We start from the raw sequence: 72089 nt of genomic DNA, 5'->3' as shown, positions 1-72089 counted from the left end.
CTCAACATCATAGGCAACTATTTGCCCCCCCAAACTGTGTACCAAGCACAGGGTCTACCATCTTGTGCTCCCCAGGTCCTAGATCCTGAGTTGCAGCACACCACTTCGGACAATGAGATTCCATGACCCAGTGGTAGAGGGCACCCCTGTGGCATGGACACAGGGCAGTGGAGGTAGGGTGTGTGGGAGGTATGCTGTGAGCTAGTGGGGTGAGGCCACTGGGCTGCTTCTGGCCAGGATACCATCAGCCACATCTTGGGGGTCTATCAGGAGTCCCAAGACGTGATGGGCCAGGTCTTGAGCAAACTCTGGGAAAATAAGCAGCTACATTGGGACATGCACAGAGACATGTGAGAACAGATGGAGGCCCACATTACCAACATGGCCTCTCTAACAGGGGTGATGAGGAACATACACAAGGCCCAGAGCAGGGCTTTTCAAAACCAATCTTCCCCTTCCTTTGGCTCATGAACACCAGGCACATCAACATAAGTGCCAGTGACTTGAAGGGAGGCCCTTTCTAGAGGAAGAACGCACCCCAGACTCCCCTGCCCTTCTACACCAGATCCTATCCCCTCCCCCCAAGCAAGCAGGGACATTAATCAAAGAATCCAGGAGGAGCGGATGGCAAGACACCCACCACTGCCAGCAAGTGACCTCTTCCTAAAGGACCTCCCTTATGTGCCATGCATTCATTCTGTTGACTGATCCTCAACCACCTAACAGTTCCAATGGTAGGAGTACTCTGGACTTTGGACTCCCAGTGGTGTGTCATCTACTATAATAATTTAATTCACCATGACTGACACCTTCACTTTACTGTCTCGTTCCTTTCTGTCCAAATTGTATATCCTGCATCGGCATTGTAATAAATTCACCCATCACAAATTAATTGTCTGCTTGCTTAATTTCCACATTTTGTTATGTAGAAATGCAAGACCATGAGAACCATGTGATGAGGACACAAGCTACTTGTGCAAGAAGGGACATGTTACATGTACACAGTGTCCTGTTTAGGATTATGACCATTACACACAAACACATAGGTACAAGTGTCTGGTCACACCAAACACATTATTCCATTTTACAGCACATAGGCTGCCTATATGTCTCGACTTCTTGAAACATGGATGTGTGACTCATACTGAGTCAAAGTACATATTCCAAGGAACAGTCTCCCAGACCAAGAAAGGAATGGATTTGTCAGACAGTGTCCTGTAGAATAGGCAAACATTGAAGTGGTTGGTGTCAGCAGCTTGAGCTTTATCACACACCACACTAAAGTAATCCAACATCACATAATCCAAGATACAGACAGATGGTAGTCCAACAGTCCCTGATCACAGGCTCATCTTGATCCAATGACCATGCATCTGGTGGTATGACAAGAATAGTATTTAGCCACTATGAAGGGAAAATGACTTGGTCCCAATCTACGACTACATATATCATGCCCACATGATAATACATGTGATGCAATCAGCCCACCACAGCACACAAACAAGTCCATTGTGCACTTCTGACCTTCCACCCAAACACTGTGCAAGCTGTCTTGGCACACGTCTCATCAACCCCAAATATGTGAACCACATTACTTGGAACAATCCATGCCCACTTTAAATGTCAGAACAGCATGAGATACCTGCCAATGTCACAACTCGGAAATGCCCAAATGAGGATGTCATGGTGAAAGTACTTGTACAAAGACAAAACAAGGAGAATAGGCTTGAGAACATACCTATAACACAAATCACATGGTAAGCATCTGGAAATTAACTTACATTGCAAGGAAACTGACACACAGCAACGTCCTCAAGGTGGAGATATATCAAAAGCTAGTTCATCAAGCAGCCTTTGCCTGAATATTGCAGAGTATCAGCGCCCTAGTTGTTTCTAAAATACTCACCTCCACACATTCTCACAACTACTGTTCAATGTACAGTTACATGCCATACTTACACTCATGAAAAGTAGCTGTTGATGAGATCATCCTGCAAGTCAGCTGCTTCCTCTTCACCACTGTCATCCTCACTTGGCATTTCAGGAGAGTCACATGGTGGCACTGCAGGCTCCCCCTCCTCTGGGATATACAGGATATTCCTCTGCAGGGCGATGTTCAACATGCCACAATGATCTGACACAATTTTCCAGGTAAGTAGAGGAGGGCTTCACCAGTCATGTCCACACACCTAAATCTGGCCTTCAGGAGCCCCAAAGCCCACTCCACTACCTGCCACGTTCTTCCATGGGCCTTATTGAAGCAGACTTCCCCTGGCATAGTTGGATTCCTTAGTGGTGTCAACAACCAAGGACAGTTTGGATATGCGGAGTCTACTGTTAAGAAATGGGACATACGTGCAACGAGTCACTGACTTCATGATTGTAGCACCTCACATTGCAGAGGCACATTTAGGACAGATGTGACTTACCAACCAGCCAGGCCCTCTCAGGGTACAGCTGTGACATCATCTGGGGTATAGTGCTGTTCTGCATTATGAAGGAATCATGGACTGAACCTGGACAACCGGCACATACAAGTGAAATGTACATGATGCATGCCAATGATATAATATGACAAAGCATTTCAGACTGTATAGACATGACACACAGTAGACATCACAGCTGCCAACTACACAAGGGTCACATGTGACCTCCATGGTTTTTAACATGTGTCCACAACATGGATTAGGACCAAACTTAAAGATGTGCAACACAATTGCCCCTCAAAATGTGACTGTATATCCCGACCACCAAAATGACCATCAGCAGTGATGTACTGTGCCCTGCTGTTAAATGTCATCTGTGCCCTGCATCATACTACAATGCTGGTTGAGTAGTAGGACCTACATGACAAGACAGGATAAGGATGTTTGTGAGGTAAAAAAAACATGTTTTGCAGGTGTGACGCGGTTTATAAAGCCCAATGCAGCATTTCAGGTTAACAAAATGACAGATGATTGACCTACTCCATTGAACATTAGGAACAGCCCACAACCACCGGCGGAAGTCATCATGGCGGTAGGCGTTTGCAACCGCGGAGGACATAGCCATAGGCTAACATTGTTGCCAATGGTGGTCGCTGGAAAATAGCTGCGGCTGCTGGAGGTGACAACTGTATATGTAGCAGACGTGACAGCCATGTTCTGCAGAATCACTCACTTGACTCCTGACACTGCTGCCAGCAACACCTCCACCACATGAGCTGCTTTGTGCCACCTCTGGGAGCAATTATGCCACATTCAACAGGTGATACAGCCCCTGCCGTCTCTCCAGAGGAGCTGGAGAGGCTAGTTAATGAGTTCTTACCTGTCAGGAATCCCCAAGGTGCCTCGTGGGTTATCTGTCAGCATCCCCAGGGATTAGGGTTAAATCATGTCTCTGTTCTTGGTTAAAAACCTTCATGTTTCTAAGTAAACATAATGTGCCATGTTACCCAATTGGTTTTTATCAATGCTTGTTTTACCAATGCTTGTTTGCTAATGTGAGCAGGTGTAGACATGTGCTTCTAATTGGGCGTGGTGACTCATCTCAACTGCTTTCCTGGTTGGCTATAAGTAGCAGAGTAGAGCATTCCTCCCTGCTTGGCTTTGTTTTGCTTCCTGATCTCAGCATCTGACTTGGCAGTCCAGGCCCTGCTGTCATCCTCATATTCAGGACTTTTGAGGCAATCCTTTTCTTCGTTTCCTGTACCAGCCGACACCAGGCAGTCCTCCAGCACACCGGAAAAGACTGTATTCTCCAGGGAGTTTGTTCATTGAGCGTTGCGCTTTCCTAGAACAGCTGATGCATTTCAGAACTCGTATTTTGGCAGAGTGCTTATCTTGAAGAGACACATGCATTTCTGAACATTCTACATTATTATTGTAGTTACTTGCCTAAATGTGCTTCAGGAAATCTGCTTGAGCTCAAGTACTACAAAAAAGTGACAGTGCAATTTTAAAAGAGCATTTACATGTCTTTTCTTTCTCTAATAGTATACCTCTTGGATTTAAATTGTGTCATTCATGCCTGTGTTTAAGGTTGGAGGAATTTTCTTTTTGAAGGGTTTTTCACACACCAAACCAAACTGTGCCCCCCTAACTGTTTGAACCCAGAGTGGACATTTGTGTTTCCTGAATCGTTTTTGTTCCTTTTAGTTTAACCCTATGCATGCAGTAAAGGTATATGTGATATAATGAATGCCCTTGTTTGTCTTTCATGTGCATGATAAGTGCAATCACAGTTCTAATTGTAGTGTGCAATAGTGAATCTCTGTGAAGCCAGCCCTAGTGTTGCAGTACTTATTGCTATGGTACTCAGTTTGGGTTTTTAGTAACGCAGTGTTAGTAATTGTGCCAAAGGTTATTATTATCCAAGAGAAGTGCTGGAGCATCCCAGTGTTCTTCTACCGCTCCTGTGCCCATATCAGAGAGAGAGATTCAGTTTCAAGGAAGTTGAGTGCACTAACTCTACTACCACTCTGTCAACAACGACCTCCCCCCCGAAGACACATGGTACATGGCTGGACCATCAAGATGTTGCAGTGTTTTGTCTCTTTCTCTTCCACTGCCCCTTTCCTTTTGGGACACCTGCCGGGGATTCTGTGTCAACCAGGAAGTTCCGAGAGGTTCCAGGAGGTCGGGGCATACCATCGCCCCTGCAGACATCCTGCTTTTCAGGTGAGAGGCCCCATCTCAACACTAGCCCTTTATGGACAGCTCTATGGCTCACAAGAGGAGCAGGTAAGTACCTCATGTGCACAATTTTATATGTACTTCACCATCCTTTTCCAACTCACAGGCTACAATGTGCCCCTGTGTGCCAGTTAGACTTCTTGTGTGCCTGTTGTTGCAGTCTTTTTGTCATCAATGGGATGTAAAATGTGCAGGTATTGGTGGCCAGTGTCATATGTTAAGTTTAGACACATAGGCCCTCATTACGACCCTGGCAGATACGGTATTTTGGAGAAAAGTACTGCCAACAGGCTGGTGGTACCTTTCCTCAAGATAAGACATTGGCGGTTTGGCTCAAGCCAAACCGCCAATGTACCACTCCGTCCGCCAGGCCCAGGCGGCCGTCACTGTCCCACCCGCAGGATTATGACCCCGCCTACCGCCATGGTTTCCGTGGCTTCCTTACCGCCACGAAAATCATGGCAGTAGGCACTATCAGTGACAGGGAATCCCTTCCCTGTCACTGATAGGGGTCTTCTCTGCCCTCCTCTCTCTCCCCAGAGGCCTCCCCCACCCTACCCCTCCCACTCCAGACCGCCCCATGACATACATGCACATTCACGCACCATCATACACACACACATACACACACTCATACCCTCATTCACCCACGCATGCATACATCCATTCACACACACATCCACACACACTGATATACATACAAGCACACACGCATTCACACAACACAAGCACTCACACATCCACACATGCACACACATACCACACGCAACGTACACCCACATTCACGCACACAGACATACACATACACCCCCACACACAGTACCTCCCTCCCCTGTCAGAGCAACCGACTTACCTGATTTCAGGGGGTACTCCAGCAGGAGATGGGATGAGGCACTGCTGCCAGCAGCAGCGTCCGCCAGCAGAACACCGCCAGGCCGTATCATGGATCATGATATGGTCTGCGGTGGTCTACTGGTGTGACGCTGCTGCTGGCAGCACCTTACTTCCGTCTGCCGTCATGACTGTACCCGGAATTCCGCCATCCATCTGGTGGAATTCTGGCTACGGTCATAATATGGTGGTCGGCTGGTACCCACGGCAACGGTCTTTTGGCGGCCGTCGCCGTGGAGGTAGGTGGTTTTTACCGCCACTGTCATAATGAGGGCCATTGTGTTTTGTGAGGTTTTGAGGTCCTAGATCATCCTGGTGTTGGATGCACATACCTAGGTAAGGAGATGTTACTGCCATCTCATGACATCTCTTTCCTCATGATTGGTTGGCTGCACATACCTTGGTAAAGAGATGTTACTGCCATCCCATAACATCTCTTTCCTCATGATTGTAATAAATGTTGGACAACATGTATGTGCATGACAGCATAAGTTTGTATGAATCTTGTACTGGGGCTGGAGAAATAGGAAAGGGGAAAGCGAAAATGCTGATGGAGAGACGTTGACAGTGACGCCTTGGGGATGTTACTGACCAGGGCCGACAGGCAGCGCGTTGCAGGCTGCTTGCGGCCTTGACTCGTGTCCGTATCACCCGGCTCCGCCACCACCAAAAAGTCCCCCCCAATCAGTCGGCCGTAACAATCGGGCCAGACCCGAGTTCCTGGTCATCTGTAATTCCTGCCGGACACCAGTGACTCCACGAGTCGTGTCTCACGGCCCCCTGCAAATCTCACCAGGCGGCCCCCAGAGATCCCCAGATCTACCCAGATCTACCCAGAGACTCACCGCTGCACCACCTGTCTGCAGATCCCCCCCAGAGATCTGGTGTGAGGGCGGTCGGAGGAGAAGTGGAGCACCAGAGAGACCGAGAAACAGAGATGAAGTGAGCCAAGATGAGTGGGGGTTGGGGTATTGAGGGCAGCCCAGGAGGAGCTGATCGTGGGGTGCTGAGGCTGTAGTCAGCCTTGGTTAAGTGTGCGCCCCCAGAACCCAGTGGAGGAGCCCGGCTAGCACTGGGTGCAGCCTGCTGAGGGGCTGGTGAGCCTCACTCCCAACCCTCTCAACCTCAAACCCCACGCCAGCAGAGCGTCCACCTTTCCATCTCCACCTAGCCAGCCACTCGGTCTCTCCCGGCCTTCTGGACCCTGGACTCCCCTTGTGTCCTCCCAGGGCTATCGACACGCCGCTAGATAACTAGCAGTACGTTAACCATAATGATGACGCAAGACCATGCAGGATCTCGCAGAACATTCTTTCTTCAACTCCAGCTTCCTAATTTAAATCTCAAATCTCAAATCTCAGCCCTAATTCAATACGACAGCTGAGCAATGTTCACTGTGCCCCCCCGTTCACCTTGCGCAAAGATAGGGGCAAACGCAGGGGCATCAGGATGAGCCCAGAAAGGCTCCCATACCAACCAAAGTTGCCTCACTTGCTACTATGCACCTAAAAAATATCAAACCTGCTATCCTTTCTCACGAACTGATCTGAAAACAAAGTACTTAATGGGAAGACACATTTTCAACCCAATTTTCACCCCAAGGCCATGCAGGAGGCTGTCAAAAACCCCCTGAAGGAAATCTCAGGGGGTAACCCCAGGGGTTCCATGCTCAATCAGCATACAGCTATGGAGCCCCAGGGCATCTGGGCTGCAGCTGCCCGGAGACCAGAACCTATGCAAAAATGACCTGCTTAATCATCATCAAAGCATAAAGGCACAAAATCAACATTCAACAAAATAAAACCAATAATAACAAAACAGTGCAAACTACCTCAAAGATCAGTTTTAGATTTTTTCAACAGGGCTCCAAAAAACGACACTTCAGCCAAAGTTTATCCTCCTTGCAAGAGCAATTCCTGTGTCAAGGCAGGGGCCGAACAGTGCATAAAAGAACCCCAAGCGCCATCATATAATGGGTCGGTCCTGCTGAATGACAACACAATCATCAAAATATCGTCTAACAGTATTTTAGATAACACACCATCAGTAATAAAGGATTACAGATGCTATGAGTATCAAATCAATCATGGCTGCAGCATTGCCACCTTGCCCAGGACTCCAAATGAGGTAGCCCTTCAGCCAGCTCACAAAACACAGGAAAACAGCACTTGCACCCCTGCGTCCTGTACTATTCAACTACCAAAGACCTCACCAGGAGATACCTGCCAACCAGGAAAGCCCAGGTCAGGACAGACAGGACAATTTGACTCCGAGCACAAACCCTCTATTGAGCTAGAAGGCAGGCTGAGGTCAAGCAACAAAAAGAGATACGTAGGGCCTCATTATCGTTTTCCGCCAGGTGGAGGATTTTGCCACAATGAAAGCAGATTTCTATGCAATGGGACATATCCCCAACATTACTAGGGCTATTGATGGTACACATATTGCATTTGTCCCCTCCCCCAGAGAAATGAACAGGTGTTCAGAAATCAAAAGATCTTTCACTCTATGAATGTGCAGATAGTTTGCCTGGCGGATCAGTACATCTCCCATGTCAATGCTAAGTATCCTGGGTCTGTGCATGATGCCTTTATCCTGAGGAATAGCGGCATCCCATATGTGATAGCGCAACTCCAGAGGCACAGGGTGTGGCTAATAGGTGAGCCTGGTTTCCACCCAGCGGATGTTGGTGTATGGGTCTTAAGGGTAAGTGTGTGGCTAACAGTTGTCCCTCGATATTTGCAGGTGACTCTGGTTACCCCAACCTCTCATGGCTACTGACCACTGTGAGGAATGCCAGGACAAGGGCAGAGGAACGTTACTATGAGCCACATGGGCGATCAAGAAGAATCATAGAGAGGACATTCGGCCTCCTGAGGCTAGGTTTCGTTGCCTCCATCTGACAGGTGGTTCCCTGTGCTACTCACCCAAGAAGGTCTGCCAGATCATCGTGGTATGCTGTATGTTGCACAACCTTGCCTTACGTCACCAGGTGCCTTTTCTGCAGGAGGATGAGGGTGGAGATGGCCGTGTTGCAGCAGTGGACCGTGTGGACAGTGAAGATGAGGAGGCAGAGTATGAGGATGAGGACAACAGAAGTACAATAATTCGACAATACTTCCAATGACACACAGGTAAGACAGTGTAACTTCAAATTTAAATGACTGTTTTGTGTTTGGCATTGTCACAGACAGGCTAATTTTCCCACTTCTATGGTCACTCACTGTACCCTTTGGCATCTCTATTTGCAGATATTTGTGCCCCACTATCGCTCTGGGTGTGTTGACTGCAGCCAACTACAGGTCATTCCTATGTATACATTTCTGTACAGTTGTATTGCAGTGTTTATACCTTGTTAAAAGAATACATAGTTCAATCATTTGACAGACTCCATATTTAAGTGCTAATAAGAAGACGGGGATGTGCAATGGGCTGGGTTGATGGTGGAGGAAAGTCCAGGATGGAGTCCAGGCTATGTGGATCACAGGTGCATTGTCCAAGGGGCCATAGGAAGTGGAGCAATGGCAGTTAAAGGTGGACAGGGTGACAGGGTGGGACACAAGGGTGACAATCAGGAGAGGCTGGGGTCTTGGCAATAGTCTCTGGCTTCTGCTCAGGTCGTAGGGACCATTTGCGGGGTGGTTCTCCTTCTGCAGGGGGAGTGGTGCTGGTGGCCTGTTGGTCCTGTGGCGGGTGTCCTGTCCACTAGCGGCAGTGAAGGTGGAGGGCTGTTCATTGGTTTGGCTAGTGGTAGGGGCCCGGTGGTGTGTAACTGCCTCCCTCATAGTGTTGGCCATGTCTGCCAGCACCCCTGCGATGGAGACCAGGGTGGTGTTAATGGACTTCGAGTCCTCCCTGATCCTCAGGTACTGTCCCTCTTGCAGCCTCTGGTTCTCCTGCAACTTGTCTAGTATATGGCCCATCGTCTCCAGGGAATGGTGGTATGCTCCCAGGATCTTAGTGAGTGCCTCCTGGAGAGTCGGTTCCCTCAGCCTGCCTCCCCCTGTCACACAGCAGTCTTCCCAGCTTCTCTGTTGTCCTGTGCCTCTGTCCCCTGAACTGTGTGCCCACTGCCACTGACCCCATGTCCCTGATCGCCCTGTGTTTGTGTGGTGGCCTTGGGTCCCTGTAGTGGTGGACACACTGCTGATTGACGTGTCCTGGGGACAGAGGTATGGTCCAGCTGGGTGTGTACTGTGGTGGTGTTTCCTGAGGGAGGAGGCTCTGTGGTGGTATGGGACTTTGCCTGAGTTACCGACTGTCCGAAGATCCCTGATGGGCCAAGTTGGTCATCCAGATCCAGGCATCCATGGCTTCTGTCATCAGTGTGGGCTTCTTCTGGGGGGGGGGGACTGGATGTTGCTGGCACCTCCTCTCAGGTGACGTTGGCTGGGGGACCTGTGGGGACGTAAATGCAGTGTTATTGTTTCTGCGTGTGACACCTTGTGCATGGGTACGTTGCCCTCTAAGTTTGTTATTGCCCTGACAGCTTTGCCTTGTGTGAGTAGTTATTTGATAGGCTTGCTGTTTCCATCTAGTGTACATGCTTTGGTGATAGGTGTCCATGCAGGTCTGTGATGGGTGTCCATGTGTTCGTGTTGCATACAGGGCTTGGTATTGGGAGAGGTGAGTTGTGATAGTGGGTGTGTAGGAGGTGGTGGAGTGATGGGAGGGTGGGGGTTTGTGATGGCATGCAGGTAGGGGGGGTTGATAGTAATAGAGATTTGACTTACCAGAGTTCAGTCCTCCTCCTACTCCAGCGAGTCCCTCAGGATGCATGATTGCCAAGACTTCCTCCTCCCATGTTGTTAGTTGTGGGGGAGGAGGTGGAGGTCCACCGCCAGTCCTCTGTACAGCTATTTCATGTCTTGCTGCTGTGGAACGCACCTTCCCCTGTAGGTTGTTCCACCTCTTCCTGATGTCATTCCTTGTTCTAGGGTGCTGTCCCACGGTGTTGACCCTGTCCATGATTCTCTGCCATAGCTCCATCTTCCTAGCAATGGATGCCTGCTGCACCTGTGATTCAAATAGCTGTGGCTCTACCCGGATGATTTCCTCCACCATGACCCTCAGCTCCTCTTCAGAGAATCTGTGGTGTTGTTGTGGTGCCATGGGTGTAGTGTGAGTGGTGTGGGAGAGGGCGTGTGGGGTGATGTATTGGGGCAAAAACGGCACAAACTTACAAAATACAATTGTATTTTGCAAGTTTACGCCGTTTCTGCGTCAAAAAATGACACAAATGCGGCGCTAAAAAAGTATAAATATGGGCCATAGTCTTTTCTCCTTTCAGCATTCGAAAAATACAAGTTTTCATACACAGTCATTCCCAGAAACCTTTCAGGGTAAAAGCACTTTGGATTATATCTTCGCCTCAGAGGTAATCATTAAATGCCTGGTCTCCTTTGAAATCTTACAAGTAAACGCCAGCGATCATCTGCAACTCATAGTGAGCATCAAATCAGATATAAAATGCATGGAAACACAAAAGTTAGTAGGAATTTTACGAGGAGAGGAAGAATCACAACTAATCAGGTGGATAAAATGGGGTCCGGTTGCAACTCGGCTATACAGCTCATGGATGAAACTAAATGGCCCCACAATGCTGAGAACGACTTGCGATACACTTCGGACTAACTGGTCGGATATCACCGACAGTGTCTTGCAACATGCAGGATCATCACACATTTCACTTCAATAAAACCCTCTCTCAACCACCCATAAAGCGAAGCAAACTGAGACTTGGTAGATTGAGAGCACATTGCAATAAAACTAGGAATGCTGTAGAGAAAATGGCGCTAACCATAAAATTACGGGAACACATTAAACAACATAAACAGCTGATTTGGTTGTTAAAACATAAACATGCGGAAAAGGAGGCTGTCCATATCTACTCATTGATGGGAAAGCACAATCATGCTGATTTATAGAGATACATTAAAAACAAGCTGGGACAGAGAAATCCCTGAATCAATGCAATAAATGAAACAGAATGGATGAAATATGTTAAGAAACTGTACACAGATAACTCATTGTTTTCCAACATCAGCTGGTTAAACCTGGCACAATTGATACCCTCCTCGCAAAGGACTTTGCACCTGCACCAAGGGAAGTTTCTATCATCCTGCAAAATATGAGATCATCAGGGGCCCCTGGTCCAAATGGCATCCCTGCACAAGTCTTCAAGGAAAACAAAGAGCTGTGGTCCCCAGTTTTGACGGCACTCTACTGCTCTTGTCCGGAATCAGGTGAAATACCCCCAGCTTGGAGAGGCTCCATACTGCACCCAATTTTTAAAAAGGGGGACAGACATGACCCAGCCAACTACCATCTTGTCGCCCTATTAGACATCGAAGCAAAAGGCTTTGCCTCTGTCCTTTTGGATGAACTACAAAATAGGGCTGAGGACAATGGGGTAGTATCTCTCTGCCAAACTGACTTCAGGGCAAAATCCTCAACCATGGATAACGTAGTGGCTCTCTCATTTCTGATACACAAAGCAACTACTAAAAAGACTCCTCCACTATATGCATGCTTTGTAGACTATTCTGTAGCATTTGATGCAGTGGACTGGAACCGACTATGGTGGAAGCTCCAAAGCTGGGGAGTTCCAAGCAAACTACTAAGGGCCATAATTTTACTTTACTCATCAACCTGGGTAAGAGTTAAGCTATCGAACTCTGCCATTAGCAAGTAGGTCCCCACTACCAGCAGGCTAAAGCAAGGTTGTGTGGTCGCGCCTCTGCTATTCAAACTATACACAGCAGACATGTCACGAGCCCTTTAACATGCACACCTGATACCACCAAAAATTGGGAATCTCAGGCTCACCCTCTGGCAATATGCAAATGATATCGTCTTGCTGGACCACTCAAAAACTGGCCTACAAAAAGCACTCACTCCTTTGTATGACTATAACATTGCAAATAAAATGACGGAGAATCCCTCAAAAACTAAAGAAATAATCTTTAGTGGGCCACAGGAACACCGGCACCTCAACTGGAAAATGGGACAACTTAACTTTTTTCAGCACAGACACCTACAACTATCTGGGCGTCTTCCTATCGCCTAAGGGAAAGCGTAAAGTTAACCTTCATCACTTGAAGGCAAAAGCTGATTTCATAATAACTAGACTATGCCAGTCACACAAAACCATGGAAAGCCCAACCGCCAGATCAATCCTTCAAGTACTGACAGCTTTCAACCAGCATTAAACTATGGCCATGAATCCTATCCAGGTCATCTTACTGCGCTGATAGATAAGCTTCAAGTGAAAATCTATAAAAGAATATTCAAGCTCCCACAATATCTAAGGAGTAATCTGATAAGGTTAGAATATGGGTTAGAAGGACAAAACTGGGCACATATATGAGCTTTCCTGAAGTACTACCACTAATTAATCATGGCACCTACTAACACTCTGAAATCATTCCTTCATCACATCTTTGAAACAAAGTCAAACCCATGGTCACAATACTTAACCACAGCGCTAACAGGCCTACAAGTTGATCAGGCTGCACTGATAAAACTGTCACTGTCACAAATATCCATCAAGACGATCTTGAAAAGAGACACAAAAATCCTTTCCGGAGCATGTGATCTAGGAAAATTGAGCAACACAGCGGTGCAAAGAGCAGTAGCTGCATCCTGTAAGAGTGATACACAACATCTGGCACCCCAGCCCTACTGAGCTTGCACAATCAGGAAGGCCTGCATGACAAACATTGCCTTTGCCAGACTGCTTGGCCTAAAAATAAAGGAACTGAATCCAAATTGGCACCAGTATAAACTGTTGCAGACTTTGTGGCTATAAAACAGAGACATGTATTTACCTATTATGCTGCTGTCTGGCACTGCTGAATGCACAACGCACTTTACTAAGATCTCTCTTCCTCTGCTATGACATAAGCTCTTGCTCTGAGGCTAGAATTGTGGTATTCACTCTAAAAGAACCAGTAAAGCTGGCCAAATTTGTTATTTTAAAAAGTATGACGCAAGAAATATACCAAGCTCTGATATCTATTGCTGCACCTCTTATTTTTTTTTTAACTTTATTAGGCTTCAATTTTACCAATCTTACAAATTAAGAAGTGTGATTATTGTTTAATAGTGGCACAGTATTTGTATTATTAGTTGATGTCTGTAACTTGGTACATTATGTGTTCCTTTTGCAAAGATTTTAAGTAATCACGCAATAAAGTTTTTTGAATTTTTGAATTTTGAATTTGAATCTTGTACGAGTCATTTGAGAATTATGTGGGCAATGTGTATAATGCCACAGATCTTTCAAATCACACCTGGCCTTGCTAAGCTGTTTTTGGAAGGCATATCATAACTCACTGTACCCTTCAGGTTGCTACACATACCTCATACTAAATTTCTGATGGCCACATGATATATTGTCATGCATGGACGTGATTGGAATGGAGTGCCATGTAGGTTCTGTATGCTCAGCATGCAGAAACCAGGGCCTGTCAAATGTATCTCCCAGTATGGGACCTAGTCCAGTCTGTAGGAGTATTACTATAGCTATGCAACAATGGCAATGTGCCCACTCCCTATACTCCAGCAGATCCTGGCATCTGGCCAATATGGCGCCTAGTGGAAAAACCTGCCCTGAATGCCTCATTCCCTTGACTAGATTAGGAATGGGTGCAGAGGTAAATCATTCAAATAGTCCATATGTGCATTATGCATCATTGTGAATGTGTGCCTTAGACTCCTGACAGGTCCCTTACTCCCACAGCTCTGTTGTCACCTTCACACAGGTCATATTTGTTCTGTACAGGCTTATTGTATAATTGACAATACCAAAGTACAGACAGTGTGCTGATTCCAGGGAGGCCATGATGTGTGACTCAGTAGCTTGGTCACATAGCAGAAATTGTACAATGCATGCCTTTGTATGTTGGATGCCATCTCTGTAGTATAGACACATGTATCCAAAGGACTGTTATGTAGTACAGGTACATACCACAGAACCCCCCCTTGAAGTGGCATGAGTCTGCATCTGTTATTCCACATGTCCACACACCCACCACACCAGCACCTAGATTGTTACTCAAGTGTAATGGTGAGGTTTGTACTAAGGCAGTTGCCTGTAAGGGCTCTATGCAGTGAGTCGGTCTCACAGAGTATGAATGTGTGGGCCCAGTCATGCCTAAGGGGTTTACCCTTCAGAAGCCACATAGGTATGTAGTGTTTCATTGTGGTTCACATCACAGTATAGGTTGCTGGAGCAGGGGCTACCTGATGTCAGTAAGCTTGCTTAATCTTTGTAGGCCATGAGCAATGCAAATACACATGTTTATAGTCATGTCCCTGTACTTATGGGCTTGTGGTTCACACTTGTGTGGTGTTAACAAATTGAAAAGTTCTAGTTTGGTGTTTCTGACGTATGTGACTCAGCCATTTGTGACAAAAATGTGATTGTAATCTCTTGATTTGTTTTTTTTATCCATGCAGGTCAATGCCCATCAGAAAAGGGATTGATGGAGAGCCATCGCCAAGAAGATGCGGACCCTGGGGGTCCATAGACTGGTGGAGCCCCACTGTCAGAAGAGGTGGGAGGACCTGAGACGATGGGCCTGGAAGATCGCGGAGGTCCAGCTGAGGATGACCTCACAACATGGGCAGGGTGGCTGTGGGACCATGAAGCCCCCCTAATGGCCCGCATTCTGGCTGTGGCCTACACAGACCTTGATGGGCGTTTGAGGACAGCAAAGCATCCACAAAAGGGTGAGTACAGGTCATATTCCTGCCCCTCACATTTCCTAGTTAATGTGTTAGGTTCTGACAGCTCCCCCTGATGATTAGGGATAAGCCATGTAACACAGTAGATGAGTGAGTGTTTTTGTAGCATGTCAAGTGTTGCATAATGATGTGTCTTTCCTATTGGCCCAGGGACCTAGGACACAACTGTGTTCAATCCACAAACAATTTGCTCTCCAGGGACAACGTATAGATGTGTACAGTGATCAATCAAGTAATGTTTACTGCTATAGTGGGTGCAATATCTATGCAACAGACCACTACTCCTCAGTGCTATAGGTCAAAAGAAAGGTAGTGATGGATCACAGTCCTCAGCCATGTGTCGGGTAAATGAATATATTGGCCTCTGCCACCCAGAGGCTACTTGTCTTCAGCGTATGATGGGTGCTGGTGTCTCACTACTCTCTGTAATGTGAAGATGATTATCATACATGTGACTGCATACATTCTTTTTAGGTGAAGCTATAGATCACTAGTTTCCCTTGGTAAGTGGGGAATGTCCATTGAAATGATTTATGTGCCATCACTGTTGACAACATTCCCTGTGCCTACATCTCAGCATGTGTCCCTTTCCTTTCAGAAAAACATTTGTAAGCTGTTGTTTCATGGATGGCCTACCTGTGTTGAGGGGATCATTTCTACATTCCCTTACATATATGTGCATGCAAATTGTGTGTGGAATAGGACATTTACTATGAGGGTACATTTCATGTTGTGCCACATACAGCAGCGAATCACCATTAATTCTTGGCTGACACACACCCTCACCCGTCATTGCATGTTATTTTGCATTTTATTTTGCATGTACAAGGGCAGTAAGGGCCATGACAGGTAGGCCTAGAGATTTTACCCACAATATGCATTTCCATGCCATTGATGTAGAATCATGCATCAAAGTGCTCTGCACATGTGAAATGTAAGGGGGGGGGGGTAACCTGACTGTTGGCTTGCATCATGAAGTGACTTCCAGTTATGCTGGAAACACATGTGTTCGGGTACAAGCATTCATGCGCATACATCTGGGTTTGCAAGAACAAAATAGAGACAATGGTGTAGCTTCCAAATCGGGCAACATGTTGAGGGCCTTCTACAAGTACTTGCAAATCTCTGGGCCTCTCTAATATCCAAGGGACTAAAGGCATCTACTGATGCACTCACGATATGTCATTGTAAGGGTACCAGACATTAGTGGTGATTTCCCTGGGACTTACTGATTCATTGGTTGTGGATTTTAGAGACATATTTCCCTGACATTTTGCACATTTTGTCTACAGTGTACATTTCCATGCCAAAAGTGTGGCATATCTGAGCAACATTAGTACCATTTCTACAATCTTTTCCTTAAGACCTGCAGGTGGCACAAGCAAACCATTCATTAAACAATTATTGTTTTCATGTGTGAGCTCAGAGAATAACTTTGTAAATCTTCTGAATTTTTTTTAAGACATCCTTCTCTGATGTAAAAGAGAACTTTTTTCAAAACAACATCCCCACGCATCGCTATCTCCCACTCACTTTCTAAAACCTTATTATTAACACCCTATATGGCATCTATGGTGGCAACTACACACTTGTGATCCTCAAGAACTGAATCATGCACTTGCAAATTGGGTAAAGAAAGATGATTTAAAAAGTCTGCACGGATGTTCCTGCCACCTTGTATATACTTAACTTGCATGTCATATTCTTGCAACTTGGATAATAGGCAAACTAATCTAGCAGACAATTTGCCCAACCCACTTCCTGACAAGAAATACACAAATGGCTTGTGATCAGTAAATACCAAAAAAGATTTTCCCCATACTTAGGCTTTACATTTTTGCCCAGTGCATACACAAGCCAACGCTTCACGCAAAATTGTGCTGTATTTAGACTCTGCATCTGTTATTGTTCTAGAGGCAAATGATACTGTTACTGCTTTACCTTCTACAAATTTCCCAATCAGAGAACCCACAACCCCCACGCTAGTAACAACAGAATTACAAACCTTGACAGTTAAAATCAAAAGACTGGAGTGCTGGAGCGTTTAGAAGTTTTTTTATGTTCTCAAAAGCATCATTGATTTCTTTTGTCTAAACAAATGTGACACCCTTTCTAAGAAGATTCTTCGAGGGTTGTACCAAAAACGCATAGCCAGGAGCAAAAAGGCATAATATTCACATAATCCTAAGAAAGAACGTAATGACTCATTATCATAGGGTGGTGGAGCTTTTTGTATTGCCTCTAAATTGCTTAACTTTGATTTGATACCCTCAGCTGAAATGGTGTGTCCCTAATATTCAACTTCATGCATCAACTGGTTACATTTCTGTGGTCTCAATGTCATGCCTCTTTCTCTAAGATTACGAACAACCTTTTCAAGCATCTCAATATGTTCCACTTTGCTCTTAGTGAAGATCAAACTATCATCTTGGAAAGCTTGTACACATTTTAAACTTTTTAAACTACCAAACAGTGTGTCCATCCTTCTTTGGAAAGCACTGGCAGCTGACGCCAATCCAAAAGGCAGCCTTAGGTATTTAAATACCCTGATGAAGTATTACAAAAGTTACATTTTGAGACTCTCCTCTAAGAGCAATATGGTGACAAGCAGAAGTAAGGTCTATGTTCAAGATTACTTCGACCACTAATATTAGCCAACATTTCTTGAATGTGTGGTAGAGGGTGACAATCAACAATGATATTTTGATTTAAAGATCTCAAGTCCACACATAGCCTCAATTAACCAATTTTTTTTTTTTTTGCGAGAGCCAATATAGATGCTGATTCTGAGTCATTAGTTGTCTGTATCCCGCTATCAACACACAATTTGTTTAATATAACTTTGAACTTATCTCTAACACTCAATGGAATTGGACAAACTTTATGTATAATTAGACAAGCATTTTTTTCAACTTGATACAATGTTCAAATCCCAACAAATTTCTGATCTAATTTTCAAACACCTCTGGAAACTGCTTCACCATAGTCATAAAACATCTTCTGTGGTGTCAATAGCACAAACAGACATTTCCCATAAGACAATAGGTTCAGCATGACCAGGACATAAAATAATACCAGGTTTCGCAAGATCTTTCCAGCCACCTATATCTCATTCTTTTAACAGCTACATAAACCTTTGTTATAATTTGTCTTCCAGAGCATTCCAAATTTCCATCAAAACAACCTATCAGCTCAATGTCAAACTCTCTGAATGCTTCAGGGTTAATGTCTCTTTTTTTTAGTTTAAAATCCTTCGGCCACAACCTGAAATATATAGCATCAGCCAATATGGTTACTGGCGCACCAGAATCAGCCATAACTAGCACACACCTACTTTCAACACTTGCTTATACTAAGCTACCCTCAATTTTCTCTACCGCATTTTTGTCACTTAATGTAAGCAGCACATTGTTAAATTTGTTGCATACTTTTCTTTACTTTATTAGTGTTTCCCCTCTGCACATGCCCTTGCATTTGTCCACACCTCTTGCACACTGAATGGAAGTGGCCCATCTTCCTACAAGAGTAGCACCTGTTCAGTATCAGGCGTGTAGAAGAATTACTTAAATGACAAAACGAACCACAGCAGAAACAAGTAAGCTGCCCTCTCTTCTTAGCCTTAGTATTCACAACATGCACACACTCATCTGATATACACACAACAGGACAACGTTCTTAATTGCTGACTAATGCCCGAGAAGAGACAATGGATCTCTCAATGCCTTTAGCCAAGTCAATTACTTCTGACAAAGTTGGGTTTCTGCAAGTCTATGAACGTCTCCTGTGTTTTTTAGAATAACAATTAAAAACAAATTGGTCACATATGTTTATATATCCACACAATTTTAAAACCTCACAAGTTGATGCTAACACCTGCAGAGCAGCAATAAACTCTTTCACTGTCTCATTGCTACCCAGCTTGCGCTTGAAAAAAATGTTACTTTACAATAATACCCCTGTGTCCTCTGAATATTGCCCGCACAACTGTTCTTTTTTTCCTCATATACATTCCAACAAACATTTTCACCTGTAGGAGTAGGTGCTGCAGGCAAATTGACAAATACCTTCTGGCCAGCAATGCCAGCAATACCCAAATGATCAATAAGAAGGGCTAACTAGTGCTCCACACATATCCAACAACATAAATAGCCACCAAGTAATTCTCAAATATACCAGCCATTGCCTCCATTTTACAGCTTGCTTCCCAGTATTTTGAAGAAATGGCGAAGGTTGCCAACATTGCTACTAGAGGCCATTCTAGGAGGTACTAAAGTGCAAATAAAGAAAGCACAGCTAACAGAGAAAATAAAAAATATATATAATGAATGACAGGTGTGCGAATGACAATAGGGCTATAACACAGTGTCGCAATATAACGGTTACAGTACTTTCAAAGAGGAACAAAAAGCCCTAAAGTCAGCCAGTACACAGTAGAACTTTGATCCAATAAATCATCAAATGTTAGTAACCACGCCAGGAGAGATCATTCTGCAATGTACCAACGGACAGGAGATGATGAAGACAATTTGATACAATTATGTGTAGTGTAGGCTAAATGTCCTTTCCCAGGACTTGAACAATAGAGGCACTGACTAAAGATTTGTATGCAACAATTTTGCTACCTGAAGAGCCAGATGATGTTCTCATTGCAAGAACAACCAATCAGTTTTATGGGACATAAAGCGTATGCAAAATTAGAGATTTGGTGAACAAAAACTATAGGTTAGAGTCATAACTTCCGACGGACTGACCAATTAGCCTCCACCATCGTGGAATGTACTGGGAGACCCTACTAAAAAGTCATGACAGGGGGTGTAAAATCAGAACTGCGAGAAGAAAGTTGATGATGTCAGCAGACTCTGTCTGAGGTGCTGACAATTGGGCTTATACTTTGTGAACTTGATCCGTAGCTGACCGTTGATGACCTGAGGACAAAGACTGACTTGTTGCTAATCCATCCTGGATAGGTAGCTATGAAAATGTGACTGAATAATTTTGTGCCTTTTCTTTTAGGGACCAACTGCGCTGTTTCTTTTATAGAAATTCTCTCTTACGTAGATTTCTCCAAATTGATGTTTTTCTCTAAATTATTTTCGCATGAGCCCCCATGCTAATGCTAATCTTGGTTAGGTAGGCTGTTAGGGGTGACGTGGACAGTAATAAATGACTGATGAACTTTATTGCTGAATTACATTGTTAATGCTGATATTCATAGCTTATGTTGTTGCTTGGTCGCATATGTTTTTTCCAAGAGATAATGTCTTATCACTGATGAATTAATAAAGAATTGATTGAATAGATTTGAACTAACTGATGACTTAGAATTGTAATCAATAGGGAATGAAACTTGTTAACCTTTTCCATGAGTGATGGTTATTTCTGATTAATATGGTTTTCTTTTTGGTTTCTTAAGTGTTTGATATTGAATAATGTTGTTGATTACTGGTTCAGTGATCACTGCTTGACTAGGATACTCCATGCGATTCAAAAGGTTCATTGACCTATACGTGTCCCCTTGTAAGTTTACTTATTAAGGACTGGGCGCGCAAGCAGTTTTTGGTAGCAGCTTGATGGTTAGTTTCCTTGGGGAACTAGTTATGTGGTGATTACTGGTTATGGTAGTAGTTTAAGTTAGGGTTAGTTGTTCGCATTTTATGAGGTTTGAATTTTGTTTTTTTGAAATGGCAATGGTAGCAAAGATGATGTTCCCTTAAACCCAGAAATCACTTTCCCAGCTCCTGGATCCTGCTAGTAAAGTTGGGTATGTTCTCTGCGTGTTTTTGAGATAATGTGAAGTGGTAGGTTGCACAGGCTCAAGCAAATCACAGGTGAATTGTGAGGTATGTGAGGTATAGTAGGGAGTCTGCGTACTCCAGTTGAGGTTAGTAGGAGTGTGCGTACTCCGTAGTATGAGAGTAGGGAAGTCATCAAACTTCACATGTGTGTGGCGCTTTCTGCTAAAAAATTGTCCACGTGGTTGTTGATGTACGGACCCTGCATGGTCTAAGACTCCGGAGTATATTGACAAGTGTATGAGACACTTGGTTATATGTTGTAATCTGTATGGTTTAGTAGGTTGATCGGGCGTGGTCAACAAGTCGGTGTGTGTGATAACTGGGTCAAAGAGATTTCGACTGAGAGCTCTATGAACAGACCCATTGATCAGTTGAGAGTAAAATTTGCGGGCCGAATTTTGCTTGCGAATGTGGGAGACTGAGAAAGAGGAATAGCTATATGAGCCAAGGGAGCCATTAGTGAAAATCCGTAAGGTCTCTGAAGCAATTGTGTCCCTTCCTATAGTAAACCAGCAGGTTTGTTTTAGTTATTGGGTTTTGGTAAGTGCTCAAAATAATATGCGTTAGTTGTGTGAATAGAGTTAAGGAGAACAAGCTGCAAGACTTTGTCAGCGCTGTGTTTGAGTGTGACATCAGAGTGTGCCGCACTGGGATAGGTTGGTTAGCAAGAAGAGCCGCGACCGGATTGGCAGCAGTCCGTAAGAGGCAATTGGTTGAGTAAGCAGGTGAAGGGAATCTTGGGAGTAAAAGTCATTTCATTATTGAATTAAAAGCAGACAAAACAGGCAACATTAAGTTTTTCAAGGCATTTAAGAGTGCGATGAAGGGCAAGACTTACATTAAGGCATCAGTGGGGGAGTCGACCCCACCAGAGGATTCTCCGGCTTATATTGTCATGGCAGAGCGAGGTGTAGCACCGTGTCTATGGTTAAAGCAATGGTGCAAGTTAACTAAAAATCAAGGGTCTTTAGCATTTCTGGAGCATGGTACATTTAATTTGAGAATATTGGAGCCATTAACGAGACAGCACAGTTTGAAGCTTTAGCGATTTGGGAGCTAGTGGCCAGACAGCAACAAGAGATGAAGTTCAAGAGGAGGATGAAGCGAGTAGAAAAGTCTTTAGCTGAAGCTAGATGGGATTAGGAGCAAAAGAGATGGAGAATGGTGACACTACAGGAGGTTAAATTGTTCTGTGGTATTGCAGAGGAGGATGAGGCAGAGAAGGAAAATAGTGCCAAGGAGGACGAGAGTGGGGGAAAAAGAAAAAGAGAAAGCCCTATGTAGATGATGATGATGATTCTGATGTTGAGGATCTCATTAAGCAGTTGTTGAGAGATAGACCTCCACCTTCAACAACCTATGCAGGCGTCCAGGCACTAATGCTACTGTCCCTACAGCTGACCTGGCACAAGCCCAGGGAGCCGAGGGAGCTGTACAGGCAGAAGGTGGACAGATACCAGGGGTAGTACAGAGTACACCTAATGCAGGAACTACTACTGTAGTTCAAGCGCAGATACATCCACCTTCAGTGCAGAGAATTTATCCAGTTGTGCCGGTTGTTGAGACAGTCTCGAACATCATGGTGCTGAGGGAGCAGGTGCTTCCGAGGTCAATGCTGATTCAGACAGAGCCGACACCAATGTTGTTGCCTTCAGCCCAAGAACAGGGTCTACCGAAGTTTACACCACTGTCAGGAACACAGTCAGATATTACCCCAGTTATGAATCAGGCAATGGGGGTAATATTCCCGCACGTTTGCAAGTGCTAGAGCTGCTCCAGATCCAATATCGCTACCAATTACTGTTGGTCCAGCGATACCCTTATTTGCACAAAAGAAACCAGACACAGGGGAACAGTGTGAAATGTCACAGAGCCTCGTAAGGAGGGGAGTGAATGATACTGCGCAGCTAATGTCATCTGTAGTACAAACTTTCAATGGATCTAGACCTCTCATGGATCTTAGTCCACTTGTAGCACTTCCAGATGCAGTGAATGGCCCGAATGCGAGTCAGAGTTTGAGACTTCTGACACCGCAAACTTCTGGTGCAGTGGTACAACAGCTACCAGTGCCGAATGCAAATAACATTTCATTGCAGGGATTGTCAGCTCAGCAATTAAGTGAATGGTTAGACAGTCTAAACACTCCTCATAATGCATCCAAGGGTGAGGATCAGATAAGTCGCGTTAGGATGAATATAAAAGCCACTGAATTAGTCAAGGGAACAATGGGTGTGAACAGATTAGAATCTTACACAGAGGAAGAGCTGAGGTATTTATGCCCAAAGATTACAAGAGAAGTGAGTAAAATACATCAAAAGCTAGCAGAGTTAGCAGAAAAACATGACATTGACATTGAGAAGACGAAGCATTTGAAACGCAGCTACTGATTAGATTTTGAAGCAGAGGATTTCAAACACATGCGATCAGCAGGAATGAAGGCACACCTAAGAGAACTGTTGCAGAGTGCACAGATTTGGGGAGAATAGAGAAGTAGGAAGGTAGAATGACAAAGAAAAATGATAAATGAAAACGGGATTCCCAAGAAGGGGCGGAAGGAGTTGACAAAGGGGGAATCAGTCAAGATGCTTTCCATGACAGAAATCCCAGGAGGGCAGTTTGGTCATGTCCCGTGGCACAGGAGTGACATATTGTTATTCACAAATGATTATCCAAAATTCAGAGAGAAGCCAGTTGAGTGGTATCAACAGACATAGAGATTTGTGAAGCTTTCCAAATTTTTGTGGGAAGACTTGAACAGGTTATTGGAAATAGTGGTGCCAGCAGATTTATGGGTTGAATGTAAGAGGGCAGTAGACTGGCCAACAAGTGAACCGGAAAGGGATAAAGTAACAGGTGCACCTTCACCTGAGGTAATGAAAAATTATTATAAGGTGATTGAGTTCCTGAAGACAAGGATTTCTCCCAAAAATATTGATTGGCAGCGGATTGATAGAACAGTATCAGAATCAATACATACCTACTAAGAAAGATTGTTGAATGCATTCAAGAAATACAGTGGTAAGGAAGCAATTGAGCCGAAAGATATGTAACATTTTGTGTTCTGGGTTGTCGAAAGTCTGAGACCAGAAGTAGGGCAGATGATTATAAAATCATTTGATTTGCTGGCAAGCAAAGCTAATGGATGAGGTGTTGCAAAATGCGAAGTACTGTAGTGATGAAATTGAATTGAAACAGAAAAGTTGAAAGAAAAAGCGATGAGGATGCAAATAAAGGCAGCTCAAACAGGAGTGAGGGGAGCTTTAGTACCGCCTATACCGCCACAACAGAGAGCTGTTATGTTCCAACCTCAAGTGAGGGGTAGGGGGCTTGGAACAGATATGAAGCGTGGTCCGGATTTAGGGACTGTGGTTGTTCAGAATGACATGCAGGGAATGAAAAATATGTTACTGTGTCATTTGTGGAGAAACGTGGGACACTGGAAGCGGGAGTGTCCGTTGATGGCGCAGGATGGTGTGGTTCAGCAAGGTGACGTCAGTACATTTCAAACTGTGAAAGTCCCAAGAATGAAATGATTTATTCCTAATGCTCAGAATCAAGGACAGAACTTCCTACCAGTGCATGCAAATGCAGGTGCCGCGTGCACAATTTGCTCGATTACCGTCAGTACAGCAGCAGATCCCCGTGGTACCTAGACAGCAAATGTAAATACCTCAAGCCCCGATGAAACAGCAACAGGTGATGCTTACTCAGCAGGTCACAGGTCAAAGACAAGACAATAGTAATAACACAGTGCACCAGTTTCCATTTTACAGTGAGGATGAAATAAATGAAGAATGGATGAGTGATATTTCGGATGAAGGAGCCTGTATGGTTGTTGCATCCTTAGGGGTAGATCAGAGAGGGCCTTTTGTAAAGGGAAAAGTGATGGGTTACAAGGTCTCATTCTTTGTTGATATGGGAGCTACGCGCTCTACAGTAAGAAGCATAGAAGTCCCAAATTTACCTTTTTCAGGCAGGACAGTTCAAGTCGTGGGAGTGGAAAACAGACAGTTGACAAAGCCAATCACGGAGCCAGTGCAGGTTGAAATTGGACATTGTTTGGGAATGCATAGATTTGTAGTGTGCGACTCAAGTCCCGTATCCTTATTGGGTGGAGACTTAGGCCCATATTTATACTTTTTTTGCGCCGCATTTGCGTAATTTTTTGACGCAAAAGCGGCGCAAACTTGCAAAATACAATTGTAATTTGTCATTTTGAGCCGTTTTTGCGTCAAAAAGCGGCATAAATGCAGTGCTATAAAGGTATAAATATGGGCCTTACTGTGCAAGACCAAATGCTCCATCAATTGTTCAGACACAGGGATAGAGGTCCAGACAAACAGTGATGATGAAGAAGAGCAGGCAACTGCAATGATAGTTAACAATGCCTACGAGAATACCCATTGATTGAATTTTTCCCAATGTTTACTGTGAAAGAATTGCATGCAGATTTACAGGGAACTGTGAAGGAAGAAGTGTGGGATCTGACAGGAAAGGAAGTAGGCCTAATTAAGGGAGTGGAGCCGATTAAAATCACTTTGAAGCCGAATGTAGTGTTCCCGCAGCTTCCATAGTATAACACGGCACAGGATGTTTTGATGAAAGTGGCACAAATAATCGGAGACTTTGTGAAACAAGGAGTTTTTAAAGAAGTGTTGAGCAGCCCATGTAATTCACAGATAATGGGTTTGAAAAAGCGATGTGGGAAAGTACGAGTTGTACAGGAATTATGAAAAGTGAATGACATGGTGGTTAAGTGTTGTCCGATAGTGCCCATTCCAGCAGTGATACTGTTTCAGATTCCTTGCGGTGCAGAGTGGTTCACAGTAGTAGATGTGTCACAAGCTTTCTTTTCTGTGCCTCTTCATGAGGATAGTCAGTTTCATTTTAGTTTCAAATTCCGAGACAGAGTCTACACCTGGTGCAGGCTCCCACAAGGGTATACGGAGTCACCATCACTGTTTAATCAGATCCTGAAAAAGAATCTGGAGTTGTTGGACTTGCCATCCCAATCGACTTTGGTACAATACATTGATGACTTGCTAATTGCATCCAGAACAAGAGACGAGTGTAAACATGACTCAATTGCCCTGTTGAATCATTTGGGAGAGTTTGGACATAAAGTCTGCCCTGTGAAATTTCAGTATTGCCAAAAGTCAGTGAAATATCTGGGACACCAGATTGAAAATGGATTGAGGAGAATTTCCAGGGAGAGAATTACCATGATACTGCAGAGAAATCCCCCGACTTCACAGAGAGATATCAGAATGTTTCAGGCGATGGTTGGGTATTGTAGACAGTGGATTCCAAATTTAGCTGAAATTGCAAAACCCTCACAGCAGTTGACACATAAGTGAGTTACAGATCCCATTACCCTAGATGAGGACCAGATGAAAGCATTCACCGAATTGAGAGAGAGTTTGTGCAGAGCTCCAGCGTTGGGAATGCCTGATTACACAAAGCCTTTTACATTGTTTTGTCATGAAAGTGATGCTTGTTCTTTGTCTGTCTTGACACAGGTCCATGGAGGTACTTATCGCCCAGTAGCTTATTTTTCAGCTACCTTGGACCCAGTTGCAGCAGCTTTACCAGGTTGTCTGCGCGCAGTAGCCGCAGTTGGTCAAAGTCTTTCCCAATGTGAGGGGGTAGTAATGGGATACCCTTTGACGGTAATGGTACCACATTCTGTTGAGATTTTACTGACAAGGATAAAAACACACTATTTGACGGGAGCCAGACTGACACGGTATGATACATCATATTGGGTGCTCCAAATGTAACATTGAAAGATACACAGTGCTGAATCCAGCAACATTACTTCCAAGTGACACTGTTGAAATTGAAAAGGAGGAAGATATTGAACATGATTGCCTTGAGGTAACTGAGCTGTGTACAAAACTGAGGCCTGACCTTCGAGACACACGTTTAGAGGAAAATTACCATTTTGTCTTTGTTGATGGTTTGTGTCTCAGAGACGGAACAGGCACATTGACAGCAGGATATGCTGTATGCACAATTACAGGCACATTAGAAGCTTCTTGGCTTCCAGGAGTGTATTCTGCACAAGTGGCAGAACTAGTAGCTCTTACTAGGGCTTGCTATGTCTCTGCAAGGTTAAGAATCACAATCTATACTGATAGTCAATATGGATTTGGAATTGTTCATGATTTTGGCCAGTTATGGTTGCAGCAAGGTTTATGACCTCGATGGAACTCCAGTAAGAAATGGTGACCGGATAAAAGAGTTGTTGTACGCAATTCAGTTACCTGAAGAAATTGCTGTGGTAAAATGCAGTGCACACCAAAAGAGACAGGATTACATTTCCTTGGGCAATGGATATGCGGATCAAGTCGCAAGGTTCTGCGCATTAAACTGTATATCATTTAAGGACAAGTGGGAACTAATGCCTGAAGAAGAAAATAATTGTGCAAGTTTTGCTTTGAAAATAATTGACACACTAGAGGAATTGAAGACCTTGCAGGAAAATGCAGACAAGGAAGAGAAAAAGATTTGGGTAAAACTTAAGTGTATTCAAAGACCAGATGAGATTTGGGTTTCTGAGAAGGGTCAGATGGTAGTGCCAAATAGTTTGTTGACTCAGATGGCCAGGAATTATCATGGCCAAGCACATATTGGAAGAGATGCCATGGTTAAATTGTTCAAAGCTGATTGGTTTAATCCAAAGTTCAGAGAAGCAGCAGAGGCAGTATGTCATAGATGTGTAATATGTCAGCAACTAAATGTGGGAAAAGGGACAGTGGTGAATTTGAGTCACATTGGAAGAGCAGGAGGACCATTCAGCAATTGGATTTCATTGAGATGCCTGCCTGTGGTGGATTGAAGTACGTGTTCATAATTGTGTGTGTGTGGATTGAAGCATACCCCACACATCGGAATGATAGTCTCACAGTAGCTAAGCTGTTGCTTAGAGAGCTAATACCAAGGCTCGGATTTCCAATCTCTTTAGAATCAGATAGGGAAACACACTTCAATAACGTTGGAGTCGTAGCAACAGAGGCCCTTGCGCAAGAAAATCACCAGGTGTGCAGAGAAGCTGTGACACCTACTGTTCAGCACGAGAACTGTGACGTCTGCTGTATCCAAGACCCCTGCCACAGGAGCTGTGTAGCTGTGATGCCTGCCAATAAGCATGAACATCTGCTGACAGCTGAATCCCGAGCGTTGAAGTGAAGATTACGTGTACAGGGAACATTGACCTTTGAAAAAAAACAGAAGGTAACGGTTACCCTTTGTCTTGCTTCCTCTCCATATCTGATAGGAAATGAACTATCAAGGGTCCCTGATATGATAAGTAGCCCATCCAGGGAAAGATATTTGAGTACAAGGAAAAAGGAAATGAGCTACAACCAATATTCAATACTATCCAAGAACTATACCAAACAGAAAAACAATAAAATAAATTCAGAAATGATATTTATTACTTATGTATGTACATGAAAACAAGCAAAGATATCTAAATTGTACAAATATACAAATATTGCACAGGGAAGTAAACAAATACCAATCAAAATAATCTATAAATACATACACATATAGAAACATTTATTGACAAAAACAAAGTGCCACACAAGACAAGACAGTGAAAATAATAAAACCATAACAGTTGAAAACTATACAACTCTAAATTTCATAAATACATTTAAATACAATTAAATATGTACAAATTCTCTTTTTGGAGCCGTAATAATGCTCACAGCGATATCATCCTATTATTCCAATCATAGTCATGTCTCAATCTGATTTCATAATAAGACGAAAGAAAAGAAAATTTTGCACCATGAATTCATAAAACATCCATCCAAACAAAAGTAGGAACCAAGCCTACGCATGTTTCGGCGGTGACCTTCTAATTTGTGAGGCGCCATATCTGCCCTCTCCAATTTCCAATGTCAAAAACATACACATGATCCACAGAGTCTTCTCTCCTTCCTGCTGTACCTTCTCTGCACACAAAGGATATACTGTGTCAGTAGGTTAATCTGCAATAAAATAAAATACACTCCAACGGTCTCGAAAGAACGCCCCATTCCTGGTACCAAAAATGTAGGGCTGGGGAGCAAATGAGACCAGTCTATAAGTTGAGGAAAAGGAGTGATATTTGTTGAACTTCAAAAATATATAAACCCACGACAGAGGAGACAAAGGTAGAGGGCTCCGGTCAGCTCAGTGGCAATCCAAGGAATGTCCTCTGAGAGACCGCAGAACTCTACCTGCATTCTCCTTTTAGAATGCAAATATGAACATAAGCACTTACACAGAATGCTCACATACTAACAGTACCATAGTATACTTCCACTGCTATTTCTTTCACAGGACTTATCCCTTTTTCACTAGTGACCTGCAAGACAATTTGTACACATTCAAAATTGGACTCTTTATCACACTCACTACCCATATCATCCTCAATCTAAAAACCTTTCCCTTCAAAGCTCTTCATTCGGTGCACCTTAGCAAAATGTACTTTCTTTTTTCATAAACTACATGCTGCTTTGAGTGCAGGCACAGCTTGTCATTGGGCATGTTACAATGTTTTCCACATCTAAAACATTTCCCTTGAAATTTGCTTTTCCTTCCCGTTTGGAAATGACTTTCTTTCTCTTGTCTTTTAGCGCCACTTGTGCCATATGGCCTTTATCTCCCTTTTCTCCTTCCACCTTTATGACCTATATAGATTTGACTGAATGTTCATTTTTAACCCACTAACAACAATTCGTCTAAGGTTGGATCATCTGTTTACCAGGATGCTTCTCTCACTTTTTTAATGTTGGATCTCAACATAAACAGTTCTATACTATTTCACCTTCTTTCTGGTTCCTCCTCCCAAAATGATCTCTCTCTTAAATGGCACAAACGTTTGGAACATAATGCTTATCCAGTTTTCGTATGCAGATATCATATGCAAAAAGGTCTAGAACATAATCATCAGTGACCTCTGGAAGGTGATTGAATACTTCCTGACCCTCAGAGCCCAAACAGACCTTAGCATACCTCTCAAATATTTTCTTCCATTTTTGCTATCTAATTGGTGGAAACCCAGGTGTTGGTAAGAAAATGGTGGCACTCAAATGTACTGCATTATACCATTACAATTACTGTGCATAAAGTACTGATTTCTGACTTCAATATTCACTCTACAATACATTAAATGAAAGTAAAGAGGACGAAGAGACAAGAGGAGAAAAAAAAACAAAGAAGGAACAATAAAAAAACAATAAAAAAATCAATCAAATTCACTAGGCACTTGCTCCTGACAGATATACCCGAGAAATCCCTGAAAAAAATAGTTATTTTAATTTAAGCAACACTGTTCACTGCTTCATCATAATACAAGTGAGCACCACTGCAGGTGTGTGGTCTAGTTGTTCCACTAAACACGCTAAGGACACACCCCCATGAAAAACCTGAAGCCAATCTTGAAGAATTACTTTTACCAGTCACTGAGTGACTGAGTGAAAATGTGCTTGAGAGGATTCTTGACATTCTACAAAAGACCGTGAGTAAAGTTTTTCCTTAAAAAAATTTAACACAAATTAATTAAATTCCTGTAAGAGAATCCCTTTGTGTGATTGAGATCTACTTCCTGTAAAGGAATCCCTCACTGCATGATGAGATGCAATAAGATACTCATTGATATGGCTCCCCAAGCACTGCACATCATGAGAAACAGGCATCAGGGATTCGTGCACACTGCACAGCAGCAATTATTCATGTCCCATCTCACTCCAAGCCCTCGTGCACAATGCAGCAGCAGTTGCTTGAGTCTCCTTTAGTTGCTGACCCTCGCGCAAGCAGCTACTCGAGCCTTCTTTAGCTGTTGGCCCTTGCACACGCCACAAGGCTATACCACCTTGAGTCCCCTGTTCCCATTGCTCAAATGGCAAGCAGCTTGTACAAATATGAAAATGCTGATTAAATCTAAGAGTCAAAAGGGAAGTATGAATAAGGTTAAAAACTCACATCAGAACTTCACTCTTCATGACATTGTGTGTCCTAATTTCTCGTGAGTGAGACCAGGCTGCACCTTCTCCACAAATGCATAAATATCGCTCAACTTGTCCCATACTTCCAACAAAGTGCTTGGATCCAGCATGAACATAAATAAAATCCACTTGGAGATAAAGGGTTTTCCAAATGGAGCAGACCACCAGCCCTCAAAAATAGGTCCCTGTGACATATGCAAAAATGACACATCAAATAGTAGTCTTGTTTTTAAACAAATACAGGCTCATTGAAAACTGCAGTGTTGAGACCTTCTGTATAGTATGCTATCATCATCGCTTGTGCAACAAGGTGCGGGTTATAGATACACAGGTGTCCGGATGTCCAAAGTTGAAAGAAAGTTATTCATTATAGAAGTCTCATCCAACCGCTCCAACTGCTGCCTTGCCTTTCTTTGCTCCACAGCCTTTTCTCTCTACATTCCACAATAACCTAACAACATTCTATATCCCAACTAACTAGCATCTTACATTACACTGCCCCTCTGTCCTGCACACCCAGATATTTCCCAGAGGTGGCATGAGATAAGGGCAGCAACATTCTTTCCTCCATGTACCCATTTAATTCCAGCTTAAATGCTTTATTGTCAATGTGTGTTTCTCAAAGTACAAGCACAAGTGATTAGCTGTTATATACTTGAATTTCAATAGCATCATGCACACGTTGCCCCCTCAAGTGAAAAAGATCACTTTTCTAATGTGCTACCAAAGCTATCTTGCTGTTTGTTTTAATATATTTTCACTTTCATTGCCTTCTTAGCTCAATTAAATATTTAAGTGTGAAAGACATACATGTGATTCAAAATAGGTGAACATTGCTTTGGATTTGGTTCTGTGTATTGTGCCTGCAAAGAAATACAATAGTTTGGACTTGTCGATAACACAGTACTTGAAATGGTTACCTTGCTCTCAATTGTGTCCTTTGGTGGCAAGCAAGAACTTAAAATAATTATATTATGCCCCAATATTATCGGAAAACAGCATGTGGCATACAGATCGGCGGTGTTCAGTTAGAATAATCAGGATGCCAGAAGGACTTTTGTCTTATCTGAAAGCTACCACTAATGGGGCAAACAGCTGAGACAAATATCAACAGAGCTGTAGAAGCTGCAGTGAATTCTACTCTACCAGATACAGTCACCTAACCACACATGTGGAAAACATACAGAAAACCGACAATAATAATGAAGCTGATCAATATCTGTGTAAAACTGGTCAACAAAACTTACAGAACCTTGAGGATAGTTATTGGATTGGATACACTAATTAAGGAACTAAGGGCCAGGTGTGAAATATTGATAGCAATTTGCAACCAGTATTTTTTAGACCAGTGTGGTAATTTTTTAACTGACCTATGTACTCGTAGTTTGGTTTGCAAGGTACTGATTCCTAGTGTGTCGCAATTTGACCTACCACATAAATATGCAAATTGCAACCCACTAAGCATGGCACCCATAACAGGGATGATGGCCTGCTCAGTTCAGCAGACAACTGTGTCTGTAATTGATTTTACATAAAAACAATTTTTCAAAATGCAAACCGTTTTCCCTAAAGGAAAACGGGATGTGTTTAAAAAAAGATGAGAAGTATAAGTTTCATTTTTAACAGAAGGCAGCAGTCCATGGCCTACTCCTAAAACATGTTTTGGTCATCATTCACAAAAGGAAGGGACAATCAGAAGTCAGCTGCAAAACTTTGATACATACCACTACGATTCGGTTTATGGAAGAGACGCCCTAAATCTGCCTCTTCCAAATACCAAATCCTTATTGGGTTGCAAACCAAAATTACGATTCTGTAACTTTACAACCAAAAATTTTTTTTGACAACTGGCCTTAAACTCATGTATAGAGGATGAAACAATATGTTAGAGATTTATAGGAGGAAATCTAGGAATTTGGGAAAAAGTTGATAAATGCTAAATATTGAAAGAATAGCAATAAGTTAGGCAGACCACTGTAAAAAAATAAGCACAACAAGTCGAGAAATCTAAAGTCCAACTAGCATTTAATGCAAAACAGCAAACAGCAAAGCAAAGATCAGAAGACAATTGTCATTGTAGCTATCCAGGGCCTTCTGTCAGTTGGAGTTCAGAGCTAAAAAAAAACATGTAAACTCGACCTAGTATATATACAATTTCGCTTAGTGCAAAACAATGTAACATGACTACGTGGCAGGAACTTGTTATTCTTAGCGAAAAATATAATGTGCAGATGTCAGGATCTTCTCCCCTCAAGGAAGTGTGGGATGGCCTTGAAGGGCAGATATTCATATACACAATACTCTCTCTATTATTCACCCAAAATCCTACTTCCATTGCCAGGTTTGAAAACAAGATTAAGCTAGTAGAAAATGTGCAATGTACAACATGGATCACTGTGTTTTCTGGGTCTGCTGTGGGAAGCTTCAAGCAAATAAACAACTAAATTCATATTTGATTGATTGAGGACAGTTTTGGGATTACATATATCGTGGAATTTCTCTTCATACATGTATATTGACATGTTTTGAACAGATTTTTAAGTATATTTTCTAAGACGCTCCTAAGACTTCAGTTTATAACAATTCAATATAATACAATCTCACCATCTCTTTATTCATTTCGCCCTGATCACGTCTCTCATTATGCTGAGAAGAGACAAACGTGCATATGTTGGCACTACCTTTATTTTTGCCTGGATGATGCATAAGATCAGTCTAATAGCAACACAAATTACATCCGCAGTCAGAAAAATACCAATCGGGACCTCAAACTTGTAGCAATTTCACAATTCATGAATTTACAGCAATATCTGTAAAGTTCAGTGATACCTACTTAATTACACTAACTTGCATTGAAAAATGGATCCGACATTTATTTTCTTCCCGTCATGTTTGATTTGTTTTTCCCATGTTTCCATGTCTTGTCACTGGCTCTCATAAACTGCAAGTCATTGAGTGCCTCTGCATGTCTTCGGTAAAGCCTTGTGATGCAGGCGTGAGAGAGCTCTTTCTCATTTAGTTAGGAACAGCCTGTCCTTAAGGGAGGAGGGGCCCTCCCCTCTGCCCCTTTTGCAGGCATATAGAGTGTCTGTCAGAGTGAACAAAGGCCAGCCTGACAGACACTCTATGTTCAGGTTAGGCAGCCAGGTGCAATACCTGTACTAAAAGCACAGGCACCTGCCCCTTCGACACACTTTGCAGGGCTGAGGATTTCACAGCCCTGTGGGCACCTCCTGCTCAGCCACAAAGTAGCTCGAGGTACTCTCCCTCATGAGAGGGGAACATCACTGATAGCCTTGGACCTGGGTGCTTCAGATTTTAGCCCTGAAATGCCAAGGGCTGTCAATCAGTGACACCTCGTCACAGAGTGGGATGGGATCAGCAACTCTCACTGACCCCATTCCACTCTGACAGTCAGGAAATAACAGGAGGCTGCAGTGCCAATCCTCCAGGGAACTCAGAGGCTTCACCACTGGAGCCCCCTACATTTTTTTCAATGTTTAGTGCATGCATGCATGTGTGTGTATGTAGGTGTGAATGCATGTGTATTAGTGTGTGCATGCTTGTGAGCAGTGGGTGTGTGTATGCTTGGGAATGTGTGCTTGTGAGTGAGTGTGCAAGTAGATTGGTGAGTGTATGTATGTGTGTGTGTGTGTGTGTGTGTGTGTGTCATGCCCGAATTACCGGCCCCCACTGCCTTTAGATGTAACTTTTGGCCACTGCCTCCCAAGGGAGTCAGAGGATGGGCTAATAAACATCAGAGGTATGCTGCAGTAAGAAAGTGACGTTGCTTTGCTTCCCGTCCTTGACAATATGAGGATTCCTTTAAGGAAAAATTGTGAATGCCTGCCCTGACTTTTTAATGATCCTTTCTCTTTTCATCTGAACAGCAAGCATAACTGCTTTTCAAATGCTCACATCCAAGCAGGTCTTCACATTTCTGAATAATGGACTATGCATTTTTGATTAGTAGCATGTAGTTTAGTTTCTGTTATCAGAAAAAAGGGAGAAGAATTGTTGGAGGGACAATAAGCTGGGTTTCTTCTGAAGCAAAGCTAATTATAAATGTCTGCATTTTAAAATGTTATAGTGTGTTACACTACTAAAAGAAACCAATGCCTACCAAATGCATATATGCCAACAGACTCGATTCAGGAGGGAGGCTCCCGATTGATTTGTGAAGCCAAAAATGACTTTATTTGCCTCTCCTTCAATAGAAGTCAATGAGAGAAATACATTCTCCTGCTTATTTTTTTAAAATTTCCCACTTCCCCCTTCTAAAATGTTGGCAAGTATGTGAATGACTCCTTTAAAGAACGTCCACGCACCTTTAAGGCCTGCACATGGTAGATATACTGTGAGCACTGGCTAGACGATGTAGATAATATAGCCTTAGAATCCGCCGTAGCGGGCTCTACCGGCCATTAAAGGCCCGCTCACGCGTTAAAGGCCCGAGCCAAAAGTGAGGGCCTTTAACACTGGATAGGGCCTTTAATGGCCGGTAGAGCCCGCTATGGCGGGTTCTAAGGCTATTAGAACATTCTGCCACTCGGGGGCAGAATGTTCTTTTAAATAAAACAAATTCCTCACGAAGCCTGAGGGGAATAAAATCCCCTCTGGCTCTGTGAGGCTTTGTTCACAGCTGTTGCTGTGAACAAAGAGAATATTGGAATGTTGGCGCTCCGGGCTTTTACCGGCCAGTAAAAGCCTGGAGCACTCCGTTGTTTTCAGTGGCGCTGCCAACATTCTAATGTTCTAATGAAAATTATGAACTGCTGTTTGTATTATTATCTGAGGCGTGTCATACCCACACATGCTGAAGCAGAATCCAGAGCATGAAGACACTCAATGTGAGGTAGAGGGACAACAATGGATGCATACATTAACTCTAATGGTGCTTCTGGAGACAATAATAATTCCCCAGTGATTAATTAAAAAGAAAAAATAGGTGCCCGAGCCCAGGATTTGTCTTATGCATTCAACACGTATGCTGCCAAATGCTGGGGTTTCTAAATACCAGTTCACCCTACTGTTACTCTGCATCACACCTCCTTCTTCTACCACCAATGCTTCCTTTCTCTTTATCTTATTCTTGAATGTTCTTTTGCATCCCTGCATTCTCCTTTTGGCAAAGTTTTCCCTATCGTTCTCCTCCCTTTCTTTCTCCTGTGTTTCCCTTCCCTCTCTTGCTCTCAGTCAGTCTTATGAAAAATAAGCCCCGATCTCTACAAATAAGTGTCATTTCCCAACACTTGCAGCTGCCGACACAATTTAGGCTGAAGCTGCCATATTTAACAGTAACAAAATATTTGGAGGAGCTCACCAGAGAACTCAAAGTGTATTCGACTGCCCCTTCTCTTCTGCACATATCCATTGTTTGTGGAAGTATTTTAATGAGGAAGGAGAGGCATATCTTGCATGACAAGATTCGATCTACGCTGTTTGACTTGTTTCACCTGTCACACAGAAGGCGATGTACCCAACGCTCTCAGGCCTGCTTAAGAAGGGACATGATGGGAGTGCTATCTGGCACATCTATCAGAGATCACACTGGAACAGACAGCAGAAGGGGAGGTGGCTGGGAAATGAGGTAAGAAAACATGACACTGAATTGAAACTGAATCACTTGTATTAGGGAAATGTGGCTGAGGCATACACTTATAACAACTGTGAATGACACAAGGTGCGGTAGCACATGGAAACAAGCAACACGGTTGGAAGAAAGAAGGAAAACTTGACAGGTAAGAGGAACAGTGACAGAACTGTGACGGAATTTGTGGCCTGTGGTAGGGTCTTTCTTTACCAGTTCCGTGTCAGTTGAATTGCAATGGTCCCAAGCAAGAAAAACAGAGCTAAAGCCCCAGGATTGCTATTCAAACAGTGTGCCCCTCTCTCTAATTCACCTGCTGCACTAATGATAGCTGCACATCTGCTTCTAATTCAAAAGGGGGTGGCAGGTTTGACATTAAGGAGGCTAGCTTATGTGCTAATGCCTCTAACATCAGAACACTTTCACTGGCCTCTTCTGTACACCTTGGCTTTCAAGTGGCTTTTAGATCTACTTGGTGCTTCATGCTACACTTCTAAATCCTAAGTGCTGAGTTAGAAGTGTTAAGTGAATTAGATGGATTCTTGGTGTTTCAGGGTGACAGGGCTACCAGATGTGTGTCAACAGAGTGCCACAAAAAGACCACAAAAAACACTTTTGTATGCTGCAAAATATCAATTTTGGTGCCATAAAATATGCTAACCCATGCTGCAATATCCTGGGGGGGGGGGGGGGGGGGGGGGGATAAGGCAACCAAAGGTAAGCTTTTGATGTGCAAATAAAATATGCATGATCTGCGAGGAGGAGTTGATGACATTTGAGAACCAACTGTCTATTTGGAATACAGTAGTCAAAGGCAGGTTATTTAAAAGGAATGTTCTCTACAGTTAAATCACATCACATTTACTGTGCCTGAGAAAGGTAATGGAGGCCTTTGTTCCCAGGTCCTCGCAACAGTCATGTCTGGCATGTTACAATTAAAAGAACTGTTGAACTTTTCAAGGCCTGGGAAAGAACAGGGAGAGATTCCAGTGCAGGTTTAATGGCAATTTTTAATGGCACTAACCCGTGGGCTACACCCAAGATAGAACACTGCAGGCAAGTGCCACTAAAACTGCTTCGCATTTCAACCAAATAAAGACTGGCATGTATGTGCAAACCCAAAAAACTGAATAGTTAATAGTCTACCTGTACTTTTCCAGCAGGAACACATAGAAGTTACCCTTGTACATGGAGTGACGGTTACATACCAGGGGAGTTTGTGCACAATTTGGTCTTGGTAAAACGCCCCATTCCACAGCAAGGATGTACCCACACACCACCCAGACGTTCAATGCAGGGATGAAGATAGCCGGTCAGACCCACAGAGGAATCTGCTATCCAGAAGGAGGAGGCTGCTTACTGTGGACAGAAGCTGTAACGATCAGAGGCTGTTGGGGCACTATCATGAGGTTAGGGAGCAGGCAGAGGAGGTGGGAATGGAGACTTTAACACCCCAACAGTTGAGGAGGCTGCAGTAGAGGCAGTGCCAGCAAATATTTTGGGAACAGACCCAAGTCTTGGAGGAGGAGCACCATCATCTCTAGGAGGATCCATTTGCTTGAAGTGGAAAGAGTGGATCCAGGCCGCTAGGCTATTAAAAGCAGTGTTTGTGAAGAGCAGGATCTGGTCAGTTCCTCGCCATTGGGGCTGTAAAGCAACATTCCTCCAGTATACACAGACATATACCTAGCCAAAAGGGTTGGAAGGAATGGCAGGGGGCTTGACTGGAGATCATGGGTCAGCACAAGACTATGTCAAATGGGCTTAGTTTAGCCTTCTGGGAAGGGATCACTCTAAAAAAAACAGAGGGCTACTGGCAAGGTATCATGGAATTTAAACAGTGTCTCCTAACATATTTGAGATATTTTATTCTTTGTGGGATATTACTTCCTTTACGCTTTTCCTGCTGCCTCTTGTCTCTGAAGTACACTTACAAACACTCCATCTGGGTACAGAACACAGTTTTTCTGAGAATATCTCGACTAGTAGCTTACTCAGGGAAGACAGACTGAGCAAGAAAAAATATTTATCACTAATAGGTTCTACAGAAATGGTCACATAGTCTGTAATGTGGTGGGTAACTTGCTGATTGGAAATATCTGTGAAATTCTGCTTGTCGCAGCCCCAACCCCTTTAGCCTCTAAGAGGAATCTGGTATCTCCGGGCCTCGAATTACTGGGTCTCAAGAATTTGGGCTTTATAAAATAAAAGCATCTGGAATTGTAAATTGTATTATTTCACCCTGAGTTAATGATCAGGGTGAAATAATACAACTTGTATTAAGGGCTACTTTGTAATAATAGGGACAAAGGTCTGAAAAACATCCTCTATTTATACTAGCCATCATTTAGCTTCATAAAATAGGAAGCCATCATTTGAAATCATAAACCGCAGGATGTTCTTTCTGCCATGTATGATTACATGTATTTACAAGTGGTTTGAATTTGGAAACACTGTACACATAGAACTAAAGTCCTTCAATTTGATATGGACTTCAGCTTGATTTGCTTAATACTTAAAATTAGTCTATATTGGTAAGATGATGCTAATTATTTTTAAGGTTTTGGGTTTCTTAGTTATTTATTGTAATCGGTTTATGTAAAGTAAGTTATACATATATTAAAACTGAAATACCTAATTCAATCAACATCATTGATTATCATTTGTAGTCCTTGTGGAAGTTGTTCTATAACATTTACTCTTTAGAAAGTAGCTATCTCATTTCATTCCAAACCGTATAAAAGCAAAAATCATTGTTATAATTACAATATTTAATTGCTGAATTAATGTAAAAGAGTTAAAACCCTTGTTTGTTTTGGCAGAGCCTTTTTCTTACTAATTAGGTAATACATTTGTTATCCTACGTGATATATTTAATAAGGATGTTTTGTCCTTAGTCCACTTTGATTTTCAGAATGGGAAGATGACAATACTGAATTTATGTTGCTAAAGTAAGGCAAATTTTATAATTTTCTTTTATCTCTTCTGTTACTGTCTTAAACTCAAAGTTGACAACACTTAGTAGATCATTTTACTAGATTAACAATGTACTTTATAATATTTTTTTTCATTTTAGTGCTTTCCAATTTGTGGTCTTCATTTAATTTGCATTGTTAAAAACAAAACTCAATGAATTCATACTTTTTCAGATGTTATCATAATTTTTTGTTTTCTCTGTAAATGATGGCTGTTTTAAACGAATTGGTAATGCCATACATTCCTTCGTGATAGGTAGTTCATCATCAATCACAGAAGAGCACCCTGTCATATTAAGAAACGGTTGAACAGTTGGCATAAGTGTTCCAATGAATGTATCAAGTCATCCGACTTCATAAGAGGTTCTTTCCAATAACAAGAAGATATTTTGGTGCTATTCAATTCAGTCTTTGCTTTATTACCTGGTTATTTTACTAACAATATTCTAGTTATTGCAAAATATTTTACTAGTTTGGCTAGAGCAGGCTTCTGAAAGAGAACAATTGTTTTCTCAGACAGTCTCAAACACAATAACATTACAACGGAAGTAACCTACACTTGTAGTATAAAAGACCACTATGTCTGCTTTTGTTAATGCAGCAAAGGAGTAGATTGATCTCAATGTCCATTTATAATTAGGGATCCCGGTTTGTGGTATTTAGTTTTTTTACATTTCTGTGAATATATATATATATATATATATATATAGAAACACTTAACTTCGGCAATTCCCTTGCCGCTCCTAATCGCCAATCCAGGCAGTAGAATATTTTTTGAAAATGAGATCAATCAGTTTTTACCACCATAGCAAAATGCTGAGCCAAATGATAAGATGGTGTCTACAACATAACATGTTTTTCTTCAATAATGAGATATTTGAGCAGGTATGCGGTACAGCAATGGGAACATGCTTTGCTCCAAGTTATGCCAACTTATTCATGGGGTGGTGGGAAGAACAGATACTTAACAACTTCCCGCTAGATAAATGGAATGATAACATCGTTCTGTGGCTCAGATATATCGATGATATTTTCATAATTTGGAAGGGTGATTGAGGTACTGCTAGCAATTTTATCAAAGAAATAAATACTAATCATTGTAATTTGAAATTCACGGGGAAAATTGACAACCATGAGATTGAATTCTTAGACATCAGAGTATTCATTGAAAATAACAAAATTGAGACAACATTGTTTAGGAAAGCCACAGCAGGGAACAGTATCCTGCATGCTAAAAGTCACCATCCTCAACCTCTGAAGAATAACATTCCTTTTGGAGAATTTTTGAGAGCCAAGAGAATTTGCAGTAAAGAAAGTGATTATTTAAAAGTACAAGACAACATGATTGACAGATTAAAACAGAGAGGATACTCCAGTGAGTTATTACAACACAGTGCAGTTAGAGTCAAATCCAGGTCCAGAGATCAGTTGCTATTTGCTTCAGAACAAAGCAGTAAAGGTGGAAAGAAAAATAGCAATACACATGATGATACTGCTAATGTTAGATACATAACCACGTTTAATAGGGCTCATGAATCCATCAGAAAGATTTTACAGAAACATTGGCACATGCTAAAAAGTGATCCTGTGATAGGCACTAATTAGAAAAATAGGCCTACAATAACATATAGAAAAGGGACGTCAATGAGAAATGTCCTTGTGAAAAGCGATGTGAGACAGGGGAAGACTATGCAAAGTAGCTGGCTTCAATCGCAAAATGGATTTTTTAAATGTGTCAAATGTAAAGCATGTAAAAATGGTGAAAACATTAAGAGTATCCAGCAAGGAGACAGAACTATTCACACCATAAAAGGCAGATACGACTGCAGGAGTGAATATGTCATTTATATTTTAAAATGCAGTTGTCCCAAGATATATGTTGGTAGTACCAAACTCCAAGTGCACAAAAGAATACTCCAACATTTGAGGGCGATAACCAACAAAGACGATTCATACCCTGTTGCTAGACATGTACATGAGTTCCATGCAGGACGAATGGAAAGTATCAAATATAGTGTAATTGACGGAATAAAAAAAGATGTACGTGGAGGGGACAGGGAGAAAAACCTGAGAAAGTTGGAATCCAGATATATTTTGACACTTGATTCTAGAGAGCCAGTAGGATTAAACTCTAGTGAAGAATTATATATTCATTTGAACTAAGTGGGTTCCTTATTCAGTATATTCTTTCATTTAGGCCTTTTTAGTCACATGTTCTGTCTGTTGATACACACATTTTTTTCTGCATGAGACATATGGTACCATTTCATAAAAATTAAAAATTAAAAATTAATAATATTTTCTTTACTGTCGTGAAAACAATGGTGCCATAATATTCCACAGGTTTAAGTACATAGTTATTGCTATTATGTTATATCATGGTCGTTGCAGTATTTATATGTGTTTCCAACATGTTTAACGATTCTTCTAAGATTTTTCCATGGTTACATAGTATAGTATAGCTTTGTTTTTGTTGTTGGTAAATCGTTGATTAAGGTATGCAATTAATCTTTGAATTATGCTTAGTTAATAACTAGTATGAGAGTTTCAATTCAATTTCTTTTTGTTATCTTTGCCTACATATTTGCTTCTATTTACTACTTAGATTAGATTCGTTTTTGGATAAGAACAAGGTTTTCATAGACATAACATGTAAAATAGGAGGTAAAATTCATAGGCATTTATTTATATATGCATGTATACATGTTTTTGCAATTAGGCGTAATGATGGATGTTGTAAATATTATATGTTTAACTATCAGTATTTTTGTTACTTTGTTGCTTTAAGAAATGCACTTGTATTTAAATGGGGCAAAAATGGCGGCCCACACAGGTTGAGAAAGGCGGAGACGCCGAAACGCGTTCCTGTTTGTTTGTATTAAACCTTAGATCTTCACATTCACGGAGTGCCGGTTGCCTTATTAAAAAATAAGGTTGTGCTTATATATATATATATATATATATATATATATTTTCTTTTTTTTTTTTCTTTTTCTTTTTTTTTGGGACATCTTATTGGCATTTATCCATTATATTTTGGGTTTTGAAAATAAATGGAGTCATAAAATGGTATATTTCCAAATGTATTTAACTGATAAACATCCACTCATACTTTGCTGTCTGCTGTGCCTCAGCAAATTAAGCAGACAAATATAGCAAAACACTACACCAACAGGTAAACAGTAGCATTATATTACAAATAAGTATTAAAATATGCCTGTATTTAGGGAAATCTCACCTGTTTTGTAACTTCCCGTGCTCTCTATCTGCTCAGTCAGTTATCCTGGACAGCATGGTGAGCACCAGTAAGAAGCACAATTTTACATATTTTGCTGCATTTAAAAATAAATACAGAGAGAAAACACATTGTTTTCTGCATGTATTTCTCTGTAAAAAGTAGTAAAAACTGAAAACTGGGAGGCTTATTTATAATTGAGTATTCCGTATTGTGTTTGAGTATCCTAATTAAATTGGACAGTGAAGCAAGGTCCTCTATACTTTTTTCCTTTTTCATTTGACTATCTAGGTTTAAATTGGGGTTAAGAATAGGTGTGCATTGTAATTTGATACCATTGTTATATCTTGTCACAGGATGATAGTCAGGTAATATATAATCTATGAGAAGGATTTTAAATGTTTCCAGTCAGTGGGTTATATGTATGCTATATGTTTAATAGACAGGGATGACTAACTATTTAAATATACCCTGCATAGGATTTATCACATCATCCATTAAACAAACTACTCATTGCTTAAAACCTAATCTTGCACACGTTGCTATTTCTGTAGGAATAACAGGTGATGAACCACCATTTACATATTCCAATGCATGCTCCAGCCTGTCAGTTATGTGCCATTCTTTGGGGTTTATTTAATAGATTGTATTGGTGTTGTGGGATGGACTCTGTGTTTGATGTATATAGACTTATTGAAAAGCATATTAAACTGTGCAATATTGTGTAACGTATACAATGTCTTGCATTGCCTCTTACTTACCAGCACTACTAACTACTAACACTTTTCTGTTTTAGATTATCCACCAAACTATTATTTTTTTTAGCTCTGAAGTGCATATGTTGTTCCTATGTACAATATTTCGTACAGAAATGCTTGTTACTTTGCCACAAATGGCTTAAACACAACCATGGACAGATTTTCGGACTTGGCAAATTTTGTGAAAGGTGTTTCTGTAAAGTATTTCCTATGGATTTGACTGTAACCTTTTAGAATAAGCCAATAATGAAGACAGAAGGTTTCTTGATTTAGATTCTAAAATAATGTGTTAGCAACTGGCTTTAGATTTGATTTTAAGTGGCTCTATATTGGTTGATATATTATCCACATATTTTTATTGTTCATCAGTTCTTATGGTAAAATATAAGACATGTAAAATGGGCATTAAGGAATCCTATGTATTTCTGAAGTGTACCTAAGGTACTGAGTGTAGGAACAGTGGTTAATTGTGCACTTCTGAATTTATGGTTATCCATTCTACCATATAAGTCAAAGGGCCTTTTGCAAAAGGTCTTCTTTCTTGAACACTGGCTTACATTTAGAAGCCACAAATGTAGAGCACTCCAATTGGTAATAACAAATATCAACATAAAAATGTACCCCACTTGTATGGTGGGCCTAACAACTGTGACACAAAACACCCTAAATGCAACATGGGAACGTTTCACCTAGCAAAATCAACCCTTTATTTCCAATGTGGGTAGCATCGTCTGTGCTGCGCTGGAAAAGCTGATGCAGCACCTACTTTTTCACAAAATCACCTCTGCGGCCCCTGTGCATCAGTACTTTTGATGCATTCCCAGGTACTGTGTGTTACAAGGAGACAACCACTGATTCTTAAGGATTGAGACTCATGTAATCCTTTAAAAAGTAATATCTCGACTTGTGCATATTAAATTTTTGACGTTTTGGTCTTATTTTATTCAGATAAATATTATCTATTTTTCTGAACAGTGTGGAGTACGTTTTGTGGTCTTTTTCACTGTGTTACTGTATGAGTTATTGCACAAATACTTTACACATTGCCTTCTAAGTTAAGCTTGTCTGCTCTGTGTCAAGCTACCAGAGGGTGAGCACAGGATAATTTAGGCTGTGTAGTGACTTACCCTGACTAGGATTGTGATCCCTACTTGGACAAGGAAGTATACCTCTGCCAACTAGAGACCCAATTTCTAACAATGCCCCTCTGATTTCCACTCCTGTTTCTGATAAAAGATCACATGATGGCAATTTTTCCAAAGTTAGAAGGTCCACATAATACCTCATGTCACATTATTTAAAACTGGCGTAATTCCTGTGGCTATACCATTTACGCCATTATCAGGCTTTTTCCTAGAAGGCATCTTTGAGATATGGCATTAGGGAGAAATAATGCTCCCCTTTTGGTGGAGGACCATGAAGTAGTGGATTAAATCATTAGTAGCTTCCGGTATAGCCTACTTCTTTGAGTCGTTTTTAAGTGCCCTACAAAATTAACCATACAACCCACTTGTTTGCAATTTTTCTTGGGGAAAGGACCCCTTCTTTCTTTAAGTTTTATAAACATCCAACAAAGTGGATTATTTATTTGTATTGGTGAATAATCCTCATTAAAACATAAGATCACAAATGCATACATCCATCATAATTCAACAGTTGGAGAAGGTACAGTGTCAAGGAATATTTGATATAGGGCTGGCCCTGCTTTGCCTCATCAAGACTCTAATAGGCTAAAACAGACCCGCTCTTGGCCTGGTCTTCACCCGAGCGCATCCTGCACGCATCCCACATGAGGCAAGCTTGTGTCCTATATAGCAGTTCTCCTGTGGCACCGCCTTCTCCCAGGGACAGAGGATCTTGGTAAATAAAGTAGGGTGCAGCAGGATAATGGCCAAATGTCTCCAGAGTGCGGGAAGCTTCCATGTGCTATATAGCGCTTTCCCCAGAGCCCCTCCTTCTTCCGGGGGCAGTGGACCTTGGTAAATTAAGTCTGGTGCAGCAGGAAATGGCCAAATGCCTCCTGCAAGCAGGAAGCTTGTGCGTGCTATATAGTGCTTCAACCATGGCTCTGCCTCCTCCCAGGGGCAGATGATCTTGCTAAATTAAGTCTTGGGCAGGAGGATAATAACCAAATGTCTCACCAACAAAGTGGACATAGGAAGAAAAATACTAAATTAAGTCTCAAAAAATCTGCAGTTAAATATTAGAATCTTATTTTAAGTTCTTAAAAATAGGAAATAAATATTTTCTTTAAAAAAGCATATACAGTTTCTAAACAGTCATTTAATAATTCATCAAATTAAAAACTGTGTTAAAAATGTTTCTGTCTCTTAAATTTCCGTGACGAGGTGGTTAATACTGCCAGTTACTGAGTGTTTATGAGTTTCAATTTTAAGGGGTCTGCAAGCATATGGTTTTTCAACCAATGTCTTTAGAAAATTGTTTTGCACAATGTACTGGATACTCCCACTTCTACTCAAGAAAATACTTGTCAGGTACTTAACCATCCATAGTTCACTGGCTGCCCATGCTGTAAACCATTTGCATCTGGTCAACTGGAATTTGAGCCAGGGTTATCTTATGCATAACATATATGGCCTAATTCTCCTCTTCTTTTCTCTCAAACATCCTTACAGGACTATACAACCAGAGGTCAGTTGATGGTGAATGGATAATACAGCCATGAAGTAGTTCTGACACTCTATAGCTCACAATTTTGTTTTGTTTTTTACTTCTAAAACTAGGTGGGCCTTGCTCTCACCTGGAAGCTGCTCTGAAAGATTAATGTTGCTAAGTCCACTTAAGAGAAGTGTGTAGAGGCATTTCACCAAAATACTAATGAGAAATAAACATGGTGTTCAGTTTCAAGTGATAGATATCCTTGGTTAATTCTGAACGATATAAAGTGGTGCGCTGAAGGGCAGAAGGTCTGCAATGGTATCAAAATACAATAAATATGTAGCTGCACATTTCTTCCACGTCCAGTTACACCGTCAATCAGCCCTGACTTTTTCGCCCTGAAGAAAATACAGTCTGCAACTTGTAGGTGTTTTTTTAATAAGTGGGTGCTCAGATCCCCAACGTGCAAAATGCTGATAAAGCTCAATTTGACACCAAGCGATTTAGCTTATTTATTCCTACAGGGTCTCAATGTGATACGCTCGAATTGTTTTCTCGCATTTGGGGGGCGTCGGTGCTCCTGTGATAGAAAGGCTAGAAGAAGATGCATGCTTGTGACCTTGCACACTAAACATCGAATCCCCTTTTCAGCAGGGTGCAAATTTCTTTTGAAAGCGCGTACATGTAAAGGACTGGGCGATGAACAGGACTGAGAAGGCTGGGCCTACCTGAGCGTTTCCAGGTTGATGCATAATTTCTCACACGCATTCGATTGGAGCAGAGTGCTTTGAAATGCGCCGGGCTGCGGCCTGGAGCCCGGCGCCCATTGATGGGCCGGAGCGGTGCTCTAACGCCAGTATTAGCATATCAGTAAGAGGATCGCCCGGGGGCTGATATAGATCAGGCTGGGCCGCGCTGGCCGGAGGGCGGAGTGGGGGCAGGGAGGGCGGTGATAATTGAGCGTCAGCCGCTGTCTGTGCTGTCCCGGTGGCGCCAGCAGCCTTTGACTTGCTAATTTTGCCCAGTGTCTGCCTGCAGCTTCTGCTGCCTCTCCCCCCCCCCCACTCCGATCGACAGCCTGACTGGGGGCGGGTGTTATTGATCATAGGAGCATAGGGTATGTGTGTTTTCTTTACACATGGAAAGGTGTTTTTGCTATTACAACGTCGCGTTTCTTTCCTTGGCGTTAACCATAGTAGGTGTGTGCGCGTGCAACATTTATCTGCAGACATTGGCCTAACATAGGCTTGAGAGAGCACTTTAGATAATCATTAATACTCGTGATCACTACCAGTTGCTGTTATTCACCCCCTTCTCGTTTTGTGCTCCACTAACATACACGCGGGCCTGTTAAAGAGCAACTGCGGGCCCATTCTGTTTTAATAATGGAATCATTTTTGTAGCATTTTATTTAGCTTCATGGCACTGCACATATTCGGTTGAGCAACTCAACTGAGTCTGTTCAGTTTACAACCAATGCTCTGTAAAAGGTGCGCAGATTTTTTTTACCAGATGCATTACTCTTCCTCACTTCTTGATTTCCACAAGAATCGGAAGACCTGCCTTAGTGGTCCCACTAGGCCCTAGGTGGGCCAAAACTCACAAGTGCTCCGCGCGAGGACAACCCCACCACCCCCCTCCATCGCCATCCACGAAGGGCCTGTCAACTTGTACTCCTGTGCTCTGTGGGAGTATGTTTGCCACTGAACGAGTCTTCCCGCAAAGCAGTAAACTAGAATTAACGTGGGCAACATTTCATTTTAAGGGCACCGACATGAGACTGCACCCCAGTAAAGAGCGGAGTTTGGGTTGTGTCACATGTCGTAAACACATCTGCCAGTGCACGAGACCTAAAGTATCTGAAGCAGATCCAGGTGAAGTGGCCCTGTTACTTCCTTACAGTCGAAATGAAGCGAATTTGACTGTAACAAGAAACATAAGTAAGTAATAATGCAAATCGAACACACCAAAAATATTAATTTGCTACTGAATGTCTGATAGGCGAGGAAAAACCAAAGGTTTGATGATGCAGAGAAATAAGGCAGGACTTGAAGAACTACTCACACCTGGCACAGGACAGTTGGTGAGGGGCATCATATTTTGCAGACTGTGCACTGGTGCAAAATCAGAGGAAATACATTTTGACCACGTTTGGTGCATTACACTATTTATATCACTGTATACGAAAGTAGTATATTAATTATGTAAAGAGAAAACGAGTACACAGACGGAATTAGTACTATATTACTTCCATAACAAAAAAGAACAGCGTAACGTTGTCTCTCACTTAGCCCAATCTCTCAAATTTTAAAAAACGAAGGCGAATTTAGTTGCTCTTTTTATAAACAGCAAACATAGCACAATTCAGTTTCCTCTTTTTTTGTCCTGGTGCAAAACTTTAAACCTGCCCGGTAAATCTGTTTTTATGGAAGCAGTAGAACAGGTACAAAATATCGCTGATTCATTTTTGCATTTGTGCAAAACTTTATGCAAATATGGCATACGATCAATGCCAGAGAGTGAAAGTCAGATGTACCTTCAGCGGCTTTAAGTAATCTTCTTTTTAACAAAATATGAAGGCATATAATTGTTTTCAAAGTGAGCAGAGAAACATAGAATTTAGAGAAAAAGTTGATGGTCTAGAAAAGCTTTCCAGAAAAGTTTGTGAAGTTGGCAAGTTTTACTTTGAAAACCAACAGTCTCTAACTATTGATTTGCACACAGACACACGGTAATACCATTAAATATGATTTAAGTGCTTCTTTAAAGTGAATGGCGTGATCTAAAGGGCTCTTGTGTAGAGTCCTTTAAAAATTGCAGACTGTTAAAATAAATAAATTAAGCAAACTCATCCGAGGAAAAAAAGATCAGGACCCTAACGTTTTTTCCGAGGAGCACACCACTGTTGCTGCTGAATACATATGTAGTGAATGCCAAGGCTGCCTGTAATGCTACATCATGCCTCTTTCTTCCACCACCCTACACTGCCTGTCTCTCTGTCTCACTCTTGTAGTCTCTTCTTTTTCCTTAAACTGTCCCTTTGTAACTGCCTTCCTATATTTCCCTTTCTCCTTCTGTATCCCTTTTTTTGCCTTTCTCTCTCTTGCTCTGGATGAAAGTCTGACGAAAAATAATACTTCACACTATTATGTCAGAATAGTGCTAATGGATTGAGTATCTTCTTACGACCTTTGTGGAGATGTAGTTCTGGGAAAAGCAAGGACCACACCCACGTGTTGTGGCATGCTTCATCTGGAGGCTTCCCACATTTTAATCTCTGTCAGTCTGGGTAGGTTCAACCACCTTGTGTGAAGGCAAGGGTGCTTTCCATGCATATTTTTGTGCAATTTTGTGCCCGAGAAACCATGGTTAAAACAGTCGAGGTTTGTCATCACCAAAATATTTATTCAGCGATGGCTTAGGTCATCAAAATGGTTTTGGTTGTCATACTTTATGGCCTATGGGTCAGTGTGTCCTTCGTCGGGATATCGATAGTCTATTAGTGTTATGATCCCTAGTGGGTGCTGAAATATTACCCTATTTACGAGTACCAGTGCCCACGCCTGCAATTACCAGAAGAAATTAAGCACTGGAGGCCAGTAGCAACTCCACATTGTTCACCAAAATAAACAACTCTATGGTCTGATTTATGCCTGTCACCCTGTTGGCTACCCAGGGTGGTCAGTTTTGTGTTTGGAAATGTGATTCTATGGAAGTTGATAGACATGAATCAATGTAAATCATTTTTACAGAGCGGGATGATGGTAGTGTGCTGGAAGGCGGGTCCACTCAGATTGGCTAAGGCATTAGTTAGGAGGATGGAGGTGATTTCAATGAGGTGGAGAGTGCGTAGAAATTTAGCAAACTGTCCTCATCATGAGCAGTACAAGGATGGAGGGTTCTTAACTCAGACATATGCACTAAATCTCCAAAACGGAAAAAAGCAGAGATCCTAATCTTCAATAATCTCACATTCAGGTTTAAGGCATAAATCCTTTACCTCCACTGACTTGCGTATTCAATCAGGCCCCTTTGGTGATCTCTATGGTTAGAAGTGGAAGGGAGTGGTATGGAGAGCAAGACTGCAGGGTCCTGGCCTTGGAGTTCTCTGGACATATGGTGCCTTCGGACGCAGCACCGTGGGGTAGGGTACCCTGATGCTGGGTTATGCATCAGACATTTGATAGGTGAGAAGAGGAGTCTGCTGATTGAAACGTTTGGAAGGTAATTTATCAGCGAGGAGAAAGTGGATAGGCCAGATTACCATATAGACAGGTCAGCTGTGGGGGAGGCATGAGGGACAGGGTAAGGTGGTCGGTTGTGGGTGCTCGGTATGTGCAGATGGGGCTAAAATTAGTTTCAGGTGTCCAAGGGGGTTGAAGGTGGGGGAAGTCAACTCTAGGAGGATGTGTCGGTTTCGTAGCTAGGTCCACAACAGGGAATAAAGAACAACCAGGACTTAATTCCTGGTAGGTTAGGATGTAAGGCAGTCAGTAGGAAAGGAGAATCAGTCGGCGATGGAGAAGGTAGGTTGGCCTGCAGACCATGCTTCCCATTCCTGGGTGAGTTAATTTTGGAGGGGGAAAGTATTATTGTCTCTCTTTGAGGATAGTCTGTAAGGCCATGGGGGCAGGTACATACTGTTTTTTGTGAACACAGACCAATCTCAAAAGAGAGACCTCTCCTCTTATTTTATATGAGGAATATACATATTGACTGTGCTACCGTCCAATATGCAATATTTATGAAAGGCTTTCTATAGATGAATGGACTCTCTGAAATGCTTTATGAAATATCTGTCGATGCAGCAAATCTCGAAATGTTTGACATCATGGTTACTTATGTGGGAATACGTCTAGCACCTTCCACGCACGAGGAAAGAGTGGGAATGTAGGAGTATGTTCTCGGTTCCTCGCATAAGGGAAGAATGGCAATATAAAATAGTATGCTGAGCCCGTCACAGTTAGTATATGGTAATGCAGAGGCCTGGTCGACTTCTGTACTGAACTGTAGAGGTTTATGCTGAACTCCTTGCGTGAATAAAGTGCGAGAAACACGAGCGTATACTAGCCTCTCGCCACAAAGTAGTGTGGTAATGTAAAGAGCATTCTAAGATCAAAGCAAGTCTTAGATTTGATTAAAAAGGTTTATTGAAGTTCGACCGATTCCAGGATAGCCAGCTAGCGATTGTAAGCTTTAGAAATACTGCGTTTACCTTAATTGGTAGTTGTGGGGAAATTAATTGAAAACTGTACTGGTCCTCGCGCGTGTGGTATAAACAACGCCTATAGACACCTAGCAGAAAATAGCTGTGGAAAGCGATCGGAAATATCCACAGTTACATGTATATATTAATTTCTTTTAACTTACTTTTACATCTAGCATCAAAGTATTGACCGTGCATATATGAAATATTTTGAGTATATATTCTGAATAGATAGACACATCTATTCCTTTCTCTGCTGTAGAGGGCGGTATTTGATCGTAAAGGGATGCTTATACTTGTCACCAGTTCCTCTGGTCTCCACAGAGCTGTGCGCCAGGCTACCTCACGCAGCGGCTCTACTGGGTCCGCCCAATCTCCCTCCCCCTTATGAATGACGGTCGTGCGCCTAGACCTGCAGGCCGTGAGCGTATGGGCGTGCCACAAAGCTTGGGCGGACCAATGGCTGCGCGCGGTGGGCGGGGCTCGTGGTCCTAGGGGAGGACCCGCGACTGTGCAAGGGTTGTCAGCGCGCGCGGCAGTAAACTGAACACTCTGAGAATTCACCTGGATGGGCATCGGATTGCTATGAGGACTAGGGAATCTGGTGGCAGGGCCAAAACAGCATAGCACTGCACCGCGGATCCGTGCACTGTGCCGGTATCGGAGGGTTTTCCGTCGCACGCCCCATGCCGCCAACTGAACAGACAGGCGAGCCCTGAGCACCGCATCTCTCCCCGCCCTCGGGAGCGGGCCGGACGGCTGCATGCGACCAGTTCTCCGCGGGTCGGTGCAGCCCTGAGAAAAGAAGCCGGAGCAGAGTGCCCCCGATGGATCGGCGCCGCGCCAGCCTGCTCTCTTTGTGGCTGAGGCTGGAGCTGTGTGCGATGGCAGCGGTGGTTACCAGAGGTAAGTGGCAGAAGCGTGGGTAGACGTGCTACCCCCACCTCCGGCTCACCGAGGGTACCGCACTTTTGGGTTCCATCTGAGTGGGTTTTAGATTCAAATTCCAAACTAGCTGAGGGTTTTTTAATGTTATTTTTAAGACCTAACAGTTTGCCCGTAGATTGCAGTTCTTTCCAGTACACCTTGCCCCAAAAGTTCAGGTCAGGAGTTTCTGTAACGGTGACAATACCGTCACCTCCCATGTTGTAACATTGTATTTAGTTTTGTTGCTAAACACGCACCCATTCCCCACGTCTACATGTAAACTCTCCCAGAGCAGACCCCAGGGCAGGCGCTTGTCAAAATGTTATTGTTAGCCTGTCTCTAATGAACTTCTCAAGACTCGCAGCCCTGAGCCACCGTCGAGGCCCAGCATGAACTAAAGAGCTGGTACCAGTGTGCTTACCTCTAGGAGAGGCGTGTGTACACTGTAGGCTATTCCAGCCATTGTCACGTGCAAATCTGTGTGAACATTAAACCCCCCACGGCATAAAAGTTAAAAAAAAATTCGGAAGAAATAGTCCGCCAGACACCTTTACAAGCACGCTCTACAGCTTGCTGCTAACAAGGGTTTGTTGACTCACACTGTCCCGAAGCATATTTGGGGAAATTGCAACATGCCCAGGTCACACGCTCACAGTGGTACAAGCACTTCTTACTTGGCGACTACACCTAAATATACCTACATTTTACCTGATCGCACTGTGTCACATCACGCTATGAGATTTGCGAGTAGCCACGTACGTATATACATGTATATATAAACTCCCCTCAGATTTTTCTACTTAGGCGAGCATGCCTGCAGATATTGTGCATGCATGATGCATTTCACATACCTTAATTTATTTGACCATCAGACTATTTTACACATGCCCAGTGCCTTCCCAGTTCACCAGACTCTATGGACACGGCTGCACACATTTTTGCATGCGTGTTAAACAAGAAGGTCCCCTGAAATGCACCTTTTGCAGGGCTGACTTGCATGCAGGCGAGTTGTAAGCTTGCTTTGTATAGAGTAGCCTTGGTACGGGGTGCGGGCGGAGTGTTTAACCGCGAGGAGTTTGAAGACGCTAGGCCTGGCCTTCCCCACTCCCTGTCGGTACTGGTAGGCTGTAATTAAGGCTGCTCGCAGCCCCGACAGCCCGGGGAGGGAAGCAGCCCTGAAAGGCTGGGCTGGGAGAGGCAGCAGGGAGGGAACTAGACTGATGCGGTGCTCCAGATACTGAAACTATGCGCCTGGTAATGAGATAATTAGGGGATCACATACTTCTGGCTGCAGCCGACTTCAAAAGCTTTTAAGAGCAGCCTGCAGTCTCCTGTAGCCTTCGTGACTGCGAGCAGACATTTTTCTTTAATGGCCAAGTACAGTAACCAGAAAGGGGAACAGCGGGAGCATTGTTCGCCGGCTGAAAACGCCACAAAACCCCCTATGGCCCGCTGCAGTGTTTGCAATGGAAATAATTTAAATAAAAATGTACCTTTGTTACATCCAGGCAAGTCTTTTATGTTGGGAAGGCAAATACCTTTTGAAAGAGGCGTAGTGACACCAGTTCCCTTGAGTGCATCCACCCAGCTTAAAAAGATCGAACCGGTGAACACGGTGCAGTTTTTATAGCACATACGGACCATTCTACGTCCTGCAGAGATTAATGATTTTGCGAGACAAAGTTGGTCCCTCAAACTTGTTGCTGTGTCCTCAAGGTATAAACTGAGTGTAATGTTTTTGTCGTAATGCTTTTGCTAGCGTGTGTTGTACCTATTTCGATTTTCTGTCGATGCAGACTTTCTAAGTTGGCTTTAAACGTTTGGCCCCAGGCCTAGGGTGTGTGCGATAGAGTTTTGCCCTGGGAGATCTGAGACGGGGCAAACACAAGGCTGTCTTACTCACGGCACACCCTTCACTACACTTCCATTACCAGCAGGAATTAGGAGATAAGGGCCTGCAGCGGGGGCTGTGGAGTCAAGAGGCTGACACACATCAGGGACAGCTATGCTACTCGAGAACCTAATGGCACTATTAAAAGGCCTTCTGGACAGTGCTTTGTTTTTTTAAGGGGTTAGGGCTCATCCAACGTTTCACGTCTTGTCCGCAGATATCCTAGTACAGGAAGTGAGATTTAAAACCCTGTAAACCTTCTAAGTACACCTGGCGGAAATTCCAGTTCGTTTATCCTGGGTACAATTTAACATCTGGATATTTAGACATTTGATGGATCTACCTCGGTAGCCCCCTCGCAACAATAGTGATGTATATAGAGACAGTAATTTTGTCGCTGAAGACGGAAACAGACAAAACTCGCGACTTAACTGGCACAGATGTGATATAGAGCTGTGCGATTTTCTAATAAAAACATAAATTGATATATAACACTTTTTTGTATACCCCTCCATCTAATACCACCTTTATTTCTTAAGTCTCCACTGACTTTCTCAGTAATACCACCAGAATAGAACTCGTAGGACCAAAACTGCTGCATGGATTTCCTACATGAAGATTCATAATGTCCAGATCTTCTAGGGAACCCACTATACACCTCATATTCTGCAAGCCCCACGCAGGCTCTGTCGTGACACAGTAGCGGACACTGTTGTGAATGTGTGCCAAGGTAACGAGCACATAGTGTCGCTTCCGCCACTGTACACATCACTGTTAAAGGTTTGTATTGGATGTGCTGTTCAGACGCCAGGAGCTTATCTCCCGCCTAGTACAAGTGGTCGAACGCGTCAATCGTCTAGCCCAGGGTAGACATTAGTGAGAAGAGACAGAAAATGAACTCCACGAGGAAGGGCAGTGAGACGCCACACTCACTCAGCAGGACGTATGTAAACAATGCTACGCCTAGACACGTGAACTGAGAATAGTTGCCAGTTTTGAGGCCGGAAATAGAGAGGCCAGGTGCCGCTCTGCCGGTACCCAAACATCCTCGTTACAGACGGTGGCACTTGCAGGTGGTAAATAGCGCACGCCCAGAAAAAAACGCTTTATTGTGTGTAAGAAATGAAAGGCTGGCTAGGCAGTTTCCACGCGGGAACAGGTATTTCTAGACTAGTTGGCGTCATGGCTAGTTCTGTTTTTCTGAGCAAGGCTGTAGGCGGCTCTTTTTTCCAGTGGGCACAGGTAGCTGTAAAGCGCGACTTTAATGAGGGTATCAGATTGTCAGGAATTAAGCACCGTGACTTCTCTGTTCCTTTTTTTTTTTTTAAGCCGAGTTGCACGTTTCAAGCCTATTACTGCTTTGGCAGGAAGTGCGTGCTGTCACCTCACCTCCCCCCCCCCCCCCCCCCTCCCCCCCCCCCCCCAGCTTCAATTCATCATCCACTCCCAGAAGGCCATAGTGTGATTCCCAACCAAGGTGGTAAAAGCCCCTCCAGTGGCGTGGGACATTTTAAATAAGTACAAAGTTGTGGCTAAAAGACCACGTGGTCTTCAAAATGACCCCTTCAATCCAGAAACCACTAATCATTTCTAAATGCAGTCGACACCAGTGTCAACGTTTCAACCCAACCTATAGAATCCAGTCTACAATGGGTCGTCTTCCGGGCAGAGTGTTTTTGTAGGTAGCACCAAAAAGCCATATGGTTTATGGTGAGTATCAGTGTCCTAATTCTTACAATATTTCAATATATAATACATATTATAATATGGCATTTCTTACAATATTTCACTGGAATTGTTCAAAAACTCTGCGTTGTCGCTGGAGGTTGCTTAATTGTTCAGTCTAAAGCCAGACATCGCTTTTGCATCAGCCGAGGCATAATCACTTCACAATTCTCTGATTGAACCCTGCAGAGATCAGGGTTAGGCCAACTTGCAACTCCTTGGGGGACCACATTTTCAGTTATATGCTATGGAAAAGAAAGCACATTAACAGTACTATGGTGCTTCAGTGTCAGTAAACCCCATGATGCAAGCTGACACTTCTTAAGCGTTAAAAACATTCAAAGATTCCATTAGAGTTTCTGCCAGGTTGTTTATTCTTTACTTCCATCATTTTCATTTTCTGGCACGTTACTCCTGCATAAGTTGTCCAGGCAGATTTACAGTAGATACTTTCTGGTCTCCGTGGTTCTTACATGAAGCCCCGAATGGTGACTTCAGCGTGCTGTTCTGCAGCAGGCGCCGGGCCACGAAAGAGAATTTTAAATTGACAGTTTAAGAAGATGATATACATACGCGCATGCACTCCCAAAAGTTGCCATGGTTACATCATGCTAAAATGTTTTCGAGGGAACATTTCGTCATCCCTTTGACCATATTCCGGGTCATTCTAAGCGGGAAAGGGGTAGGGAGGTTGGGGCTGGCGTCTTTAAGACCATTTTTTTTTTTTTTTACAACCTTCCATTTGGGTCGATGGAATTGACTTTGGCACAGAGACCCCCTAGTTGTAAACTGCGGCGTCTGTTTTATTGTCCCGACTTTAGGTCCCGCTGCACGAAGGGCCCTGCGAGGAGAGCGGCCGGCCCAGATATCACAGCTAACTGCCTAATTTCACACAGTAAAACACGGTGTAGCTGCAGCGCATGTCTGTGGCCGTCACCCCGACGAGTACCCTTTTACGAGGTGCTAGTTGACACGCTTGAACCGAGTTGCTGGCATAAAAGTGCGAAGTAGTTTACGACCCAGTGGTTCCGATTAAGGCGACCTAACAAAAAATCCCTAATGAGTGCCGTTTCCTCAAACCACATTAGCCTTTTGGAAGGCCTCCCGGGCTTTGCATTCCCTCCTGTGCGTTTATTTGCCCGATTTATTACCTCGTTGTAAAGTATCATGCACTCTGCATCTCTGGCTGTCTCCACAATTTGATTGCATTACATGTTTGCTTTTAATCAATTGAAGGTGTTGGTTTGTGAGGCGTCTTTTTTAAGCCCTAGCTGGGGTACGATTCCCCCTTGAGCTAGGAGTCACAGATTGGTTGGTTTTCTTAAAACCTACGGGCGTTAGTCCTTTGGGGATAGGAGACGACTTCCCATAAGGACAATTCTTGTATAGTCCCAAAAGGAGACTTCCAAAATAGTCCTTCCATCCGCTTTAGGGAACAGGACCTATATGTGATTAAATCGACTCCACCCACTTCGGCATGTTACAATATTCCGCATTTTAAAACACAGTTTTGTAAATCTCCCCTGGTTCCGGTTAAGTTAAATCATACTGTAGTTAACCACATCCGTTTATTGCAGCACTAAATAGCTTATACTGGGATTATAAATGCAACGTATTCAACAATATTTTCTGCCCTGTTTTTTCCCAGGTGAAATTCGGTGCTATTGCGATGCTGCGCACTGTGTCGCGACAGGCTACATGTGCAAATCCGAACTGAACGCGTGCTTCACGAAGCAGCTGGACCCCCAGAACCCAAGCTCCCCGCTCACCCACGGCTGCCTGGACTCCCTCTCAAACACAGCCGACCTCTGTCGAGCCAGGAAGGCCCACAACCACACGGGCAGCGTCATGCCCCCGCTGGAGTGCTGCCACGAAGATATGTGCAATTACCGGGGGCTGCAGGACGTCCTCTCCCATCCCAGGGGCGAGAGCTCAGGTAAGACCGCCGCCCTCAGCCGTGCCGAGACCTGGCATGTCTGCCATCGATTGCCTTCTGAATGTAATTAGACCCCAGAAGGAAAGGCCTGGATGGGATGAAACGATGTATTTCTATTGAGCGGCCTTTTATGTGTCTGCAGCAGCATTAGAGGCTTGTCTGGCCTGTGCCCTTTTGCCGGGATGCCACACTGGCTTCTGGGAAATGCAAGTGCATTGTCACTTGGTGGACTTTCGGCAGTAACCTAGAGTACAGACTTTCTTTAGAAATGGTGACCTGGACAGTTTTTGTACTTTGTGACCTATAAATTGATAGGAGCTGTCAAGATTTTGTGGCTGCTTATCCCAGTCCAGGGTAGCCCCCTCCCCCCCCCCCCAAAACAAAAACAAGACCCTCCTTAACAACAATGCCAATAGTGAAATCTAAGGCAAGCCAGTTGTTATGTGTACTCCTAAACAGCATTATAGTGTATGGAATCAAACACAGGCTAAGATTTTCTACAACGCACACCCTATATTTAGAGGTCTCCTTGTATGTGCTAAAGAAAAAGGAGGGAAAATGGAATAAAACAATTGCCCAGGCTCACTTAATTTGGTGAAGTGGTGAACACAGGATTAATCCCATGTTTTCTGATTTCACATTGTGCAATTCAGCCACTAGACGTATATGCTTCGTATCCCTGTACCCAGTTTACCACACCAACTTCCCTTAACAGCTCTGCCCCTGGAATGCCACCCTGCTCGCATCAGTGGCCCCTCTGTTACCTCATAAATCATCATTTTGGCTCCTGGGCAAATGTTTGCCAGTACTTACGTGCTAGTACATAGATGTGGAGTTAGAGTAATAAATGTAGGTTCCCCATACATGCCTTCGCTTGTTTTCTCTCATGCTAATAGCCTGCCACAGTATTGAGGAGAATATTTAAGGGTACACTCTCGTGAGATATTCTGCTGTGCGGCACTACATGAACACAGTTCATCCAGGATCAATGTCCAGTATCCCAGAGGCCTTTCTGTCTGGTGTTGTAGAATTATGGTGCCTACCACCTGATAAGCCAAAAATCTTTTGAGGCAATACCGGAGGAGTTAGGGCATTCTGCAGTGATGGGTGTGGAGAAACGGCGTTCATGCCTATGGCCAATATTTTTGGTGATGATTAAATGAGAAGATGGCATCTGATAAGCTAGTTGGATGCCAGACCCGGTGTTGCGGGCCATGTATGATATGTAACACTCTTTGGACTGTTGTCACACTGGGGGAACAGTATACACATTACAAGCGTACTGCCCGTGTGGTATTAAACATTGGGTGTGTCCAGTTGAAGTGCCGGTTATTGTAATTTGTCTACATATTTTTGCTGACGGTTTTCTGCACCACCACAAACATGGCTCAAGGGCACCTGAGCCCTTTCCAGTTGAAATACATATGTACGGATACTTTGCCTGTGGAAGATTATATAAATATTTGGTAAGAGAGGGCGATGCCGTAGCAGGTGCCTGAGGGCGTAGGGAAGACATTAACAGAATTGTAGCCCATAGAAGAGAGAGAGGAGACGTAAAAACCACGAAAAAATGGGCTGGATGAAAGCAGAGCTTGACATGGAGCTAACACTTAAGTAGCTCTAGGCCTGCACATCTATCTAAGGAAGTGGAAGAAGACTGGTGGAGAAAAAGGCAGTCGAGAGAGCTCACGGGGAGGACTATCTTGATGGTCAGGGTCTCGGGATCTTTTGCCAATATCTGGGGTTGTGTTCTGCCTGGGGCGGTTACGGATGCTGGTAGGACCAGGGGGTTCTGAAATAAATGTACATTGAAGATCTGTCTATGCTTGGATACCTGAGTTGTCTGACAGGGATGGAAACCAAATCAAATCCAATACAGTGACATTTCAACAGTGTTTTTAGGGAGTTCATAGTATCTTGAAATTCGTCTTTGTTTACCTGTAAATGTTCAAAATACTAACATGCATCTTTCCTGTCTTGCACAGGTCAGGGTGGCAGATACCAGCACGACAGCAGCAGGCATCTCATCTCCAAGGTGCAGGAGTTAAGCTCTTCGAAAGAACTGTGGTTCCGGGCGGCTGTGATCGCCGTCCCCATCGCGGGCGGTCTGATACTGGTGCTCCTCATCATGCTGGCACTGCGCATGCTCCGCAGCGAGAACAAAAGACTTCAGGACCAGCGGCAGCAGATGCTGTCCCGCCTGCACTACAGCTTCCATGGGCAGCACACGAAAAAGGGACAGATGGCCAAACTGGACATGGAGTGCATGGTCCCGGTCACTGGCCACGAAAACTGCTGCATGACTTGTGACAAAATGAGGCACACAGACCTGGGCAGCGAAAAGATCCTCTCACTCGTCCACTGGGGAATGTACACTGGCCACGGAAAGCTGGAATTTGTGTGACCATTTTGTTTTTTAAATCCAAGAAAACTATGGTTAAAAACACTGAGGCCTTCTTAGGGTTCTGCTGGACCGGAGCACTTTATCAGCAAAAGAATAATAATCTTTTGCCATCCGTAAATTAGGGGGGAACGGACCTCTGAAACCTATTCTTGGATATTTCTTCTGAAGGATACCAGAAGTTGTCTTTTGCACAGAAAAAAAACTCTGTATTATGTGCTTTCCCTTTACAAAGTCAAGAAGTGAAAGTTGTACACTGTCACCGGAGTTATGAGTTATCGGAGCAAGTGAACGCAGTAGCGAACTCCTAATCTATGTCAAGTTTCCTGTTATTGTAAAGATTTTTTAAAATATATATATATTTTGTCTGAAGTCAAATGGTGCAGTTTAATATTACCTTCGGATCGGCATGCCATAGATATTGCGCATACATAATCTCTCCAAAAGATTCCTTACTATTTTTTTATGTTTTAATGTTGCCCCTCTTGCCATAGACGCCACCACTCCTCATTTATACAACGGATTTGCATTTTTTTAGAATTATCACACGCGTAGCCAATCATTTTGAGCTGCCCAATATAAGATTTCTGAGAAATGTCCCCTTACCCAAGTTTAGCTGCGCAACAATTTTGCAGTCGTGTTATTTTTATTTATTTATCTTTCTCTGAATGTACTCCATGCTACACACGAGTCGTTACATGGCTCAGCCACAGAGGAGTTTCTGTAATTACGGGGTGAAAAAAAAGCACAAAAAAATCCAACGTTGCTCAATATAGAATCAATGGAAGTCACAGGATTGAAGGGAGAGTCGGGCATTGTCATTGGTTATCAGTGAATTGATTGTGTCACCTAGAGACTGTTATAGTTAGCAGAGGTAATTTTGGCTATAGGTTTACCAGAGCGAGGCTGTGTCATAGTTTTAGTATGTGGGCATTGTCTAGTGCCATCACATCACTGTAGCACATTCAATAGGACTTAAAGGTCAGGCGCACTGGATGGGCTGTGGAAGAGTGTTTTGTTAGGTTATTCCTCTGGCGCCGTTACAAATGCATTGTAGTTGCAAGCTGTGCATGGATGGTGCGATATGGTCTTCGGGTAAGCTTACCTCCATGTAAACCCACACAATCCGTTAGGTGCACTGGTGAACTGCTTATAGCCCCCTGGTCTTCGAAAGCAGAACAATTGTCTATTCTAGAATCTAAAAGATGGATCAGTATTGAACCTTGGGTTATCGATACTCAAACCTGGTCACGGCACCTCTCCCACTGACATAGATTGATGCTGGTGTTGGTGAACAGCATCAAAGAGTACCAGAGGAGATCTGACATGCTGCTGTACTGAGAAAGTCCACGTAGGACCCTCAATTAGCCATTGGGTTTTTAAATTGTTACTAAGAGGGGGTGGCCCCATCAAGGCCTTATAGGAGGTAGACCGCCATTTATGCTCCTCGTCCTCAAACAAAAACATTAGTCTGAATATGCGTAACAGAATTATAGAACAACAGTTGACATTTTTCTTAGGATACTTTTTTAAATTGTTGAACTTGGGTTGAGTGCACATTATTTTGCTCCCTTTTGAAAGAAAGTATTTGTTACCAAAGATGAGGAGCCCCAGGGTCTTTGTTCTGGCCATGACAAGAGTCTGCTTCTATCAGGGTGTGGCTGAAGAACAATGCCTGGTCTCCTGTCCTGGCTCCTGCTCTGATCATGAAGTACCACGCCCATCACCAGGCACTGGTTGCAGATAGGAATATGTATGGAAACAGATGTGGTAGATTAAAGGGGACAGAAGAAATAATAGGTTCGAGGCCAAAGAGTACACAGTTCTACAAGAGTAACAGGAAGGAATGGAGCAGAAGACGAGCCTGAGGGCGAGCCAGGGACTGACGGTATGTTTAAGAGAGTCAAGGAGGGGACGGGGAAAGAAAAAAAAACAGTTTAAGATCCTTCTTTGGCGGTTGGTGGGGCTGCATACCACTGATATGATAGTTCCATATTCGGGTTGCACTACCCAATAAAGGCCTGAGTATGTCATAGACTTCACGGTGCTATGGAATCCACGTTTAATGGTGTTGCTGAATATCTGTTCTCCTTGCTGTGACCCACATCTTTAATGCATCCTTTTTGTGTGGCTTCTGCTGCTTTGACACTGACTCACTCTTATTTGCTAACCATAGGGCCCATTCTCTCACGCTTGTTATTGCCAACCCCGGGGTCTCAGCTTGGCTCTAGGCATTTTTACAACTTCTGTCAGGATGTGTATCAGATTCCTTTGTTAAGGGTCAAAAAGTTGAAAGAAAAAACGCAGAAGTAACGTAAATTCAAAATTCATTCCCAGCACATTGAGCACACAAATGCAGTTTTTTACGATTTAAGTAATTGCTTTGTAGCACACAAAGCAATTACTTAAATCGTAAAAAACTGCATTTGTGTGCTAAATGTGCTGGGAATGAATTTTGAATTTACGTTACTTCTGCGATTTCCTTTCAGCACGAAAGGAAATCCTGTTTCACAGGCAGCATACCCTGGAAATACCAGGAAATGTTATGCTTCGTGCATAAATCAGCGAGTAAACTCCCGTGGACGGGATTAACAAGGCGATGACATTGTCCTGGGTCAAATGATCGCCCGTCACTGGCGTTCTCGTGAGCTGCGAGGTGACGCGTCTTAAATTCCGGGTCAAAGAGCACCGCTCACCCAACAGCCGCTGGGTTGCATAATGGAGTGACCCATCACGAAGCAACCGTAAGCTGAGGCGGACACTTGACTGGTATCAACACTAACCCAATTTCTAAGCTTTTGCTGGTCTAAAGGCCGAGGCACTGCAGGATTTTTTTTTTTGCATTTAAACCGGATTCACAAATAGAGGCGAAGTACAATGTACATGTGTAATTAAGCTCTGTGTGTAATCTGTACAGTGCATTACACACACACACACCCGCGCGCGTAAATAAGGAGGAAGTGAGCCCGAGGAGGTTGTCTCCAGAAGAGTGCTAAGTGTTTGCCTAAAACATGCAGTGGACATTTGGTTGGCAGTTACAAATTTGACACATTTATGGCGCTTACATTTGTAAGTATGACGTTAGCGAGAGCACGTCATTTTCGTGGTAATTGGTTACCAGAAAATTATTCCTAAAATTTAGCGAATTGGTCCGGTAAATTCAAAAGAAATTTGGCAGGAAAGGTATGTTACCCTAACCCTAGGCAAGATTAATGTGTGCATTTGTTCTTGTTAAAGTACTTTTTTAGCAATGCCGGTTGAAGAGCATATAGTGGCGCTGGAGATTATGGGAGGTATTGACAAAGAAAACTGAAAACGCTAGAGATCAGAGAGATGGTTGAGCTTTCACGTTGTCTTGTTGAATACCTAGCAGCCTTCAGGTGTGAGGATGAAAGTCCTCTGGGGGTGAACTTTTGAGATGCGAATTTGATCGCTTTTTGGAATTAAGGGAATGTCACGATTGTTTTTATTCTCCCCCTCTTCACCACTATAGTGAGTTTATCATTCTGGTGGGGTGGATGATGTCACATTGTGTCCTTGTAAGTGATGGGTCGAGCCTATATAGTTTTCGAACTACTTAAGTCTAGGGTTAGGCTTTTCTTGTATGAGGGAGTAAACATTCAGCTTGGGGTTTGCTAGATTGGCAAGATATATTGTAGCCTAAAGTTAGTCCAATATGCAAGCTTGAGGTATGGCTAGGGTCTACCCTCATTGATGCCTATTCAAAGGCAGTCTCCAGGTATCAGTGCTCAGATCAACTCTTCCCCCACGTTCAAAACAATGACTCGTGGCACTTGCTCTTGAGGTATCTCCATTGTTATGCAGGGCATCTTGAGGTCTCCATATAAAGAAACTCGGCTCTTCCCTTCAGCAGGCTTGAACCTGCTCTGAACAGACCTGCCAAGTGCAGCAGAACCTCGTGGTCCACAGTATTGAAAGTCTAAAAGAACTCAAGTAAAACCGGAAGACAGATGATCAATCTGTATAGGGTTGGTGGACCATCACTGGCCCCGCAAGAGTGCAGTCTTCATACTTCAGGGGAATTAATCTTGAATCATTTTAATGATTTGGCAAGTGGGTGCGCCAATAGGGTTTGGCAAATGAAATAAGGGGAGACAGCGTAAATTCGTATGAAGATATGTGAAAATCGTCAGCAAATTTCTGCTAGGATAAAGTTGCAATCTGTGCGACCGACGTGTGAAATCAAATTGAATGCTGGTGCACTAATGTCAAAAAATATTTAGGAGCTAAATTCACTATTTTCGCCTTTAAGGATGTTTATAATACAAGTTTACGTAATGTGAAGATTTCAAGACACCTTATGTACATCTGTTAAGCTGCAGTTTGTGAGTCCTCATGGTGAAGGTCTCACCTCTCCACACACTAGTCTCCAACAACCTTTGTGGAAATGTGTCACACCGAAACCATGGACACAGATATTGAAGCAAATTATCAAAAGTTAAGTGCATACAAGGAAGTATAGATTTTCTATTCTTAACTCCACATCTCTCTACCTTAAAGAAAAGAGAAAACATATATATATATATATATATATATATATTATATTTGGAGTTGGGTATAGAAAATATATACATACTTACCTTCCGATATTGTGTCCTTAGTAGTGTCCCAAGACATTCTGTAGTGGATAAACAAGGGCGCAGCTTTCATAACCTAAAAGCATGAACGTCAATTCACTGAAATGCCAGGTGTAGCGAAAGTTACATCAAATGCCCTTTGACATACAGTTTAATTGACGCATCCATATTTACACATACACAAATTCACACTAACGTACATTTTCTCACACAAACAACACGCACACCGCAAGCACACACAGAACCTGCATTTAAAAACATTCATTACTTGCACCATCTGCCTTGGGAGGGCCTATTCCAGCTAACTGTACTCTATTTTTATTATACTAATAGCGGATAATATATATTATTCACTGTAGGTGTGATAACAAAATTGACAGAGAGCAAAGAGTGGAGCCACAACTGAGGGCCCCTGTGTCCCTGCCACTGCATTTGCCACCTCTGAGGCCAGGTGTCCAAAGGCTGTGCAAGGGGTAGCCAAGGGTCGCAGCTGTGACCCCTGGCGACCCCCCGAAATGACGTCCGTGCTTCAACTGGTGCAGTGGCTATGGAGTATGAGGGTCCATTGCACCAGACGTATGCTAACCAACCTGAGGCCGGAGGGGAGCATTTAATTCCTTTCATTGTGGCCCATGGGACCCTTGCTATGTCACTACAGGTGCCCCATGCTCATCCAAGGCTGCATCTCAGCAGTGCTGTACCTACAAGTAACAAGTGCCTCAGTCGGAGCCTGCAGTGTTCAATTGCTCCTTGCTTTCTGATAGTTTGTCACGTTTTCAACCTGGAAATTCTGGCAGAGATCGAACATCTTTCAATAATTTTCAGAATGTAGGGGAAAATAATAAAGTGTGCAGAGAACTAAGACGCGTGTCCAACAAGATTGTGCGAACAGCCAAGTCTTTAGCTATTTGTGGAATAGCAATTCCAATTTAGCAGTCCAAAAGGTAGTAGGTATAGAATTCTATAGCTTGGAAACTTTGTACCGGAAAGTTCGGCCACCTCTTTTCACTCTCTGGATCAACGGAACAGTAGCTAGGCAGGAGTTGGAAGAACGCAAGCATCAAGTAGGGCTATAAGGAAGGATCCATGCATTCCTAGTCTTGGAACCTGTCTGGGGAAGTGATCTGCGAGCAATACATAGGGATTTAAATTTAACTTTCTGAGCAACCTACAGCCAGTGCAGTGACTTTAGAGCTTGTTGGGCGGAGTGAAATTTGTAGATGTTACATAGAAGACAAGCAGTAGAATTCTGCACCACTTGTAATTTGTCAACTGTTGATTTGGGAGCCGGCAAATATAGTGCATTTCCATAGTTCAGTTGTGCCAGAATGAGTGCTTGGACTGCTCGTCTTTTGGCCGGGTTTGGGAGAAGGTATAACATTTTCCTAAGAGCTGTCGACATCCCAAAGCAGGTAGCAGTCACTTTTGGTGCTTGGGTGTTCATGGTCAAGTCTTAGTCCAGCCAAATGCCTAGAAGTTTTACCTCCGCCATTGGTGTTGGCTGGGTGCTTAAATCATTAGGCCATCCCAGATTTATCATATTTGAATAGCGGCTACCTAGAGTCAGGAGCTCTGTTTTCTCCCCATTGAGTTTCAGAGCTGACCAGCTCATCCAATTAGCCACATCCATAATGCAGGAGCCAAGAGAGGGAGGTCAATCATCCTCTACCAGGCTCACCGAAAAAGTAAGTTGGGTATTGTCAGCATACGATACTAGCGAGATACCATGTGCATGGACGACCTCAGTCAAAGGGAGCATATAAACATTAAAAAGGGTGGGGCTCAGCGAGGATCCTTGAGGGACCCCATAGTTAAGAGGCATGGGATCTGATCTACAGTCATCATCGAATACTTGGAATGTTCTCTGACTGAGGAATGATGTAAGCCAGAGAAGAGCCTGTCCAGTCACTCCGACATATTGGAGCCTCTCCAAGAGGATCTTGGGCTTTACAGTGTCAAAGGCGGCCCTAAGGTCGAGGGGGTGAAAGCAACCACACATCCCTGATCTAGAAGTCTTTTTGGTTCTTACGCTGCTTCCAGAAGGACAGTTCCTGTACTATGATGGGGTCTACATATTGTTTGAGCAGGATAAAGTGAGTCCTGTTCATAAAAAAAAAATCAGAAAGCTGTTTATTTACCTCTTTCTGAAGCATTTTACTTGGCCCAGGCAAGTGTGAAATCGGCCTATAATTCCTAGGCTCCAGCGGGTCCATGTTAGGCTTTTTTAATAGGGCTCTTATTGAATGCTTCCAGGCAACCAGCACCATTCCCTTAGCTAAGAACAGATTAAGGACCGCTAAAAGGGAAGGTCCAAACACAATTTTTTTTTGACTAAGACAGGAGGAGGAGCCGGAATAAAGCGTTACTAGAGTGATTTCTGGGAAGTCTGAAAGTATCGCCTTGTCATATCACTGGGCCTTACTGTGAACCTTGGCTCCAGTCTAAACCTGGGAGTGAGGAGTAAATACCATCTGTCTTTTCCTTGAAGAACGTGGCGATATTACAATGCAGGGTCTAGGGTGCTTGAATTGGAGAGTTACAGACAGGTTTTAGAATAGATTTTATAAACTGGAATACGTCTCTCGGCCGATTTCGAAGCAGTCTGTATTTTACTATCATGGTATGCTACTTTAGTGGTCACGATTTCCTCAGGGTACTTCCTAAGAGCTCTCTGTGAGTAGTCCCTTCTCCAGCATCTCTTAGCTCTTTTACAGGCTTGTTTTAAAAGTCTTAAGTTGAGGAGTATACCAATGAGCTGAGCTGGTGCGCTGATGTGTGGATTGATTAGTGGTGGGACACACTAAACCCAGAGATTGAGTGAGCCAGTGAATGAACTCGGCATAGGCTATGGAAGAGTTTGAATTCATATCAAATCTTGTATTATTAAGAGCGGAGGCTAAATCGTCAATGTTAAGCTTGGACCATCTTCGCTTAAATGACGAGGAGGATGTGACCATGGGGGGCACGGAGGACAGGTAATCCTAAAAGAAAGTAGCAAGTGGTCTGACCAGATAGTTGTCGCAGGATTTATGCTTTCTACGTTGTCCTTATTATAGAAAATAGGGTCAAGCAGGTGACCGTTTCAGTGTGTTATCTCGGATACTCTCTGCAAAAGCCCAATTGCCCGAAGATCTTGAGTAATCACAGATCCTCAAAATGAACATTTAGGTCACCTAAAAGTGTGAAGCTAGATTTTGAAGCTACAAAATTGGCAACCATCTCGGGAAGGGCATTTATTAATTCATTGCCCTTTCCTGGTGCTTGGTAAATTCATATATACCAGAAAATGTACAGGTGGCAGAGAAAGAAATAGAGGAGACTAGATTTTCACAATCAGGGAGTGGGTAAGAGTTGGACAGGCATGTGAAGGAGGAGTTAAGAATGATAGCCACCCCCCCCCCTCCTCTTTTATTTTAATCTTCCCTACAAATATAGTAGTTGTCGGAAGTGCCTGGCCAAGGCCAAGTCTAGACTCATCCTGTGACCAAGTTTCAGTTAAGAACAGTCCATCCGGTTGCTCGTCTTCCAGGCGGGAGTATATATCAAGTTTATGTGCAGGAAGAGACCTACAATTGATTAGTGCACATAACTGACTTGCCTCTTAGTTCAATGTTGGCATTGTTGTCAGCGTAGAGAGGAAAGCAAGAATGTTTCTACCCTTAATGAAGTTGTTCCTAAAGTTAAGAGGTTCAGAACAACCTACTTGCTTCCTTTCTTTACCATCAATTAACCTTTAAATAAATACTTGCCCACATATTTAACATATTTTTAATGTTTGTGCTGGGTCTTGTAAGCAGCAGCAGCCCAGTGCTGCTGTCGACCCGGGGGGCGCATATAAAAGTCAGGAGGGACGAGTGCAGCCCAGGCCTACTTTGAGTATCACTACAATAGACATAAATGACATTGCTCAGTTGTACTTTCTCTGTCTATTTTCCACGGATGGAAACCAGATAGAGGCAGATTCAATACAAGAGAGTCTGTCCTAACCTATATGTAGGGCCACTGGAATTATGCAGCAGAGAAGGACCAAATTATGCAGCCATATTGCCTAAATTATGTGGTAAGAAAAGACAAAGGTAAAACACACTAGGGCCCAGATTCTGGAAGGTGTCACGCAGAGCAGTGCAGCATCCAAGAAAGCTGCGCTGCATGACAAAGAGGGAGCTGAGAGCGCCATATTCACATAGAAATGGCACTCTCCTCCCCTGTCCCTAGCACCGACACACACACACACACACACGCACACACAACCATAGCGCCATAGTGCTAGGGTTTGTGCATGAGTCTAGCGTAGGTTTTGTACAGGAAAGGTATCCTTCCTATACAAAATACTGTGCCTAGACAAGTGCACATGCTTTTCCCACGTATGTGTGCTGTACAGTGAAGCACACATGCAAATTCGGAAAAGCAGGGAGAAATGAAAACATTTCTTCGTTTTGCACCTCCTTTTAAAAGGCATTAATTTTTGGCGCTAAACCCTTTCTTCCGAGTTTAACTTCAAAAAGCATGGGTGGTAGCACGGGTACGCCCATGTAATCCATGTTCCCCACTGCCCCATACCCTACCAGGGGTCAGGTGAGATCAGGCTTCTTCCTTCAACCCCCGTCTGTTCTTTAAGTGTTTTTATGGTCTGGATTTTCCAGCCGGTAACATAGGTAGGGGCCGGTGTTCCGACAAAAGTTACACCGAGCCAGCCACGATCTGCTGGGGCGGTACCCTCACAGAGAAATCGCTCTGGTCGAATTGTAATAAGAGCCTTAGTGTCCCTCTTTTTGACCGACATCTTACTGCCTGTTGTTTGTGTGGAGTGGCATAGACAATGAAAGAGAAAGCTAATAGCTTTGTTAAAGAAATTGTGCAAATAATATAAAAATTAGGTTACTGCGAACGAGACGTCAGAACCATGCGTCTGTGAACTGTATACAGCAGAAAAGAAAACACCCTTGTGATTGTTTAGATATTACTAAGGCAGCCCTTCGCTACTGCTCTTAGCCGGGTAAATTGTTTGGTGATTATTTGTGGATTATGTTTGGACTCCAGGTAAAACCGTGGAGGGCAGGAGAGGTGAGAAGAGGAGGAAAACAGGCAAAATGTCAGGTATTAATTAGGTAGGTGAAAAAGAATTGCGAAAATCCTTAAATTTATTTATTATTAATATTTCTAGACAGCTTTACATGCCAGGGACTCTTTGCAACATTCTAGGAAAAGATACTATAGAAGGATAACAGACCTATACGGAAGAAGCCTAAAAAAGGACTGTAACATGATACAAAAATAATATAATGCAACATAAAATAGCATACAAACCTACCGTTTCAAAGTTATGAGGAAAACTGTTTAAAGTCAACTCCTTATAAAATGGCTCAGCTATTGTTTTCTTTATATTGACAAGTAGCATTCATGAAGAAATATTGCCAGGTAGCATTCCTGATGAAATATTGCCAGCTCGTGGGAAACATCTACACTAGGCTGTGAGCATAGGAGAAAAAGTACACTTTGAACTACAGGTAATTCTCACAGGGCTTTATGACCATGCCAAGGGTATGAAGCACCACATAAATGCAGTTGGACTATCATGATATTGCTCTAAGCCTCATAGGTGATAAATAAATACTAATACAAAACACCACAGTACAATGGGTAGGCCAAGAATCAGGATCTACAAGAGACTTCACACGTATAACAAAGACGTCACACGAATGGACTTTATGTGAACAGGAATCATGTGAATAAAAAGCCTCGATGAACAAGGAGGCAACAAACACTAAGGAACAGGGGGCAAATCTTACGGTTACTAAAATCATAGAACTTCCCAAAGAGTGGTAAGAATGTATAAACCCTTTTTGCCAGGTGGAAAGTCTTTCTGAATCACAAAGGTGACTCAAATGTGGGGACGAAGATATGCTGTCCCTCGCAAGCACTATCACTGCATTTGCAGCCAATCGCAGGAGGTTGCAAACAGCAATCTGCCTAGTTTATATTAATTTAGCAGATGGCCTTGCAGCCCTCGGCCAATGGCCATTTGACAATGTGACCTACTAGTACATCGGCTGCAAAATGGCAGGCAGGTCACAAAACGTTTGTTCGTAATTTGTAATCACTTTTTGCTATCGACCTCTAGGTACACCAAGTCTAATACCCTTAGACACAATCCGTGTTGGGAACAGGAGAACCCTGAGACAAAAAGACAAACTCAGGATTTGGGAAATTCAGACAAATCACTGAAGATTAGAAAACGTAAGAGAGAAGGGCCCTGAGGCAGGAGAGCCTAGAACTGAGTATGATGACAGGAGGCCAGAATAGACCCTAAAATAAAGAAACATGGAACAAAAAGACAGAGCTCTTTAACAGTATTGAATATCTAAAGAATCAGTCACCGGAGATAGGAAACGATGATAATTGTATTGGATTTAAGCATATGTGTATCACTTCCAGTCTCTGGGAAAGCCTCAAAGTGCTTTCTGGAGCAAATAGCTACTCTGTTTATTGTGCATAGATGGAAGTGTGTTGGTTGAGATGTAGCCTACAAAGACTTTGATGCACAAGCACTGGTTGTATAGAAGGGCGCAAGGCGTGTCACGCAGAGTGAAAATGGCACAATAACCTGTCATAGCAGACACAGGGTCGTTGTGGGAAGAAACCAGTCCAGGGCACCCTTTGTGAACCACCCTGCAAGGAAGACTCAAGCAATGGATTAGGTGAAAGTCTTCAAGATGTGCCTCTCCCTATGGTGTACTACTTTCATAAAAACCTCACTCCAGGAACCAGTTCGCTCACTCTTGCTCAGACCAGGAGATAACCCCATAAAAAACCATAGGGGTGGGGCGGATGGCAACCAGAAATCACAGATCTCTGTCCCCTTCCCCAGAATTTAAAGGATAAAGTAGCTCAGAATAGCAAACAATGTAACACACAAAAACAGCATAACACAAAATAATGTTTGAATATGTGTTAAGCAATAGAAAATTTACCTTTACATTTTTGAGTTTTTAGGTTTATACAACACTGTCCTTGCAGTTTGCTCAATGTCTGCCGTTTTGTCTGCAGAACTACCAGAATGTTATCTTTATGTTGTTCAAAGAAATGGTTGTTTCACATTGTTATGGAGAATAAATGAA

The 72089-nt window shown here is 43.0% G+C and overlaps 1 protein-coding gene across 1 annotated transcript; it reads left to right on the top strand.

The window, feature by feature from the left end:
* The first annotated feature begins 52042 nt into the window (after nucleotides 1-52042).
* On the top strand, nucleotides 52043-60745 carry BAMBI (BMP and activin membrane bound inhibitor). Its single transcript, XM_069211295.1, has 3 exons — nucleotides 52043-52399; nucleotides 57685-57972; nucleotides 59958-60745. Exons 1-3 carry the CDS (start codon nucleotides 52321-52323, stop codon nucleotides 60374-60376), a joined length of 786 nt encoding a protein of 261 aa, XP_069067396.1. The 5' UTR covers nucleotides 52043-52320; the 3' UTR covers nucleotides 60377-60745.
* Nucleotides 60746-72089: the final 11344 nt, after the last annotated feature.

The sequence above is a fragment of the Pleurodeles waltl genome, chromosome 10 (assembly GCF_031143425.1).
Source record: "Pleurodeles waltl isolate 20211129_DDA chromosome 10, aPleWal1.hap1.20221129, whole genome shotgun sequence".
NCBI classification, from domain to species: domain Eukaryota; kingdom Metazoa; phylum Chordata; class Amphibia; order Caudata; family Salamandridae; genus Pleurodeles; species Pleurodeles waltl.
The sequence above is the reverse complement of the archived record's forward strand: the minus strand, read 5'-3'. Positions and strand labels throughout refer to the sequence as shown.

Coding starts and splice junctions, on each gene's coding strand:
- BAMBI (XM_069211295.1), top strand. CDS start 52,321: ATGGATCGGCGCCGCGCCAGCCTGCTCTCTTTGTGGCTGAGGCTGGAG. Junction 52,400..57,684: donor GGCAGCGGTGGTTACCAGAG/GTAAGTGGCAGA, acceptor GTTTTTTCCCAG/GTGAAATTCGGTGCTATTGC. Junction 57,973..59,957: donor TCCCAGGGGCGAGAGCTCAG/GTAAGACCGCCG, acceptor TGTCTTGCACAG/GTCAGGGTGGCAGATACCAG.